The sequence below is a fragment of the Ascaphus truei genome, chromosome 6, assembly GCF_040206685.1.
Source record: "Ascaphus truei isolate aAscTru1 chromosome 6, aAscTru1.hap1, whole genome shotgun sequence".
Taxonomy (NCBI): Eukaryota; Metazoa; Chordata; class Amphibia; order Anura; family Ascaphidae; genus Ascaphus; species Ascaphus truei.
Window position 1 is genome coordinate 28,185,744 of NC_134488.1, and position 69,412 is coordinate 28,255,155.

Genomic DNA, 69,412 nt, shown 5'->3' on the forward strand with positions numbered 1-69,412 from the left:
CCAGGCGGCTCTCCCATACGTGTGTGCTGTGTCTCAGGCGGCTCTCCCATACGTGTGTGCTGTGTCCCAGGCGGCTCTCCCATACGTGTGTGCTGTGTACCACGCGGCTCTCCCATACGTTTGTGCTGTGTCCCAGGCGGCTCTCCCATACGTGTGTGCTGTGTCCCAGGCGTCTCTCCCATACGTGTGTGCTGTGTCCAGGTGGCTCTCCCTTACGTGTGTGCTGTGTCCCAGGTGGCTCTCCCATACGTGTGTGCTGTGTCCCAGGTGGCTCTCCCATACGTGTGTGCTGTGTCCCAGGCGGCTCTCCCATACGTGTGTGCTGTGTCCCAGGTGGCTCTCCCATACGTGTGTGCTGTGTCCCAGGCGGCTCTCTCATACGTGTGTGCTGTGTCCCAGGCGGCTCTCTCATACGTGTGTGCTGTGTCCCAGGCGGCTCTCCCATACGTGTGTGCTGTGTCCCAGGCGGCTCTCCCATACGTGTGTGCTGTGTCCCAGGCGGCTCTCCCATACGTGTGTGCTGTGTCCCAGGCGGCTCTCCCATACGTGTGTGCTGTGTCCCAGGCGGCTCTCCCATACGTGTGTGCTGTGTCCCAGTCGGCTCTCGCAATCCGATGGACCAAATCCCCCATGATGGGAGCTGCAGCGCATGTAATAGCGGTTCCCACCAGAATGGGAGAGCCGTGGGGTAAGCTTTGCAAGATGCAAGCTTTTTCTTTGCAAGAATGTGCAGGGCTTGCCGTGAAAGCTGAAGCTGCGCCCATATGTTGTGCCTGTACTCCTGGATCCACCAGGGGGAAGAGGCACTGATCGCTGTGACACCACCAGGGGGAAGAGGCACTGATCGCTGTGACACCACTAGGGGGAAGAGGCACTGATCGCTGTGACACCACAAGGGGGAAGAGGCACTGATCGCTGTGACACCACTAGGGGGAAGAGGCACTGATCGCTGTGACACCACTAGGGGGAAGAGGCACTGATCGCTGTGACACCACTAGGGGGAAGAGGCACTGATCGCTGTGACACCACTAGGGGGAAGAGGCACTGATCGCTGTGACACCACTAGGGGGAAGAGGCACTGATCGCTGTGACACCACTAGGGGGAAGAGGCACTGATCGCTGTGACACCACTAGGGGGAAGAGGCACTGATCGCTGTGACACCACTAGGGGGAAGAGGCACTGATCGCTGTGACACCACTAGGGGGAAGAGGCACTGATCGCTGTGACACCACTAGGGGGAAGAGGCACTGATCGCTGTGACACCACTAGGGGGAAGAGGCACTGATCGCTGTGACACCACTAGGGGGAAGAGGCACTGATCGCTGTGACACCACTAGGGGGAAGAGGCACTGATCGCTGTGACACCACTAGGGGGAAGAGGCACTGATCGCTGTGACACCACTAGGGGGAAGAGGCACTGATCGCTGGAGAATCGTCTGATAAGCTTTGCAAGATGCTAGCTTTTTCTTTGCAAGAATTTGACACCACTGAGAGTCTTCACAGAGGCAGAAACAAGTGTGTTCAATACGGCAGGGGAAAAGTTCTTACAGAGACTCATGGCAAAAGCAGGAGATAAAGTCCCTGGGGTGAATCAAGGAGCAATGGGAGAAACGACGAAAGCAATATGCATTCCTAGTGTCTCTGTACGTTCCCTACCAATTAGATTGTAAGCTCCTCAGGGCAGGGACTCCTCTTCCTAAATGTTACGTTTATGTCTGAAGCACTTATTCCCATGACCTGTTATTTATATTATCTGTTATTTATTTGATTACCACGTTTATTACTACTGTGAAGCGCTATATACATTAATGGCGCTATATAAATAAAGACATACAATTCAAGCCCCAAAATGAGCTAGGTCAGCAAGAGAACAAAACGACGTAGAGGAAGAGAGCACTGGGACTTTAAAAGTATCTTGAGGATTTGGAATGGTGTAAAGGACTAAGAGACCAAAAAACCCCCATATATATAATTTAATCAAAACAATAAGGATAAATAAAATTAAAGGATAAATAAAAAAAAAATGAAGCCTCCCCGTCGGGGAATTGAACCCCGGTCTCCCGCGTGACAGGCGGGGATACTGACCACTATACTAACGAGGACTTGCTGTGCTGTCCCATATGTGTGTGCTGTGTCCCAGGCGGCTCTCCCATACGTGTGTGCTGTGTCCCAGGCGGCTCTCCCATACGTGTGTGCTGTGTCCCAGGCTGCTCTCCCATACGTGTGTGCTGTGTCCCAGGCGGCTCTCCCATACGTGTGTGCTGTGTCCCAGGCGGCTCTCCCATACGTGTGTGCTGTGTCCCAGGCGGCTCTCTCATACATGTGTGCTGTGTCCCAGGCGGCTCTCTCATACGTGTGTGCTGTGTCCCAGGCGGCTCTCTCATACATGTGTGCTGTGTCCCAGGCGGCTCTCCCATACGTGTGTGCTGTGTCTCAGGCGGCTCTCCCATACGTGTGTGCTGTGTCCCAGGCGGCTCTCCCATACGTGTGTGCTGTGTACCACGCGGCTCTCCCATACGTTTGTGCTGTGTCCCAGGCGGCTCTCCCATACGTGTGTGCTGTGTCCCAGGCGTCTCTCCCATACGTGTGTGCTGTGTCCAGGTGGCTCTCCCTTACGTGTGTGCTGTGTCCCAGGTGGCTCTCCCATACGTGTGTGCTGTGTCCCAGGTGGCTCTCCCATACGTGTGTGCTGTGTCCCAGGCGGCTCTCCCATACGTGTGTGCTGTGTCCCAGGTGGCTCTCCCATACGTGTGTGCTGTGTCCCAGGCGGCTCTCTCATACGTGTGTGCTGTGTCCCAGGCGGCTCTCTCATACGTGTGTGCTGTGTCCCAGGCGGCTCTCCCATACGTGTGTGCTGTGTCCCAGGCGGCTCTCCCATACGTGTGTGCTGTGTCCCAGGCGTCTCTCCCATACGTGTGTGCTGTGTCCCAGGCGGCTCTCCCATACGTGTGTGCTGTGTCCCAGGCGGCTCTCCCATACGTGTGTGCTGTGTCCCAGGCGGCTCTCCCATACGTGTGTGCTGTGTCCCAGGCGGCTCTCCCATACGTGTGTGCTGTGTCCCAGTCGGCTCTCGCAATCCGATGGACCAAATCCCCCATGATGGGAGCTGCAGCGCATGTAATAGCGGTTCCCACCAGAATGGGAGACCCGTGGGGTAAGCTTTGCAAGATGCAAGCTTTTTCTTTGCAAGAATGTGCAGGGCTTGCCGTGAAAGCTGAAGCTGCGCCCATATGTTGTGCCTGTACTCCTGGATCCACCAGGGGGAAGAGGCACTGATCGCTGTGACACCACCAGGGGGAAGAGGCACTGATCGCTGTGACACCACTAGGGGGAAGAGGCACTGATCGCTGTGACACCACAAGGGGGAAGAGGCACTGATCGCTGTGACACCACTAGGGGGAAGAGGCACTGATCGCTGTGACACCACTAGGGGGAAGAGGCACTGATCGCTGTGACACCACTAGGGGGAAGAGGCACTGATCGCTGTGACACCACTAGGGGGAAGAGGCACTGATCGCTGTGACACCACTAGGGGGAAGAGGCACTGATCGCTGTGACACCACTAGGGGGAAGAGGCACTGATCGCTGTGACACCACTAGGGGGAAGAGGCACTGATCGCTGTGACACCACTAGGGGGAAGAGGCACTGATCGCTGTGACACCACTAGGGGGAAGAGGCACTGATCGCTGTGACACCACTAGGGGGAAGAGGCACTGATCGCTGTGACACCACTAGGGGGAAGAGGCACTGATCGCTGTGACACCACTAGGGGGAAGAGGCACTGATCGCTGTGACACCACTAGGGGGAAGAGGCACTGATCGCTGTGACACCACTAGGGGGAAGAGGCACTGATCGCTGTGACACCACTAGGGGGAAGAGGCACTGATCGCTGGAGAATCGTCTGATAAGCTTTGCAAGATGCTAGCTTTTTCTTTGCAAGAATTTGACACCACTGAGAGTCTTCACAGAGGCAGAAACAAGTGTGTTCAATACGGCAGGGGAAAAGTTCTTACAGAGACTCATGGCAAAAGCAGGAGATAAAGTCCCTGGGGTGAATCAAGGAGCAATGGGAGAAACGACGAAAGCAATATGCATTCCTAGTGTCTCTGTACGTTCCCTACCAATTAGATTGTAAGCTCCTCAGGGCAGGGACTCCTCTTCCTAAATGTTACGTTTATGTCTGAAGCACTTATTCCCATGACCTGTTATTTATATTATCTGTTATTTATTTGATTACCACGTTTATTACTACTGTGAAGCGCTATATACATTAATGGCGCTATATAAATAAAGACATACAATTCAAGCCCCAAAATGAGCTAGGTCAGCAAGAGAACAAAACGACGTAGAGGAAGAGAGCACTGGGACTTTAAAAGTATCTTGAGGATTTGGAATGGTGTAAAGGACTAAGAGACCAAAAAACCCCCCAGATATATAATTTAATCAAAACAATAAGGATAAATAAAATTAAAGGATAAATAAAAAAAAAATGAAGCCTCCCCGTCGGGGAATTGAACCCCGGTCTCCCGCGTGACAGGCGGGGATACTGACCACTATACTAACGAGGACTTGCTGTGCTGTCCCATATGTGTGTGCTGTGTCCCAGGCGGCTCTCCCATACGTGTGTGCTGTGTCCCAGGCGGCTCTCCCATACGTGTGTGCTGTGTCCAGGCGGCTGTCCCATACGTGTGTGCTGTGTCCAGGCGACTCTCCCATACGTGTGTGCTGTGTCCAGGCGGCTGTCACATACGTGTGTGCTGTGTCCCAGGCGGCTCTCCCATACGTGTGTGCTGTGTCCCAGGCGGCTCTCCTATACGTGTGTGCTGTGTCCAGGCGGCTGTCCCATACGTGTGTGCTGTGTCCAGGCGACTCTCCCATACGTGTGTGCTGTGTCCAGGCGGCTGTCCCATACGTGTGTGCTGTGTCCAGGCGGCTCTCCCATACGTGTGTGCTGTGTCCCAGGCGGCTCTCCCATACGTGTGTGCTGTGTCCCAGGTGGCTCTCCCATACGTGTGTGCTGTGTCCCAGGTGGCTCTCCCATACGTGTGTGCTGTGTCCCAGGCGGCTCTCCCATACGTGTGTGCTGTGTCCCAGGTGGCTCTCCCATACGTGTGTGCTGTGTCCCAGGCGGCTCTCCCATACGTGTGTGGTGTGTCCCAGGCGGCTCTCCCATACGTGTGTGCTGTGTCCCAGGCGTCTCTCCCATACGTGTGTGCTGTGTGCCAGGCGGCTCTCCCATACGTGTGTGCTGTGTCCCAGGCGGCTCTCCCATACGTGTGTGCTGTGTCCCAGGCGGCTGTCTCATACATGTGTGCTGTGTCCCAGGCGTCTCTCCCATACGTGTGTGCTGTGTCCCAGGCGGCTCTCCCATACGTGTGTGCTGTGTCCCAGGCGGCTCTCCCATACGTGTGTGCTGTGTCCTAGGCGGCTCTCCCATACGTGTGTGCTGTGTCCCAGGCGGCTCTCCCATACGTGTGTGCTGTGTCCCAGGCGGCTCTCCCATACGTGTGTGCTGTGTCCCAGGTGGCTCTCCCATACATGTGTGCTGTGTCCCAGGTGTCTCTCCCATACGTGTGTGCTGTGTGCCAGGCGGCTCTCCCATACGTGTGTGCTGTGTCCAGGTGGCTCTCCCATACGTGTGTGCTGTGTCCCAGGCGGCTCTCCCATATGTGTGTGCTGTGTCCCAGGCGGCTCTCCCATACGTGTGTGCTGTGTCCTAGGCGGCTCTCCCATACGTGTTTGCTGTGTCCCAGGCGGCTCTCCCATACGTGTGTGCTGTGTCCCAGGCGGCTCTCCCATACGTGTGTGCTGTGTCCCAGGCGGCTCTCCCATACGTGTGTGCTGTGTCCCAGGCGGCTCTCCCATACGTGTGTTCTGTGTGCCAGGCGGCTCTCCCATACGTGTGTGCTGTGTCCAGGTGGCTCTCCCATACGTGTGTGCTGTGTCCCAGGCGGCTCTCCCATACGTGTGTGCTGTGTCCCAGGCGGCTCTCTCATACGTGTGTGCTGTGTCCCAGGCGTCTCTCCCATACGTGCGTGCTGTGTCCCAGGCGTCTCTCCCATACGTGTGTGCTGTGTCCCAGGCGGCTCTCCCATACGTGTGTGCTGTGTCCCAGGCGGCTCTCCCATACGTGTGTGCTGTGTCCCAGGCGGCTCTCCCATACGTGTGTGCTGTGTCCCAGGCGGCTCTCCCATACGTGTGTGCTGTGTCCCAGGTGGCTCTCCCATACGTGTGTGCTGTGTCCCAGGTGGCTCTCCCATACGTGTGTGCTGTGTCCCAGGCGGCTCTCCCATACGTGTGTGCTGTGTCCCAGGTGGCTCTCCCATACGTGTGTGCTGTGTCCCAGGCGGCTCTCCCATACGTGTGTGCTGTGTCCCAGGCGGCTCTCCCATACGTGTGTGCTGTGTCCCAGGCGTCTCTCCCATACGTGTGTGCTGTGTCCAGGCGGCTGTCCCATACGTGTGTGCTGTGTCCCAGGCGGCTCTCCCATACGTGTGTGCTGTGTGCCAGGCGGCTCTCCCATACGTGTGTGCTGTGTCCAGGTGGCTCTCCCAAACGTGTGTGCTGTGTCCTAGGTGGCTCTCCCATACGTGTGTGCTGTGTCCCAGGTGGCTCTCCCATACGTGTGTGCTGAGTCCCAGGCGGCTCTCCCATACGTGTGTGCTGTGTCCCAGGCGGCTCTCCCATACGTGTGTGCTGTGTCCCAGGCGGCTGTCTCATACATGTGTGCTGTGTCCCAGGCGTCTCTCCCATACGCGTGTGCTGTGTCCCAGGCGGCTCTCCCATACGTGTGTGCTGTGTCCCAGGCGGCTCTCCCATACGTGTGTGCTGTGTCCCAGGCGGCTCTCCCATACGTGTGTGCTGTGTCCCAGGCGGCTCTCCCATACGTGTGTGCTGTGTCCCAGGCGTCTCTCCCATACGTGTGTGCTGTGTCCCAGGCGTCTCTCCCATACGTGTGTGCTGTGTGCCAGGCGGCTCTCCCATACGTGTGTGCTGTGTCCAGGTGGCTCTCCCATACGTGTGTGCTGTGTCCCAGGCGGCTCTCCCATACGTGTGTGCTGTGTCCCAGGCGGCTCTCCCATACGTGTGTGCTGTGTCCTAGACGGCTCTCCCATACGTGTGTGCTGTGTCCCAGGCTGCTCTCCCATACGTGTGTGCTGTGTCCCAGGCTGCTCTCCCATACGTGTGTGCTGTGTCCCTGGCGGCTCTCTCATACGTGTGTGCTGTGTCCCAGGCGGCTCTCTCATACGTGTGTGCTGTGTCCCAGGCGGCTCTCCCATACGTGTGTGCTGTGTCCAGGTGGCTCTCCCATACGTGTGTGCTGTGTCCCAGGCGGCTCTCCCATACGTGTGTGCTGTGTCCCAGGCGGCTCTCCCATATGTGTGTGCTGTGTCCCAGGCGTCTCTCCCATACGTGTGTGCTGTGTCCCAGGCGGCTCTCCCATACGTGTGTGCTGTGTCCCAGTCGGCTCTCGCAATCCGATGGACCAAATCCCCCATGATGGGAGCTGCAGCGCATGTAATAGCGGTTCCCACCAGAATGGGAGAGCCGTGGGGTAAGCTTTGCAAGATGCAAGCTTTTTCTTTGCAAGAATGTGCAGGGCTTGCCGTGAAAGCTGAAGCTGCGCCCATATGTTGTGCCTGTACTCCTGGATCCACCAGGGGGAAGAGGCACTGATCGCTGTGACACCACCAGGGGGAAGAGGCACTGATCGCTGTGACACCACTAGGGGGAAGAGGCACTGATCGCTGTGACACCACTAGGGGGAAGAGGCACTGATCGCTGTGACACCACTAGGGGGAAGAGGCACTGATCGCTGTGACACCACTAGGGGGAAGAGGCACTGATCGCTGTGACACCACTAGGGGGAAGAGGCACTGATCGCTGTGACACCACTAGGGGGAAGAGGCACTGATCGCTGTGACACCACTAGGGGGAAGAGGCACTGATCGCTGTGACACCACTAGGGGGAAGAGGCACTGATCGCTGTGACACCACTAGGGGGAAGAGGCACTGATCGCTGTGACACCACTAGGGGGAAGAGGCACTGATCGCTGTGACACCACTAGGGGGAAGAGGCACTGATCGCTGGAGAATCGTCTGATAAGCTTTGCAAGATGCTAGCTTTTTCTTTGCAAGAATTTGACACCACTGAGATTCTTCACAGAGGCAGAAACAAGTGTGTTCAATACGGCAGGGGAAAAGTTCTTACAGAGACTCATGGCAAAAGCAGGAGATAAAGTCCCTGGGGTGAATCAAGGAGCAATGGGAGAAACGACGAAAGCAATATGCATTCCTAGTGTCTCTGTACGTTCCTCCTCCTCCCTACCAATTAGATTGTAAGCTCCTCAGGGCAGGGACTCCTCTTCCTAAATGTTACGTTTATGTCTGAAGCACTTATTCCCATGACCTGTTATTTATATTATGTTATTTATTTGATTACCACGTTTATTACTACTGTGAAGCGCTATATACATTAATGGCGCTATATAAATAAAGACATACAATTCAAGCCCCAAAATGAGCTAGGTCAGCAAGAGAACAAAACGACGTAGAGGAAGAGAGCACTGGGACTTTAAAAGTATCTTGAGGATTTGGAATGGTGTAAAAGACTAAGAGACCAAAAAAACCCCCATATATATAATTTAATCAAAACAATAAGGATAAATAAAATTAAAGGATAAATAAAAAAAAAATGAAGCCTCCCAGTCGGGGAATTGAACCCCGGTCTCCCGCGTGACAGGCGGGGATACTGACCACTATACTAACAAGGACTTGCTGTGCTCTCCCATACGTGTGTGCTGTGTCCCAGGCGGCTCTCCCATATGTGTGTGCTGTGTCCCAGGCGGCTCTCCCATACGTGTGTGCTGTGTCCTAGGCGGCTCTCCCATACGTGTTTGCTGTGTCCCAGGCGGCTCTCCCATACGTGTGTGCTGTGTCCCAGGCGGCTCTCCCATACGTGTGTGCTGTGTCCCAGGCGGCTCTCCCATACGTGTGTGCTGTGTCCCAGGCGGCTCTCCCATACGTGTGTTCTGTGTGCCAGGCGGCTCTCCCATACGTGTGTGCTGTGTCCAGGTGGCTCTCCCATACGTGTGTGCTGTGTCCCAGGCGGCTCTCCCATATGTGTGTGCTGTGTCCCAGGCGGCTCTCCCATACGTGTGTGCTGTGTCCTAGGCGGCTCTCCCATACGTGTTTGCTGTGTCCCAGGCGGCTCTCCCATACGTGTGTGCTGTGTCCCAGGCGGCTCTCCCATACGTGTGTGCTGTGTCCCAGGCGGCTCTCCCATACGTGTGTGCTGTGTCCCAGGCGGCTCTCCCATACGTGTGTTCTGTGTGCCAGGCGGCTCTCCCATACGTGTGTGCTGTGTCCAGGTGGCTCTCCCATACGTGTGTGCTGTGTCCCAGGCGGCTCTCCCATACGTGTGTGCTGTGTCCCAGGCGGCTCTCTCATACGTGTGTGCTGTGTCCCAGGCGTCTCTCCCATACGTGCGTGCTGTGTCCCAGGCGTCTCTCCCATACGTGTGTGCTGTGTCCCAGGCGGCTCTCCCATACGTGTGTGCTGTGTCCCAGGCGGCTCTCCCATACGTGTGTGCTGTGTCCCAGGCGGCTCTCCCATACGTGTGTGCTGTGTCCCAGGCGGCTCTCCCATACGTGTGTGCTGTGTCCCAGGTGGCTCTCCCATACGTGTGTGCTGTGTCCCAGGTGGCTCTCCCATACGTGTGTGCTGTGTCCCAGGCGGCTCTCCCATACGTGTGTGCTGTGTCCCAGGTGGCTCTCCCATACGTGTGTGCTGTGTCCCAGGCGGCTCTCCCATACGTGTGTGCTGTGTCCCAGGCGGCTCTCCCATACGTGTGTGCTGTGTCCCAGGCGTCTCTCCCATACGTGTGTGCTGTGTCCAGGCGGCTGTCCCATACGTGTGTGCTGTGTCCCAGGCGTCTCTCCCATACGTGTGTGCTGTGTCCCAGGCGGCTCTCCCATACGTGTGTGCTGTGTCCCAGTCGGCTCTCGCAATCCGATGGACCAAATCCCCCATGATGGGAGCTGCAGCGCATGTAATAGCGGTTCCCACCAGAATGGGAGAGCCGTGGGGTAAGCTTTGCAAGATGCAAGCTTTTTCTTTGCAAGAATGTGCAGGGCTTGCCGTGAAAGCTGAAGCTGCGCCCATATGTTGTGCCTGTACTCCTGGATCCACCAGGGGGAAGAGGCACTGATCGCTGTGACACCACCAGGGGGAAGAGGCACTGATCGCTGTGACACCACTAGGGGGAAGAGGCACTGATCGCTGTGACACCACTAGGGGGAAGAGGCACTGATCGCTGTGACACCACTAGGGGGAAGAGGCACTGATCGCTGTGACACCACTAGGGGGAAGAGGCACTGATCGCTGTGACACCACTAGGGGGAAGAGGCACTGATCGCTGTGACACCACTAGGGGGAAGAGGCACTGATCGCTGTGACACCACTAGGGGGAAGAGGCACTGATCGCTGTGACACCACTAGGGGGAAGAGGCACTGATCGCTGTGACACCACTAGGGGGAAGAGGCACTGATCGCTGTGACACCACTAGGGGGAAGAGGCACTGATCGCTGTGACACCACTAGGGGGAAGAGGCACTGATCGCTGGAGAATCGTCTGATAAGCTTTGCAAGATGCTAGCTTTTTCTTTGCAAGAATTTGACACCACTGAGATTCTTCACAGAGGCAGAAACAAGTGTGTTCAATACGGCAGGGGAAAAGTTCTTACAGAGACTCATGGCAAAAGCAGGAGATAAAGTCCCTGGGGTGAATCAAGGAGCAATGGGAGAAACGACGAAAGCAATATGCATTCCTAGTGTCTCTGTACGTTCCTCCTCCTCCCTACCAATTAGATTGTAAGCTCCTCAGGGCAGGGACTCCTCTTCCTAAATGTTACGTTTATGTCTGAAGCACTTATTCCCATGACCTGTTATTTATATTATGTTATTTATTTGATTACCACGTTTATTACTACTGTGAAGCGCTATATACATTAATGGCGCTATATAAATAAAGACATACAATTCAAGCCCCAAAATGAGCTAGGTCAGCAAGAGAACAAAACGACGTAGAGGAAGAGAGCACTGGGACTTTAAAAGTATCTTGAGGATTTGGAATGGTGTAAAAGACTAAGAGACCAAAAAAACCCCCATATATATAATTTAATCAAAACAATAAGGATAAATAAAATTAAAGGATAAATAAAAAAAAAATGAAGCCTCCCAGTCGGGGAATTGAACCCCGGTCTCCCGCGTGACAGGCGGGGATACTGACCACTATACTAACAAGGACTTGCTGTGCTCTCCCATACGTGTGTGCTGTGTCCCAGGCGGCTCTCCCATATGTGTGTGCTGTGTCCCAGGCGGCTCTCCCATACGTGTGTGCTGTGTCCTAGGCGGCTCTCCCATACGTGTTTGCTGTGTCCCAGGCGGCTCTCCCATACGTGTGTGCTGTGTCCCAGGCGGCTCTCTCATACGTGTGTGCTGTGTCCCAGGCGGCTCTCCCATACGTGTGTGCTGTGTCCCAGGCGGCTCTCCCATACGTGTGTTCTGTGTGCCAGGCGGCTCTCCCATACGTGTGTGCTGTGTCCAGGTGGCTCTCCCATACGTGTGTGCTGTGTCCCAGGCGGCTCTCCCATATGTGTGTGCTGTGTCCCAGGCGGCTCTCCCATACGTGTGTGCTGTGTCCTAGGCGGCTCTCCCATACGTGTTTGCTGTGTCCCAGGCGGCTCTCCCATACGTGTGTGCTGTGTCCCAGGCGGCTCTCCCATACGTGTGTGCTGTGTCCCAGGCGGCTCTCCCATACGTGTGTGCTGTGTCCCAGGCGGCTCTCCCATACGTGTGTTCTGTGTGCCAGGCGGCTCTCCCATACGTGTGTGCTGTGTCCAGGTGGCTCTCCCATACGTGTGTGCTGTGTCCCAGGCGGCTCTCCCATACGTGTGTGCTGTGTCCCAGGCGGCTCTCTCATACGTGTGTGCTGTGTCCCAGGCGTCTCTCCCATACGTGCGTGCTGTGTCCCAGGCGTCTCTCCCATACGTGTGTGCTGTGTCCCAGGCGGCTCTCCCATACGTGTGTGCTGTGTCCCAGGCGGCTCTCCCATACGTGTGTGCTGTGTCCCAGGCGGCTCTCCCATACGTGTGTGCTGTGTCCCAGGCGGCTCTCCCATACGTGTGTGCTGTGTCCCAGGTGGCTCTCCCATACGTGTGTGCTGTGTCCCAGGTGGCTCTCCCATACGTGTGTGCTGTGTCCCAGGCGGCTCTCCCATACGTGTGTGCTGTGTCCCAGGTGGCTCTCCCATACGTGTGTGCTGTGTCCCAGGCGGCTCTCCCATACGTGTGTGCTGTGTCCCAGGCGGCTCTCCCATACGTGTGTGCTGTGTCCCAGGCGTCTCTCCCATACGTGTGTGCTGTGTCCAGGCGGCTGTCCCATACGTGTGTGCTGTGTCCCAGGCGGCTCTCCCATACGTGTGTGCTGTGTGCCAGGCGGCTCTCCCATACGTGTGTGCTGTGTCCAGGTGGCTCTCCCAAACGTGTGTGCTGTGTCCTAGACGGCTCTCCCATACGTGTGTGCTGTGTCCCAGGCTGCTCTCCCATACGTGTGTGCTGTGTCCCAGGCTGCTCTCCCATACGTGTGTGCTGTGTCCCTGGCGGCTCTCTCATACGTGTGTGCTGTGTCCCAGGCGGCTCTCTCATACGTGTGTGCTGTGTCCCAGGCGGCTCTCCCATACGTGTGTGCTGTGTCCAGGTGGCTCTCCCATACGTGTGTGCTGTGTCCCAGGCGGCTCTCCCATACGTGTGTGCTGTGTCCCAGGCGGCTCTCCCATATGTGTGTGCTGTGTCCCAGGCGTCTCTCCCATACGTGTGTGCTGTGTCCCAGGCGGCTCTCCCATACGTGTGTGCTGTGTCCAGGTGGCTCTCCCATACGTGTGTGCTGTGTCCCAGGTGGCTCTCCCATACGTGTGTGCTGAGTCCCAGGCGGCTCTCCCATACGTGTGTGCTGTGTCCCAGGCGGCTCTCCCATACGTGTGTGCTGTGTCCCAGGCTGCTCTCCCATACGTGTGTGCTGTGTCCAGGCGGCTGTCCCATACGTGTGTGCTGTGTCCCAGGCGTCTCTCCCATACGTGTGTGCTGTGTCCCAGGCGGCTCTCCCATACGTGTGTGCTGTGTCCCAGTCGGCTCTCGCAATCCGATGGACCAAATCCCCCATGATGGGAGCTGCAGCGCATGTAATAGCGGTTCCCACCAGAATGGGAGAGCCGTGGGGTAAGCTTTGCAAGATGCAAGCTTTTTCTTTGCAAGAATGTGCAGGGCTTGCCGTGAAAGCTGAAGCTGCGCCCATATGTTGTGCCTGTACTCCTGGATCCACCAGGGGGAAGAGGCACTGATCGCTGTGACACCACCAGGGGGAAGAGGCACTGATCGCTGTGACACCACTAGGGGGAAGAGGCACTGATCGCTGTGACACCACTAGGGGGAAGAGGCACTGATCGCTGTGACACCACTAGGGGGAAGAGGCACTGATCGCTGTGACACCACTAGGGGGAAGAGGCACTGATCGCTGTGACACCACTAGGGGGAAGAGGCACTGATCGCTGTGACACCACTAGGGGGAAGAGGCACTGATCGCTGTGACACCACTAGGGGGAAGAGGCACTGATCGCTGTGACACCACTAGGGGGAAGAGGCACTGATCGCTGTGACACCACTAGGGGGAAGAGGCACTGATCGCTGTGACACCACTAGGGGGAAGAGGCACTGATCGCTGTGACACCACTAGGGGGAAGAGGCACTGATCGCTGTGACACCACTAGGGGGAAGAGGCACTGATCGCTGTGACACCACTAGGGGGAAGAGGCACTGATCGCTGTGACACCACTAGGGGGAAGAGGCACTGATCGCTGTGACACCACTAGGGGGAAGAGGCACTGATCGCTGGAGAATCGTCTGATAAGCTTTGCAAGATGCTAGCTTTTTCTTTGCAAGAATTTGACACCACTGAGATTCTTCACAGAGGCAGAAACAAGTGTGTTCAATACGGCAGGGGAAAAGTTCTTACAGAGACTCATGGCAAAAGCAGGAGATAAAGTCCCTGGGGTGAATCAAGGAGCAATGGGAGAAACGACGAAAGCAATATGCATTCCTAGTGTCTCTGTACGTTCCTCCTCCTCCCTACCAATTAGATTGTAAGCTCCTCAGGGCAGGGACTCCTCTTCCTAAATGTTACGTTTATGTCTGAAGCACTTATTCCCATGACCTGTTATTTATATTATGTTATTTATTTGATTACCACGTTTATTACTACTGTGAAGCGCTATATACATTAATGGCGCTATATAAATAAAGACATACAATTCAAGCCCCAAAATGAGCTAGGTCAGCAAGAGAACAAAACGACGTAGAGGAAGAGAGCACTGGGACTTTAAAAGTATCTTGAGGATTTGGAATGGTGTAAAAGACTAAGAGACCAAAAAAACCCCCATATATATAATTTAATCAAAACAATAAGGATAAATAAAATTAAAGGATAAATAAAAAAAAAATGAAGCCTCCCAGTCGGGGAATTGAACCCCGGTCTCCCGCGTGACAGGCGGGGATACTGACCACTATACTAACAAGGACTTGCTGTGCTCTCCCATACGTGTGTGCTGTGTCCCAGGCGGCTCTCCCATATGTGTGTGCTGTGTCCCAGGCGGCTCTCCCATACGTGTGTGCTGTGTCCTAGGCGGCTCTCCCATACGTGTTTGCTGTGTCCCAGGCGGCTCTCCCATACGTGTGCTGTGTCCCAGGCGGCTCTCCCATACGTGTGTGCTGTGTCCCAGGCGGCTCTCCCATACGTGTGTGCTGTGTCCCAGGCGGCTCTCCCATACGTGTGTTCTGTGTGCCAGGCGGCTCTCCCATACGTGTGTGCTGTGTCCAGGTGGCTCTCCCATACGTGTGTGCTGTGTCCCAGGCGGCTCTCCCATATGTGTGTGCTGTGTCCCAGGCGGCTCTCCCATACGTGTGTGCTGTGTCCTAGGCGGCTCTCCCATACGTGTTTGCTGTGTCCCAGGCGGCTCTCCCATACGTGTGTGCTGTGTCCCAGGCGGCTCTCCCATACGTGTGTGCTGTGTCCCAGGCGGCTCTCCCATACGTGTGTGCTGTGTCCCAGGCGGCTCTCCCATACGTGTGTTCTGTGTGCCAGGCGGCTCTCCCATACGTGTGTGCTGTGTCCAGGTGGCTCTCCCATACGTGTGTGCTGTGTCCCAGGCGGCTCTCCCATACGTGTGTGCTGTGTCCCAGGCGGCTCTCTCATACGTGTGTGCTGTGTCCCAGGCGTCTCTCCCATACGTGCGTGCTGTGTCCCAGGCGTCTCTCCCATATGTGTGTGCTGTGTCCCAGGCGGCTCTCCCATACGTGTGTGCTGTGTCCCAGGCGGCTCTCCCATACGTGTGTGCTGTGTCCCAGGCGGCTCTCCCATACGTGTGTGCTGTGTCCCAGGCGGCTCTCCCATACGTGTGTGCTGTGTCCCAGGCGGCTCTCCCATACGTGTGTGCTGTGTCCCAGGTGGCTCTCCCATACGTGTGTGCTGTGTCCCAGGCGGCTCTCCCATACGTGTGTGCTGTGTCCCAGGTGGCTCTCCCATACGTGTGTGCTGTGTCCCAGGCGGCTCTCCCATACGTGTGTGCTGTGTCCCAGGCGGCTCTCCCATACGTGTGTGCTGTGTCCCAGGCGTCTCTCCCATACGTGTGTGCTGTGTCCAGGCGGCTGTCCCATACGTGTGTGCTGTGTCCCAGGCGGCTCTCCCATACGTGTGTGCTGTGTGCCAGGCGGCTCTCCCATACGTGTGTGCTGTGTCCAGGTGGCTCTCCCAAACGTGTGTGCTGTGTCCTAGGTGGCTCTCCCATACGTGTGTGCTGTGTCCCAGGTGGCTCTCCCATACGTGTGTGCTGAGTCCCAGGCGGCTCTCCCATACGTGTGTGCTGTGTCCCAGGCGGCTCTCCCATACGTGTGTGCTGTGTCCCAGGCGGCTGTCTCATACATGTGTGCTGTGTCCCAGGCGTCTCTCCCATACGCGTGTGCTGTGTCCCAGGCGGCTCTCCCATACGTGTGTGCTGTGTCCCAGGCGGCTCTCCCATACGTGTGTGCTGTGTCCCAGGCGGCTCTCCCATACGTGTGTGCTGTGTCCCAGGCGGCTCTCCCATACGTGTGTGCTGTGTCCCAGGCGTCTCTCCCATACGTGTGTGCTGTGTCCCAGGCGTCTCTCCCATACGTGTGTGCTGTGTGCCAGGCGGCTCTCCCATACGTGTGTGCTGTGTCCAGGTGGCTCTCCCATACGTGTGTGCTGTGTCCCAGGCGGCTCTCCCATACGTGTGTGCTGTGTCCCAGGCGGCTCTCCCATACGTGTGTGCTGTGTCCTAGACGGCTCTCCCATACGTGTGTGCTGTGTCCCAGGCTGCTCTCCCATACGTGTGTGCTGTGTCCCAGGCTGCTCTCCCATACGTGTGTGCTGTGTCCCAGGCGGCTCTCTCATACGTGTGTGCTGTGTCCCAGGCGGCTCTCTCATACGTGTGTGCTGTGTCCCAGGCGGCTCTCCCATACGTGTGTGCTGTGTCCAGGTGGCTCTCCCATACGTGTGTGCTGTGTCCCAGGCGGCTCTCCCATACGTGTGTGCTGTGTCCCAGGCGGCTCTCCCATATGTGTGTGCTGTGTCCCAGGCGTCTCTCCCATACGTGTGTGCTGTGTCCCAGGCGGCTCTCCCATACGTGTGTGCTGTGTCCCAGTCGGCTCTCGCAATCCGATGGACCAAATCCCCCATGATGGGAGCTGCAGCGCATGTAATAGCGGTTCCCACCAGAATGGGAGAGCCGTGGGGTAAGCTTTGCAAGATGCAAGCTTTTTCTTTGCAAGAATGTGCAGGGCTTGCCGTGAAAGCTGAAGCTGCGCCCATATGTTGTGCCTGTACTCCTGGATCCACCAGGGGGAAGAGGCACTGATCGCTGTGACACCACCAGGGGGAAGAGGCACTGATCGCTGTGACACCACTAGGGGGAAGAGGCACTGATCGCTGTGACACCACTAGGGGGAAGAGGCACTGATCGCTGTGACACCACTAGGGGGAAGAGGCACTGATCGCTGTGACACCACTAGGGGGAAGAGGCACTGATCGCTGTGACACCACTAGGGGGAAGAGGCACTGATCGCTGTGACACCACTAGGGGGAAGAGGCACTGATCGCTGTGACACCACTAGGGGGAAGAGGCACTGATCGCTGTGACACCACTAGGGGGAAGAGGCACTGATCGCTGTGACACCACTAGGGGGAAGAGGCACTGATCGCTGTGACACCACTAGGGGGAAGAGGCACTGATCGCTGTGACACCACTAGGGGGAAGAGGCACTGATCGCTGTGACACCACTAGGGGGAAGAGGCACTGATCGCTGGAGAATCGTCTGATAAGCTTTGCAAGATGCTAGCTTTTTCTTTGCAAGAATTTGACACCACTGAGATTCTTCACAGAGGCAGAAACAAGTGTGTTCAATACGGCAGGGGAAAAGTTCTTACAGAGACTCATGGCAAAAGCAGGAGATAAAGTCCCTGGGGTGAATCAAGGAGCAATGGGAGAAACGACGAAAGCAATATGCATTCCTAGTGTCTCTGTACGTTCCTCCTCCTCCCTACCAATTAGATTGTAAGCTCCTCAGGGCAGGGACTCCTCTTCCTAAATGTTACGTTTATGTCTGAAGCACTTATTCCCATGACCTGTTATTTATATTATGTTATTTATTTGATTACCACGTTTATTACTACTGTGAAGCGCTATATACATTAATGGCGCTATATAAATAAAGACATACAATTCAAGCCCCAAAATGAGCTAGGTCAGCAAGAGAACAAAACGACGTAGAGGAAGAGAGCACTGGGACTTTAAAAGTATCTTGAGGATTTGGAATGGTGTAAAAGACTAAGAGACCAAAAAAACCCCCATATATATAATTTAATCAAAACAATAAGGATAAATAAAATTAAAGGATAAATAAAAAAAAAATGAAGCCTCCCAGTCGGGGAATTGAACCCCGGTCTCCCGCGTGACAGGCGGGGATACTGACCACTATACTAACAAGGACTTGCTGTGCTCTCCCATACGTGTGTGCTATGTCCCAGGCGGCTCTCCCATATGTGTGTGCTGTGTCCCAGGCGGCTCTCCCATACGTGTGTGCTGTGTCCTAGGCGGCTCTCACATACGTGTTTGCTGTGTCCCAGGCGGCTCTCCCATACGTGTGTGCTGTGTCCCAGGCGGCTCTCCCATACGTGTGTGCTGTGTCCCAGGCGGCTCTCCCATACGTGTGTGCTGTGTCCCAGGCGGCTCTCCCATATGTGTGTGCTGTGTCCCAGGCGGCTCTCCCATACGTGTGTGCTGTGTCCTAGGCGGCTCTCCCATACGTGTTTGCTGTGTCCCAGGCGGCTCTCCCATACGTGTGTGCTGTGTCCCAGGCGGCTCTCCCATACGTGTGTGCTGTGTCCCAGGCGGCTCTCCCATACGTGTGTGCTGTGTCCCAGGCGGCTCTCCCATACGTGTGTTCTGTGTGCCAGGCGGCTCTCCCATACGTGTGTGCTGTGTCCAGGTGGCTCTCCCATACGTGTGTGCTGTGTCCCAGGCGGCTCTCCCATACGTGTGTGCTGTGTCCCAGGCGGCTCTCTCATACGTGTGTGCTGTGTCCCAGGCGTCTCTCCCATACGTGCGTGCTGTGTCCCAGGCGTCTCTCCCATACGTGTGTGCTGTGTCCCAGGCGGCTCTCCCATACGTGTGTGCTGTGTCCCAGGCGGCTCTCCAATACGTGTGTGCTGTGTCCCAGGCGGCTCTCCCATACGTGTGTGCTGTGTCCCAGGCGGCTCTCCCATACGTGTGTGCTGTGTCCCAGGTGGCTCTCCCATACGTGTGTGCTGTGTCCCAGGTGGCTCTCCCATACGTGTGTGCTGTGTCCCAGGCGGCTCTCCCATACGTGTGTGCTGTGTCCCAGGTGGCTCTCCCATACGTGTGTGCTGTGTCCCAGGCGGCTCTCCCATACGTGTGTGCTGTGTCCCAGGCGGCTCTCCCATACGTGTGTGCTGTGTCCCAGGCGTCTCTCCCATACGTGTGTGCTGTGTCCAGGCGGCTGTCCCATACGTGTGTGCTGTGTCCCAGGCGGCTCTCCCATACGTGTGTGCTGTGTGCCAGGCGGCTCTCCCATACGTGTGTGCTGTGTCCAGGTGGCTCTCCCAACCGTGTGTGCTGTGTCCTAGGTGGCTCTCCCATACGTGTGTACTGTGTCCCAGGTGGCTCTCCCATACGTGTGTGCTGTGTCCCAGGCGGCTCTCCCATACGTGTGTGCTGTGTCCCAGGCGGCTCTCCCATACGTGTGTGCTGTGTCCCAGGCGGCTGTCTCATACATGTGTGCTGTGTCCCAGGCGTCTCTCCCATACGCGTGTGCTGTGTCCCAGGCGGCTCTCCCATACGTGTGTGCTGTGTCCCAGGCGGCTCTCCCATACGTGTGTGCTGTGTCCCAGGCGGCTCTCCCATACGTGTGTGCTGTGTCCCAGGCGGCTCTCCCATACGTGTGTGCTGTGTCCCAGGCGTCTCTCCCATACGTGTGTGCTGTGTCCCAGGCGTCTCTCCCATACGTGTGTGCTGTGTGCCAGGCGGCTCTCCCATACGTGTGTGCTGTGTCCAGGTGGCTCTCCCATACGTGTGTGCTGTGTCCCAGGCGGCTCTCCCATACGTGTGTGCTGTGTCCCAGGCGGCTCTCCCATACGTGTGTGCTGTGTCCTAGACGGCTCTCCCATACGTGTGTGCTGTGTCCCAGGCTGCTCTCCCATACGTGTGTGCTGTGTCCCAGGCTGCTCTCCCATACGTGTGTGCTGTGTCCCTGGCGGCTCTCTCATACGTGTGTGCTGTGTCCCAGGCGGCTCTCTCATAGGTGTGTGCTGTGTCCCAGGCGGCTCTCCCATACGTGTGTGCTGTGTCCAGGTGGCTCTCCCATACGTGTGTGCTGTGTCCCAGGCGGCTCTCCCATACGTGTGTGCTGTGTCCCAGGCGGCTCTCCCATATGTGTGTGCTGTGTCCCAGGCGTCTCTCCCATACGTGTGTGCTGTGTCCCAGGCGGCTCTCCCATACGTGTGTGCTGTGTCCCAGTCGGCTCTCGCAATCCGATGGACCAAATCCCCCATGATGGGAGCTGCAGCGCATGTAATAGCGGTTCCCACCAGAATGGGAGAGCCGTGGGGTAAGCTTTGCAAGATGCAAGCTTTTTCTTTGCAAGAATGTGCAGGGCTTGCCGTGAAAGCTGAAGCTGCGCCCATATGTTGTGCCTGTACTCCTGGATCCACCAGGGGGAAGAGGCACTGATCGCTGTGACACCACCAGGGGGAAGAGGCACTGATCGCTGTGACACCACTAGGGGGAAGAGGCACTGATCGCTGTGACACCACTAGGGGGAAGAGGCACTGATCGCTGTGACACCACTAGGGGGAAGAGGCACTGATCGCTGTGACACCACTAGGGGGAAGAGGCACTGATCGCTGTGACACCACTAGGGGGAAGAGGCACTGATCGCTGTGACACCACTAGGGGGAAGAGGCACTGATCGCTGTGACACCACTAGGGGGAAGAGGCACTGATCGCTGTGACACCACTAGGGGGAAGAGGCACTGATCGCTGTGACACCACTAGGGGGAAGAGGCACTGATCGCTGTGACACCACTAGGGGGAAGAGGCACTGATCGCTGTGACACCACTAGGGGGAAGAGGCACTGATCGCTGTGACACCACTAGGGGGAAGAGGCACTGATCGCTGTGACACCACTAGGGGGAAGAGGCACTGATCGCTGTGACACCACTAGGGGGAAGAGGCACTGATCGCTGGAGAATCGTCTGATAAGCTTTGCAAGATGCTAGCTTTTTCTTTGCAAGAATTTGACACCAGTGAGATTCTTCACAGAGGCAGAAACAAGTGTGTTCAATACGGCAGGGGAAAAGTTCTTACAGAGACTCATGGCAAAAGCAGGAGATAAAGTCCCTGGGGTGAATCAAGGAGCAATGGGAGAAACGACGAAAGCAATATGCATTCCTAGTGTCTCTGTACGTTCCTCCTCCTCCCTACCAATTAGATTGTAAGCTCCTCAGGGCAGGGACTCCTCTTCCTAAATGTTACGTTTATGTCTGAAGCACTTATTCCCATGACCTGTTATTTATATTATCTGTTATTTATTTGATTACCACGTTTATTACTACTGTGAAGCGCTATATACATTAATGGCGCTATATAAATAAAGACATACAATTCAAGCCCCAAAATGAGCTAGGTCAGCAAGAGAACAAAACGACGTAGAGGAAGAGAGCACTGGGACTTTAAAAGTATCTTGAGGATTTGGAATGGTGTAAAGGACTAAGAGACCAAAAAAACCCCCATATATATAATTTAATCAAAACAATAAGGATAAATAAAATTAAAGGATAAATAAAAAAAAAATGAAGCCTCCCAGTCGGGGAATTGAACCCCGGTCTCCCGCGTGACAGGCGGGGATACTGACCACTATACTAACAAGGACTTGCTGTGCTCTCCCATACGTGTGTGCTGTGTCCCAGGCGGCTCTCCCATATGTGTGTGCTGTGTCCCAGGCGGCTCTCCCATACGTGTGTGCTGTGTCCTAGGCGGCTCTCCCATACGTGTTTGCTGTGTCCCAGGCGGCTCTCCCATACGTGTGTGCTGTGTCCCAGGCGGCTCTCCCATACGTGTGTGCTGTGTCCCAGGCGGCTCTCCCATACGTGTGTGCTGTGTCCCAGGTGGCTCTCCCATACGTGTGTGCTGTGTCCCAGGCGGCTCTCCCATACGTGTGTGCTGTGTCCCAGGCGGCTCTCCCATACGTGTGTGCTGTGTCCCAGGCGTCTCTCCCATACGTGTGTGCTGTGTCCAGGCGGCTGTCCCATACGTGTGTGCTGTGTCCCAGGCGGCTCTCCCATACGTGTGTGCTGTGTGCCAGGCGGCTCTCCCATACGTGTGTGCTGTGTCCAGGTGGCTCTCCCAAACGTGTGTGCTGTGTCCTAGGTGGCTCTCCCATACGTGTGTACTGTGTCCCAGGTGGCTCTCCCATACGTGTGTGCTGTGTCCCAGGCGTCTCTCCCATACGTGTGTGCTGTGTCCCAGGCGGCTCTCCCATACGTGTGTGCTGTGTCCCAGGCGGCTCTCCCATACGTGTGTGCTGTGTCCCAGGCGGCTGTCTCATACATGTGTGCTGTGTCCCAGGCGTCTCTCCCATACGCGTGTGCTGTGTCCCAGGCGGCTCTCCCATACGTGTGTGCTGTGTCCCAGGCGGCTCTCCCATACGTGTGTGCTGTGTCCCAGGCGGCTCTCCCATACGTGTGTGCTGTGTCCCAGGCGGCTCTCCCATACGTGTGTGCTGTGTCCCAGGCGTCTCTCCCATACGTGTGTGCTGTGTCCCAGGCGTCTCTCCCATACGTGTGTGCTGTGTGCCAGGCGGCTCTCCCATACGTGTGTGCTGTGTCCAGGTTGCTCTCCCATACGTGTGTGCTGTGTCCCAGGCGGCTCTCCCATACGTGTGTGCTGTGTCCCAGGCGGCTCTCCCATACGTGTGTGCTGTGTCCTAGACGGCTCTCCCATACGTGTGTGCTGTGTCCCAGGCTGCTCTCCCATACGTGTGTGCTGTGTCCCAGGCTGCTCTCCCATACGTGTGTGCTGTGTCCCTGGCGGCTCTCTCATACGTGTGTGCTGTGTCCCAGGCGGCTCTCTCATACGTGTGTGCTGTGTCCCAGGCGGCTCTCCCATACGTGTGTGCTGTGTCCAGGTGGCTCTCCCATACGTGTGTGCTGTGTCCCAGGCGGCTCTCCCATACGTGTGTGCTGTGTCCCAGGCGGCTCTCCCATATGTGTGTGCTGTGTCCCAGGCGTCTCTCCCATACGTGTGTGCTGTGTCCCAGGCGGCTCTCCCATACGTGTGTGCTGTGTCCCAGTCGGCTCTCGCAATCCGATGGACCAAATCCCCCATGATGGGAGCTGCAGCGCATGTAATAGCGGTTCCCACCAGAATGGGAGAGCCGTGGGGTAAGCTTTGCAAGATGCAAGCTTTTTCTTTGCAAGAATGTGCAGGGCTTGCCGTGAAAGCTGAAGCTGCGCCCATATGTTGTGCCTGTACTCCTGGATCCACCAGGGGGAAGAGGCACTGATCGCTGTGACACCACCAGGGGGAAGAGGCACTGATCGCTGTGACACCACTAGGGGGAAGAGGCACTGATCGCTGTGACACCACTAGGGGGAAGAGGCACTGATCGCTGTGACACCACTAGGGGGAAGAGGCACTGATCGCTGTGACACCACTAGGGGGAAGAGGCACTGATCGCTGTGACACCACTAGGGGGAAGAGGCACTGATCGCTGTGACACCACTAGGGGGAAGAGGCACTGATCGCTGTGACACCACTAGGGGGAAGAGGCACTGATCGCTGTGACACCACTAGGGGGAAGAGGCACTGATCGCTGTGACACCACTAGGGGGAAGAGGCACTGATCGCTGTGACACCACTAGGGGGAAGAGGCACTGATCGCTGTGACACCACTAGGGGGAAGAGGCACTGATCGCTGTGACACCACTAGGGGGAAGAGGCACTGATCGCTGGAGAATCGTCTGATAAGCTTTGCAAGATGCTAGCTTTTTCTTTGCAAGAATTTGACACCAGTGAGATTCTTCACAGAGGCAGAAACAAGTGTGTTCAATACGGCAGGGGAAAAGTTCTTACAGAGACTCATGGCAAAAGCAGGAGATAAAGTCCCTGGGGTGAATCAAGGAGCAATGGGAGAAACGACGAAAGCAATATGCATTCCTAGTGTCTCTGTACGTTCCTCCTCCTCCCTACCAATTAGATTGTAAGCTCCTCAGGGCAGGGACTCCTCTTCCTAAATGTTACGTTTATGTCTGAAGCACTTATTCCCATGACCTGTTATTTATATTATCTGTTATTTATTTGATTACCACGTTTATTACTACTGTGAAGCGCTATATACATTAATGGCGCTATATAAATAAAGACATACAATTCAAGCCCCAAAATGAGCTAGGTCAGCAAGAGAACAAAACGACGTAGAGGAAGAGAGCACTGGGACTTTAAAAGTATCTTGAGGATTTGGAATGGTGTAAAGGACTAAGAGACCAAAAAAACCCCCATATATATAATTTAATCAAAACAATAAGGATAAATAAAATTAAAGGATAAATAAAAAAAAAATGAAGCCTCCCAGTCGGGGAATTGAACCCCGGTCTCCCGCGTGACAGGCGGGGATACTGACCACTATACTAACAAGGACTTGCTGTGCTCTCCCATACGTGTGTGCTGTGTCCCAGGCGGCTCTCCCATATGTGTGTGCTGTGTCCCAGGCGGCTCTCCCATACGTGTGTTCTGTGTCCTAGGCGGCTCTCCCATACGTGTTTGCTGTGTCCCAGGCGGCTCTCCCATACGTGTGTGCTGTGTCCCAGGCGGCTCTCCCATACGTGTGTGCTGTGTCCCAGGCGGCTCTCCCATACGTGTGTGCTGTGTCCCAGGCGGCTCTCCCATACGTGTGTTCTGTGTGCCAGGCGGCTCTCCCATACGTGTGTGCTGTGTCCAGGTGGCTCTCCCATACGTGTGTGCTGTGTCCCAGGCGGCTCTCCCATACGTGTGTGCTGTGTCCCAGGCGGCTCTCTCATACGTGTGTGCTGTGTCCCAGGCGTCTCTCCCATACGTGCGTGCTGTGTCCCAGGCGTCTCTCCCATACGTGTGTGCTGTGTCCCAGGCGGCTCTCCCATACGTGTGTGCTGTGTCCCAGGCGGCTCTCCCATACGTGTGTGCTGTGTCCCAGGCGGCTCTCCCATACGTGTGTGCTGTGTCCCAGTCGGCTCTCGCAATCCGATGGACCAAATCCCCCATGATGGGAGCTGCAGCGCATGTAATAGCGGTTCCCACCAGAATGGGAGAGCCGTGGGGTAAGCTTTGCAAGATGCAAGCTTTTTCTTTGCAAGAATGTGCAGGGCTTGCCGTGAAAGCTGAAGCTGCGCCCATATGTTGTGCCTGTACTCCTGGATCCACCAGGGGGAAGAGGCACTGATCGCTGTGACACCACCAGGGGGAAGAGGCACTGATCGCTGTGACACCACTAGGGGGAAGAGGCACTGATCGCTGTGACACCACAAGGGGGAAGAGGCACTGATCGCTGTGACACCACTAGGGGGAAGAGGCACTGATCGCTGTGACACCACTAGGGGGAAGAGGCACTGATCGCTGTGACACCACTAGGGGGAAGAGGCACTGATCGCTGTGACACCACTAGGGGGAAGAGGCACTGATCGCTGTGACACCACTAGGGGGAAGAGGCACTGATCGCTGTGACACCACTAGGGGGAAGAGGCACTGATCGCTGTGACACCACTAGGGGGAAGAGGCACTGATCGCTGTGACACCACTAGGGGGAAGAGGCACTGATCGCTGTGACACCACTAGGGGGAAGAGGCACTGATCGCTGTGACACCACTAGGGGGAAGAGGCACTGATCGCTGTGACACCACTAGGGGGAAGAGGCACTGATCGCTGTGACACCACTAGGGGGAAGAGGCACTGATCGCTGTGACACCACTAGGGGGAAGAGGCACTGATCGCTGTGACACCACTAGGGGGAAGAGGCACTGATCGCTGGAGAATCGTCTGATAAGCTTTGCAAGATGCTAGCTTTTTCTTTGCAAGAATTTGACACCACTGAGAGTCTTCACAGAGGCAGAAACAAGTGTGTTCAATACGGCAGGGGAAAAGTTCTTACAGAGACTCATGGCAAAAGCAGGAGATAAAGTCCCTGGGGTGAATCAAGGAGCAATGGGAGAAACGACGAAAGCAATATGCATTCCTAGTGTCTCTGTACGTTCCCTACCAATTAGATTGTAAGCTCCTCAGGGCAGGGACTCCTCTTCCTAAATGTTACGTTTATGTCTGAAGCACTTATTCCCATGACCTGTTATTTATATTATCTGTTATTTATTTGATTACCACGTTTATTACTACTGTGAAGCGCTATATACATTAATGGCGCTATATAAATAAAGACATACAATTCAAGCCCCAAAATGAGCTAGGTCAGCAAGAGAACAAAACGACGTAGAGGAAGAGAGCACTGGGACTTTAAAAGTATCTTGAGGATTTGGAATGGTGTAAAGGACTAAGAGACCAAAAAACCCCCCAGATATATAATTTAATCAAAACAATAAGGATAAATAAAATTAAAGGATAAATAAAAAAAAAATGAAGCCTCCCCGTCGGGGAATTGAACCCCGGTCTCCCGCGTGACAGGCGGGGATACTGACCACTATACTAACGAGGACTTGCTGTGCTGTCCCATATGTGTGTGCTGTGTCCCAGGCGGCTCTCCCATACGTGTGTGCTGTGTCCCAGGCGGCTCTCCCATACGTGTGTGCTGTGTCCAGGCGGCTGTCCCATACGTGTGTGCTGTGTCCAGGCGACTCTCCCATACGTGTGTGCTGTGTCCAGGCGGCTGTCACATACGTGTGTGCTGTGTCCCAGGCGGCTCTCCCATACGTGTGTGCTGTGTCCCAGGCGGCTCTCCTATACGTGTGTGCTGTGTCCAGGCGGCTGTCCCATATGTGTGTGCTGTGTCCAGGCGACTCTCCCATACGTGTGTGCTGTGTCCAGGCGGCTGTCCCATACGTGTGTGCTGTGTCCAGGCGGCTCTCCCATACGTGTGTGCTGTGTCCCAGGCGGCTCTCCCATACGTGTGTGCTGTGTCCCAGGTGGCTCTCCCATACGTGTGTGCTGTGTCCCAGGTGGCTCTCCCATACGTGTGTGCTGTGTCCCAGGCGGCTCTCCCATACGTGTGTGCTGTGTCTCAGGTGGCTCTCCCATACGTGTGTGCTGTGTCTCAGGCGGCTCTCCCATACGTGTGTGCTGTGTCCCAGGCGGCTCTCCCATACGTGTGTGCTGTGTCCCAGGCGTCTCTCCCATACGTGTGTGCTGTGTGCCAGGCGGCTCTCCCATACATGTGTGCTGTGTCCCAGGCGGCTCTCCCATACGTGTGTGCTGTGTCCCAGGCGGCTGTCTCATACATGTGTGCTGTGTCCCAGGCGTCTCTCCCATACGTGTGTGCTGTGTCCCAGGCGGCTCTCCCATACGTGTGTGCTGTGTCCCAGGCGGCTCTCCCATACGTGTGTGCTGTGTCCTAGGCGGCTCTCCCATACGTGTGTGCTGTGTCCCAGGCGGCTCTCCCATACGTGTGTGCTGTGTCCCAGGCGGCTCTCCCATACGTGTGTGCTGTGTCCCAGGTGGCTCTCCCATACATGTGTGCTGTGTCCCAGGTGTCTCTCCCATACGTGTGTGCTGTGTGCCAGGCGGCTCTCCCATACGTGTGTGCTGTGTCCAGGTGGCTCTCCCATACGTGTGTGCTGTGTCCCAGGCGGCTCTCCCATATGTGTGTGCTGTGTCCCAGGCGGCTCTCCCATACGTGTGTGCTGTGTCCTAGGCGGCTCTCCCATACGTGTTTGCTGTGTCCCAGGCGGCTCTCCCATACGTGTGTGCTGTGTCCCAGGCGGCTCTCCCATACGTGTGTGCTGTGTCCCAGGCGGCTCTCCCATACGTGTGTGCTGTGTCCCAGGCGGCTCTCCCATACGTGTGTTCTGTGTGCCAGGCGGCTCTCCCATACGTGTGTGCTGTGTCCAGGTGGCTCTCCCATACGTGTGTGCTGTGTCCCAGGCGGCTCTCCCATACGTGTGTGCTGTGTCCCAGGCGGCTCTCTCATACGTGTGTGCTGTGTCCCAGGCGTCTCTCCCATACGTGCGTGCTGTGTCCCAGGCGTCTCTCCCATACGTGTGTGCTGTGTCCCAGGCGGCTCTCCCATACGTGTGTGCTGTGTCCCAGGCGGCTCTCCCATACGTGTGTGCTGTGTGCCAGGCGGCTCTCCCATACGTGTGTGCTGTGTCCAGGTGGCTCTCCCATACGTGTGTGCTGTGTCCCAGGCGGCTCTCCCATACGTGTGTGCTGTGTCCCAGGCGGCTCTCTCATACGTGTGTGCTGTGTCCCAGGCGTCTCTCCCATACGTGCGTGCTGTGTCCCAGGCGTCTCTCCCATACGTGTGTGCTGTGTCCCAGGCGGCTCTCCCATACGTGTGTGCTGTGTCCCAGGCGGCTCTCCCATACGTGTGTGCTGTGTCCCAGGCGGCTCTCCCATACGTGTGTGCTGTGTCCCAGGCGGCTCTCCCATACGTGTGTGCTGTGTCCCAGGTGGCTCTCCCATACGTGTGTGCTGTGTCCCAGGTGGCTCTCCCATACGTGTGTGCTGTGTCCCAGGCGGCTCTCCCATACGTGTGTGCTGTGTCCCAGGTGGCTCTCCCATACGTGTGTGCTGTGTCCCAGGCGGCTCTCCCATACGTGTGTGCTGTGTCCCAGGCGGCTCTCCCATACGTGTGTGCTGTGTCCCAGGCGTCTCTCCCATACGTGTGTGCTGTGTCCAGGCGGCTGTCCCATACGTGTGTGCTGTGTCCCAGGCGGCTCTCCCATACGTGTGTGCTGTGTGCCAGGCGGCTCTCCCATACGTGTGTGCTGTGTCCAGGTGGCTCTCCCAAACGTGTGTGCTGTGTCCTAGGTGGCTCTCCCATACGTGTGTGCTGTGTCCCAGGTGGCTCTCCCATACGTGTGTGCTGTGTCCAAGGCGGCTCTCCCATACGTGTGTGCTGTGTCCCAGGCGGCTCTCCCATACGTGTGTGCTGTGTCCCAGGCGGCTGTCTCATACATGTGTGCTGTGTCCCAGGCGTCTCTCCCATACGCGTGTGCTGTGTCCCAGGCGGCTCTCCCATACGTGTGTGCTGTGTCCCAGGCGGCTCTCCCATACGTGTGTGCTGTGTCCCAGGCGGCTCTCCCATACGTGTGTGCTGTGTCCCAGGCGGCTCTCCCATACGTGTGTGCTGTGTCCCAGGCGTCTCTCCCATACGTGTGTGCTGTGTCCCAGGCGTCTCTCCCATACGTGTGTGCTGTGTGCCAGGCGGCTCTCCCATACGTGTGTGCTGTGTCCAGGTGGCTCTCCCATACGTGTGTGCTGTGTCCCAGGCGGCTCTCCCATACGTGTGTGCTGTGTCCCAGGCGGCTCTCCCATACGTGTGTGCTGTGTCCTAGACGGCTCTCCCATACGTGTGTGCTGTGTCCCAGGCTGCTCTCCCATACGTGTGTGCTGTGTCCCAGGCTGCTCTCCCATACGTGTGTGCTGTGTCCCTGGCGGCTCTCTCATACGTGTGTGCTGTGTCCCAGGCGGCTCTCTCATACGTGTGTGCTGTGTCCCAGGCGGCTCTCCCATACGTGTGTGCTGTGTCCAGGTGGCTCTCCCATACGTGTGTGCTGTGTCCCAGGCGGCTCTCCCATACGTGTGTGCTGTGTCCCAGGCGGCTCTCCCATATGTGTGTGCTGTGTCCCAGGCGTCTCTCCCATACGTGTGTGCTGTGTCCCAGGCGGCTCTCCCATACGTGTGTGCTGTGTCCCAGTCGGCTCTCGCAATCCGATGGACCAAATCCCCCATGATGGGAGCTGCAGCGCATGTAATAGCGGTTCCCACCAGAATGGGAGAGCCGTGGGGTAAGCTTTGCAAGATGCAAGCTTTTTCTTTGCAAGAATGTGCAGGGCTTGCCGTGAAAGCTGAAGCTGCGCCCATATGTTGTGCCTGTACTCCTGGATCCACCAGGGGGAAGAGGCACTGATCGCTGTGACACCACCAGGGGGAAGAGGCACTGATCGCTGTGACACCACTAGGGGGAAGAGGCACTGATCGCTGTGACACCACTAGGGGGAAGAGGCACTGATCGCTGTGACACCACTAGGGGGAAGAGGCACTGATCGCTGTGACACCACTAGGGGGAAGAGGCACTGATCGCTGTGACACCACTAGGGGGAAGAGGCACTGATCGCTGTGACACCACTAGGGGGAAGAGGCACTGATCGCTGTGACACCACTAGGGGGAAGAGGCACTGATCGCTGTGACACCACTAGGGGGAAGAGGCACTGATCGCTGTGACACCACTAGGGGGAAGAGGCACTGATCGCTGTGACACCACTAGGGGGAAGAGGCACTGATCGCTGTGACACCACTAGGGGGAAGAGGCACTGATCGCTGTGACACCACTAGGGGGAAGAGGCACTGATCGCTGGAGAATCGTCTGATAAGCTTTGCAAGATGCTAGCTTTTTCTTTGCAAGAATTTGACACCACTGAGATTCTTCACAGAGGCAGAAACAAGTGTGTTCAATACGGCAGGGGAAAAGTTCTTACAGAGACTCATGGCAAAAGCAGGAGATAAAGTCCCTGGGGTGAATCAAGGAGCAATGGGAGAAACGACGAAAGCAATATGCATTCCTAGTGTCTCTGTACGTTCCTCCTCCTCCCTACCAATTAGATTGTAAGCTCCTCAGGGCAGGGACTCCTCTTCCTAAATGTTACGTTTATGTCTGAAGCACTTATTCCCATGACCTGTTATTTATATTATCTGTTATTTATTTGATTACCACGTTTATTACTACTGTGAAGCGCTATATACATTAATGGCGCTATATAAATAAAGACATACAATTCAAGCCCCAAAATGAGCTAGGTCAGCAAGAGAACAAAACGACGTAGAGGAAGAGAGCACTGGGACTTTAAAAGTATCTTGAGGATTTGGAATGGTGTAAAGGACTAAGAGACCAAAAAAACCCCCATATATATAATTTAATCAAAACAATAAGGATAAATAAAATTAAAGGATAAATAAAAAAAAAATGAAGCCTCCCAGTCGGGGAATTGAACCCCGGTCTCCCGCGTGACAGGCGGGGATACTGACCACTATACTAACAAGGACTTGCTGTGCTCTCCCATACGTGTGTGCTGTGTCCCAGGCGGCTCTCCCATATGTGTGTGCTGTGTCCCAGGCGGCTCTCCCATACGTGTGTGCTGTGTCCTAGGCGGCTCTCCCATACGTGTTTGCTGTGTCCCAGGCGGCTCTCCCATACGTGTGTGCTGTGTCCCAGGCGGCTCTCCCATACGTGTGTGCTGTGTCCCAGGCGGCTCTCCCATACGTGTGTGCTGTGTCCCAGGCGGCTCTCCCATACGTGTGTTCTGTGTGCCAGGCGGCTCTCCCATACGTGTGTGCTGTGTCCAGGTGGCTCTCCCATACGTGTGTGCTGTGTCCCAGGCGGCTCTCCCATACGTGTGTGCTGTGTCCCAGGCGGCTCTCTCATACGTGTGTGCTGTGTCCCAGGCGTCTCTCCCATACGTGCGTGCTGTGTCCCAGGCGTCTCTCCCATACGTGTGTGCTGTGTCCCAGGCGGCTCTCCCATACGTGTGTGCTGTGTCCCAGGCGGCTCTCCCATACGTGTGTGCTGTGTCCCAGGCGGCTCTCCCATACGTGTGTGCTGTGTCCCAGTCGGCTCTCGCAATCCGATGGACCAAATCCCCCATGATGGGAGCTGCAGCGCATGTAATAGCGGTTCCCACCAGAATGGGAGAGCCGTGGGGTAAGCTTTGCAAGATGCAAGCTTTTTCTTTGCAAGAATGTGCAGGGCTTGCCGTGAAAGCTGAAGCTGCGCCCATATGTTGTGCCTGTACTCCTGGATCCACCAGGGGGAAGAGGCACTGATCGCTGTGACACCACCAGGGGGAAGAGGCACTGATCGCTGTGACACCACTAGGGGGAAGAGGCACTGATCGCTGTGACACCACAAGGGGGAAGAGGCACTGATCGCTGTGACACCACTAGGGGGAAGAGGCACTGATCGCTGTGACACCACTAGGGGGAAGAGGCACTGATCGCTGTGACACCACTAGGGGGAAGAGGCACTGATCGCTGTGACACCACTAGGGGGAAGAGGCACTGATCGCTGTGACACCACTAGGGGGAAGAGGCACTGATCGCTGTGACACCACTAGGGGGAAGAGGCACTGATCGCTGTGACACCACTAGGGGGAAGAGGCACTGATCGCTGTGACACCACTAGGGGGAAGAGGCACTGATCGCTGTGACACCACTAGGGGGAAGAGGCACTGATCGCTGTGACACCACTAGGGGGAAGAGGCACTGATCGCTGTGACACCACTAGGGGGAAGAGGCACTGATCGCTGTGACACCACTAGGGGGAAGAGGCACTGATCGCTGTGACACCACTAGGGGGAAGAGGCACTGATCGCTGTGACACCACTAGGGGGAAGAGGCACTGATCGCTGTGACACCACTAGGGGGAAGAGGCACTGATCGCTGTGACACCACTAGGGGGAAGAGGCACTGATCGCTGGAGAATCGTCTGATAAGCTTTGCAAGATGCTAGCTTTTTCTTTGCAAGAATTTGACACCACTGAGAGTCTTCACAGAGGCAGAAACAAGTGTGTTCAATACGGCAGGGGAAAAGTTCTTACAGAGACTCATGGCAAAAGCAGGAGATAAAGTCCCTGGGGTGAATCAAGGAGCAATGGGAGAAACGACGAAAGCAATATGCATTCCTAGTGTCTCTGTACGTTCCCTACCAATTAGATTGTAAGCTCCTCAGGGCAGGGACTCCTCTTCCTAAATGTTACGTTTATGTCTGAAGCACTTATTCCCATGACCTGTTATTTATATTATCTGTTATTTATTTGATTACCACGTTTATTACTACTGTGAAGCGCTATATACATTAATGGCGCTATATAAATAAAGACATACAATTCAAGCCCCAAAATGAGCTAGGTCAGCAAGAGAACAAAACGACGTAGAGGAAGAGAGCACTGGGACTTTAAAAGTATCTTGAGGATTTGGAATGGTGTAAAGGACTAAGAGACCAAAAAACCCCCAGATATATAATTTAATCAAAACAATAAGGATAAATAAAATTAAAGGATAAATAAAAAAAAAATGAAGCCTCCCCGTCGGGGAATTGAACCCCGGTCTCCCGCGTGACAGGCGGGGATACTGACCACTATACTAACGAGGACTTGCTGTGCTGTCCCATATGTGTGTGCTGTGTCCCAGGCGGCTCTCCCATACGTGTGTGCTGTGTCCCAGGCGGCTCTCCCATACGTGTGTGCTGTGTCCAGGCGGCTGTCCCATACGTGTGTGCTGTGTCCAGGCGACTCTCCCATACGTGTGTGCTGTGTCCAGGCGGCTGTCACATACGTGTGTGCTGTGTCCCAGGCGGCTCTCCCATACGTGTGTGCTGTGTCCCAGGCGGCTCTCCTATACGTGTGTGCTGTGTCCAGGCGGCTGTCCCATACGTGTGTGCTGTGTCCAGGCGACTCTCCCATACGTGTGTGCTGTGTCCAGGCGGCTGTCCCATACGTGTGTGCTGTGTCCAGGCGGCTCTCCCATACGTGTGTGCTGTGTCCCAGGCGGCTCTCCCATACGTGTGTGCTGTGTCCCAGGTGGCTCTCCCATACGTGTGTGCTGTGTCCCAGGTGGCTCTCCCATACGTGTGTGCTGTGTCCCAGGCGGCTCTCCCATACGTGTGTGCTGTGTCCCAGGTGGCTCTCCCATACGTGTGTGCTGTGTCCCAGGCGGCTCTCCCATACGTGTGTGCTGTGTCCCAGGCGGCTCTCCCATACGTGTGTGCTGTGTCCCAGGCGTCTCTCCCATACGTGTGTGCTGTGTGCCAGGCGGCTCTCCCATACATGTGTGCTGTGTCCCAGGCGGCTCTCCCATACGTGTGTGCTGTGTCCCAGGCGGCTGTCTCATACATGTGTGCTGTGTCCCAGGCGTCTCTCCCATACGTGTGTGCTGTGTCCCAGGCGGCTCTCCCATACGTGTGTGCTGTGTCCCAGGCGGCTCTCCCATACGTGTGTGCTGTGTCCTAGGCGGCTCTCCCATACGTGTGTGCTGTGTCCCAGGCGGCTCTCCCATACGTGTGTGCTGTGTCCCAGGCGGCTCTCCCATACGTGTGTGCTGTGTCCCAGGTGGCTCTCCCATACATGTGTGCTGTGTCCCAGGTGTCTCTCCCATACGTGTGTGCTGTGTGCCAGGCGGCTCTCCCATACGTGTGTGCTGTGTCCAGGTGGCTCTCCCATACGTGTGTGCTGTGTCCCAGGCGGCTCTCCCATATGTGTGTGCTGTGTCCCAGGCGGCTCTCCCATACGTGTGTGCTGTGTCCTAGGTGGCTCTCCCATACGTGTTTGCTGTGTCCCAGGCGGCTCTCCCATACGTGTGTGCTGTGTCCCAGGCGGCTCTCCCATACGTGTGTGCTGTGTCCCAGGCGGCTCTCCCATACGTGTGTGCTGTGTCCCAGGCGGCTCTCCCATACGTGTGTTCTGTGTGCCAGGCGGCTCTCCCATACGTGTGTGCTGTGTCCAGGTGGCTCTCCCATACGTGTGTGCTGTGTCCCAGGCGGCTCTCCCATACGTGTGTGCTGTGTCCCAGGCGGCTCTCTCATACGTGTGTGCTGTGTCCCAGGCGTCTCTCCCATACGTGCGTGCTGTGTCCCAGGCGTCTCTCCCATACGTGTGTGCTGTGTCCCAGGCGGCTCTCCCATACGTGTGTGCTGTGTCCCAGGCGGTTCTCCCATACGTGTGTGCTGTGTCCCAGGCGGCTCTCCCATACGTGTGTGCTGTGTCCCAGGCGGCTCTCCCATACGTGTGTGCTGTGTCCCAGGTGGCTCTCCCATACGTGTGTGCTGTGTCCCAGGTGGCTCTCCCATACGTGTGTGCTGTGTCCCAGGTGGCTCTCCCATACGTGTGTGCTGTGTCCCAGGTGGCTCTCCCATACGTGTGTGCTGTGTCCCAGGCGGCTCTCCCATACGTGTGTGCTGTGTCCCAGGCGGCTCTCCCATACGTGTGTGCTGTGTCCCAGGCGTCTCTCCCATACGTGTGTGCTGTGTCCAGGCGGCTGTCCCATACGTGTGTGCTGTGTCCCAGGCGGCTCTCCCATACGTGTGTGCTGTGTGCCAGGCGGCTCTCCCATACGTGTGTGCTGTGTCCAGGTGGCTCTCCCAAACGTGTGTGCTGTGTCCTAGGTGGCTCTCCCATACGTGTGTGCTGTGTCCCAGGTGGCTCTCCCATACGTGTGTGCTGTGTCCCAGGCGGCTCTCCCATACGTGTGTGCTGTGTCCCAGGCGGCTCTCCCATACGTGTGTGCTGTGTCCCAGGCGGCTGTCTCATACATGTGTGCTGTGTCCCAGGCGTCTCTCCCATACGCGTGTGCTGTGTCCCAGGCGGCTCTCCCATACGTGTGTGCTGTGTCCCAGGCGGCTCTCCCATACGTGTGTGCTGTGTCCCAGGCGGCTCTCCCATACGTGTGTGCTGTGTCCCAGGCGGCTCTCCCATACGTGTGTGCTGTGTCCCAGGCGTCTCTCCCATACGTGTGTGCTGTGTCCCAGGCGTCTCTCCCATACGTGTGTGCTGTGTGCCAGGCGGCTCTCCCATACGTGTGTGCTGTGTCCAGGTGGCTCTCCCATACGTGTGTGCTGTGTCCCAGGCGGCTCTCCCATACGTGTGTGCTGTGTCCCAGGCGGCTCTCCCATACGTGTGTGCTGTGTCCTAGACGGCTCTCCCATACGTGTGTGCTGTGTCCCAGGCTGCTCTCCCATACGTGTGTGCTGTGTCCCAGGCTGCTCTCCCATACGTGTGTGCTGTGTCCCTGGCGGCTCTCTCATACGTGTGTGCTGTGTCCCAGGCGGCTCTCTCATACGTGTGTGCTGTGTCCCAGGCGGCTCTCCCATACGTGTGTGCTGTGTCCAGGTGGCTCTCCCATACGTGTGTGCTGTGTCCCAGGCGGCTCTCCCATACGTGTGTGCTGTGTCCCAGGCGGCTCTCCCATATGTGTGTGCTGTGTCCCAGGCGTCTCTCCCATACGTGTGTGCTGTGTCCCAGGCGGCTCTCCCATACGTGTGTGCTGTGTCCCAGTCGGCTCTCGCAATCCGATGGACCAAATCCCCCATGATGGGAGCTGCAGCGCATGTAATAGCGGTTCCCACCAGAATGGGAGAGCCGTGGGGTAAGCTTTGCAAGATGCAAGCTTTTTCTTTGCAAGAATGTGCAGGGCTTGCCGTGAAAGCTGAAGCTGCGCCCATATGTTGTGCCTGTACTCCTGGATCCACCAGGGGGAAGAGGCACTGATCGCTGTGACACCACCAGGGGGAAGAGGCACTGATCGCTGTGACACCACTAGGGGGAAGAGGCACTGATCGCTGTGACACCACTAGGGGGAAGAGGCACTGATCGCTGTGACACCACTAGGGGGAAGAGGCACTGATCGCTGTGACACCACTAGGGGGAAGAGGCACTGATCGCTGTGACACCACTAGGGGGAAGAGGCACTGATCGCTGTGACACCACTAGGGGGAAGAGGCACTGATCGCTGTGACACCACTAGGGGGAAGAGGCACTGATCGCTGTGACACCACTAGGGGGAAGAGGCACTGATCGCTGTGACACCACTAGGGAGAAGAGGCACTGATCGCTGTGACACCACTAGGGGGAAGAGGCACTGATCGCTGTGACACCACTAGGGGGAAGAGGCACTGATCGCTGGAGAATCGTCTGATAAGCTTTGCAAGATGCTAGCTTTTTCTTTGCAAGAATTTGACACCACTGAGATTCTTCACAGAGGCAGAAACAAGTGTGTTCAATACGGCAGGGGAAAAGTTCTTACAGAGACTCATGGCAAAAGCAGGAGATAAAGACCCTGGGGTGAATCAAGGAGCAATGGGAGAAACGACGAAAGCAATATGCATTCCTAGTGTCTCTGTACGTTCCTCCTCCTCCCTACCAATTAGATTGTAAGCTCCTCAGGGCAGGGACTCCTCTTCCTAAATGTTACGTTTATGTCTGAAGCACTTATTCCCATGACCTGTTATTTATATTATCTGTTATTTATTTGATTACCACGTTTATTACTACTGTGAAGCGCTATATACATTAATGGCGCTATATAAATAAAGACATACAATTCAAGCCCCAAAATGAGCTAGGTCAGCAAGAGAACAAAACGACGTAGAGGAAGAGAGCACTGGGACTTTAAAAGTATCTTGAGGATTTGGAATGGTGTAAAGGACTAAGAGACAAAAAAAACCCCCATATATATAATTTAATCAAAACAATAAGGATAAATAAAATTAAAGGATAAATAAAAAAAAAATGAAGCCTCCCAGTCGGGGAATTGAACCCCGGTCTCCCGCGTGACAGGCGGGGATACTGACCACTATACTAACAAGGACTTGCTGTGCTCTCCCATACGTGTGTGCTGTGTCCCAGGCGGCTCTCCCATATGTGTGTGCTGTGTCCCAGGCGGCTCTCCCATACGTGTGTGCTGTGTCCTAGGCGGCTCTCCCATACGTGTTTGCTGTGTCCCAGGCGGCTCTCCCATACGTGTGTGCTGTGTCCCAGGCGGCTCTCCCATACGTGTGTGCTGTGTCCCAGGCGGCTCTCCCATACGTGTGTGCTGTGTCCCAGGCGGCTCTCCCATACGTGTGTTCTGTGTGCCAGGCGGCTCTCCCATACGTGTGTGCTGTGTCCAGGTGGCTCTCCCATACGTGTGTGCTGTGTCCCAGGCGGCTCTCCCATACGTGTGTGCTGTGTCCCAGGTGTCTCTCCCATACGTGTGTGCTGTGTGCCAGGCGGCTCTCCCATACGTGTGTGCTGTGTCCAGGTGGCTCTCCCATACGTGTGTGCTGTGTCCCAGGCGGCTCTCCCATATGTGTGTGCTGTGTCCCAGGCGGCTCTCCCATACGTGTGTGCTGTGTCCTAGGCGGCTCTCCCATACGTGTTTGCTGTGTCCCAGGCGGCTCTCCCATACGTGTGTGCTGTGTCCCAGGCGGCTCTCCCATACGTGTGTGCTGTGTCCCAGGCGGCTCTCCCATACGTGTGTGCTGTGTCCCAGGCGGCTCTCCCATACGTGTGTTCTGTGTGCCAGGCGGCTCTCCCATACGTGTGTGCTGTGTCCAGGTGGCTCTCCCATACGTGTGTGCTGTGTCCCAGGCGGCTCTCCCATACGTGTGTGCTGTGTCCCAGGCGGCTCTCTCATACGTGTGTGCTGTGTCCCAGGCGTCTCTCCCATACGTGCGTGCTGTGTCCCAGGCGTCTCTCCCATACGTGTGTGCTGTGTCCCAGGCGGCTCTCCCATACGTGTGTGCTGTGTCCCAGGCGGCTCTCCCATACGTGTGTGCTGTGTCCCAGGCGGCTCTCCCATACGTGTGTGCTGTGTCCCAGGCGGCTCTCCCATACGTGTGTGCTGTGTCCCAGGTGGCTCTCCCATACGTGTGTGCTGTGTCCCAGGTGGCTCTCCCATACGTGTGTGCTGTGTCCCAGGCGGCTCTCCCATACGTGTGTGCTGTGTCCCAGGTGGCTCTCCCATACGTGTGTGCTGTGTCCCAGGCGGCTCTCCCATACGTGTGTGCTGTGTCCCAGGCGGCTCTCCCATACGTGTGTGCTGTGTCCCAGGCGTCTCTCCCATACGTGTGTGCTGTGTCCAGGCGGCTGTCCCATACGTGTGTGCTGTGTCCCAGGCGGCTCTCCCATACGTGTGTGCTGTGTCCCAGGCGGCTCTCCCATACGTGTGTGCTGTGTCCCAGGCGGCTCTCCCATACGTGTGTGCTGTGTCCCAGGTGGCTCTCCCATACGTGTGTGCTGTGTCCCAGGTGGCTCTCCCATACGTGTGTGCTGTGTCCCAGGCGGCTCTCCCATACGTGTGTGCTGTGTCCCAGGTGGCTCTCCCATACGTGTGTGCTGTGTCCCAGGCGGCTCTCCCATACGTGTGTGCTGTGTGCCAGGCGGCTCTCCCATACGTGTGTGCTGTGTCCAGGTGGCTCTCCCAAACGTGTGTGCTGTGTCCTAGGTGGCTCTCCCATACGTGTGTGCTGTGTCCCAGGTGGCTCTCCCATACGTGTGTGCTGTGTCCCAGGCGGCTCTCCCATACGTGTGTGCTGTGTCCCAGGCGGCTCTCCCATACGTGTGTGCTGTGTCCCAGGCGGCTGTCTCATACATGTGTGCTGTGTCCCAGGCGTCTCTCCCATACGCGTGTGCTGTGTCCCAGGCGGCTCTCCCATACGTGTGTGCTGTGTCCCAGGCGGCTCTCCCATACGTGTGTGCTGTGTCCCAGGCGGCTCTCCCATACGTGTGTGCTGTGTCCCAGGCGGCTCTCCCATACGTGTGTGCTGTGTCCCAGGCGTCTCTCCCATACGTGTGTGCTGTGTCCCAGGCGTCTCTCCCATACGTGTGTGCTGTGTGCCAGGCGGCTCTCCCATACGTGTGTGCTGTGTCCAGGTGGCTCTCCCATACGTGTGTGCTGTGTCCCAGGCGGCTCTCCCATACGTGTGTGCTGTGTCCCAGGCGGCTCTCCCATACGTGTGTGCTGTGTCCTAGACGGCTCTCCCATACGTGTGTGCTGTGTCCCAGGCTGCTCTCCCATACGTGTGTGCTGTGTCCCAGGCTGCTCTCCCATACGTGTGTGCTGTGTCCCTGGCGGCTCTCTCATACGTGTGTGCTGTGTCCCAGGCGGCTCTCTCATACGTGTGTGCTGTGTCCCAGGCGGCTCTCCCATACGTGTGTGCTGTGTCCAGGTGGCTCTCCCATACGTGTGTGCTGTGTCCCAGGCGGCTCTCCCATACGTGTGTGCTGTGTCCCAGGCGGCTCTCCCATATGTGTGTGCTGTGTCCCAGGCGTCTCTCCCATACGTGTGTGCTGTGTCCCAGGCGGCTCTCCCATACGTGTGTGCTGTGTCCCAGTCGGCTCTCGCAATCCGATGGACCAAATCCCCCATGATGGGAGCTGCAGCGCATGTAATAGCGGTTCCCACCAGAATGGGAGAGCCGTGGGGTAAGCTTTGCAAGATGCAAGCTTTTTCTTTGCAAGAATGTGCAGGGCTTGCCGTGAAAGCTGAAGCTGCGCCCATATGTTGTGCCTGTACTCCTGGATCCACCAGGGGGAAGAGGCACTGATCGCTGTGACACCACCAGGGGGAAGAGGCACTGATCGCTGTGACACCACTAGGGGGAAGAGGCACTGATCGCTGTGACACCACTAGGGGGAAGAGGCACTGATCGCTGTGACACCACTAGGGGGAAGAGGCACTGATCGCTGTGACACCACTAGGGGGAAGAGGCACTGATCGCTGTGACACCACTAGGGGGAAGAGGCACTGATCGCTGTGACACCACTAGGGGGAAGAGGCACTGATCGCTGTGACACCACTAGGGGGAAGAGGCACTGATCGCTGTGACACCACTAGGGGGAAGAGGCACTGATCGCTGTGACACCACTAGGGGGAAGAGGCACTGATCGCTGTGACACCACTAGGGGGAAGAGGCACTGATCGCTGGAGAATCGTCTGATAAGCTTTGCAAGATGCTAGCTTTTTCTTTGCAAGAATTTGACACCACTGAGATTCTTCACAGAGGCAGAAACAAGTGTGTTCAATACGGCAGGGGAAAAGTTCTTACAGAGACTCATGGCAAAAGCAGGAGATAAAGTCCCTGGGGTGAATCAAGGAGCAATGGGAGAAACGACGAAAGCAATATGCATTCCTAGTGTCTCTGTACGTTCCTCCTCCTCCCTACCAATTAGATTGTAAGCTCCTCAGGGCAGGGACTCCTCTTCCTAAATGTTACGTTTATGTCTGAAGCACTTATTCCCATGACCTGTTATTTATATTATCTGTTATTTATTTGATTACCACGTTTATTACTACTGTGAAGCGCTATATACATTAATGGCGCTATATAAATAAAGACATACAATTCAAGCCCCAAAATGAGCTAGGTCAGCAAGAGAACAAAACGACGTAGAGGAAGAGAGCACTGGGACTTTAAAAGTATCTTGAGGATTTGGAATGGTGTAAAGGACTAAGAGACCAAAAAAACCCCCATATATATAATTTAATCAAAACAATAAGGATAAATAAAATTAAAGGATAAATAAAAAAAAAATGAAGCCTCCCAGTCGGGGAATTGAACCCCGGTCTCCCGCGTGACAGGCGGGGATACTGACCACTATACTAACAAGGACTTGCTGTGCTCTCCCATACGTGTGTGCTGGGTCCCAGGCGGCTCTCCCATATGTGTGTGCTGTGTCCCAGGCGGCTCTCCCATACGTGTGTGCTGTGTCCTAGGCGGCTCTCCCATACGTGTTTGCTGTGTCCCAGGCGGCTCTCCCATACGTGTGTGCTGTGTCCCAGGCGGCTCTCCCATACGTGTGTGCTGTGTCCCAGGCGGCTCTCCCATACGTGTGTGCTGTGTCCCAGGCGGCTCTCCCATACGTGTGTTCTGTGTGCCAGGCGGCTCTCCCATACGTGTGTGCTGTGTCCAGGTGGCTCTCCCATACGTGTGTGCTGTGTCCCAGGCGGCTCTCCCATACGTGTGTGCTGTGTCCCAGGTGTCTCTCCCATACGTGTGTGCTGTGTGCCAGGCGGCTCTCCCATACGTGTGTGCTGTGTCCAGGTGGCTCTCCCATACGTGTGTGCTGTGTCCCAGGCGGCTCTCCCATATGTGTGTGCTGTGTCCCAGGCGGCTCTCCCATACGTGTGTGCTGTGTCCTAGGCGGCTCTCCCATACGTGTTTGCTGTGTCCCAGGCGGCTCTCCCATACGTGTGTGCTGTGTCCCAGGCGGCTCTCCCATACGTGTGTGCTGTGTCCCAGGCGGCTCTCCCATACGTGTGTGCTGTGTCCCAGGCGGCTCTCCCATACGTGTGTTCTGTGTGCCAGGCGGCTCTCCCATACGTGTGTGCTGTGTCCAGGTGGCTCTCCCATACGTGTGTGCTGTGTCCCAGGCGGCTCTCCCATACGTGTGTGCTGTGTCCCAGGCGGCTCTCTCATACGTGTGTGCTGTGTCCCAGGCGTCTCTCCCATACGTGCGTGCTGTGTCCCAGGCGTCTCTCCCATACGTGTGTGCTGTGTCCCAGGCGGCTCTCCCATACGTGTGTGCTGTGTCCCAGGCGGCTCTCCCATACGTGTGTGCTGTGTCCCAGGCGGCTCTCCCATACGTGTGTGCTGTGTCCCAGGCGGCTCTCCCATACGTGTGTGCTGTGTCCCAGGTGGCTCTCCCATACGTGTGTGCTGTGTCCCAGGTGGCTCTCCCATACGTGTGTGCTGTGTCCCAGGCGGCTCTCCCATACGTGTGTGCTGTGTCCCAGGTGGCTCTCCCATACGTGTGTGCTGTGTCCCAGGCGGCTCTCCCATACGTGTGTGCTGTGTCCCAGGCGGCTCTCCCATACGTGTGTGCTGTGTCCCAGGCGGCTCTCCCATACGTGTGTGCTGTGTCCAGGCGGCTGTCCCATACGTGTGTGCTGTGTCCCAGGCGGCTCTCCCATACGTGTGTGCTGTGTCCCAGGCGGCTCTCCCATACGTGTGTGCTGTGTCCCAGGCGGCTCTCCCATACGTGTGTGCTGTGTCCCAGGCGGCTCTCCCATACGTGTGTGCTGTGTCCCAGGTGGCTCTCCCATACGTGTGTGCTGTGTCCCAGGTGGCTCTCCCATACGTGTGTGCTGTGTCCCAGGCGGCTCTCCCATACGTGTGTGCTGTGTCCCAGGTGGCTTCCCCATACGTGTGTGCTGTGTCCCAGGCGGCTCTCCCATACGTGTGTGCTGTGTGCCAGGCGGCTCTCCCATACGTGTGTGCTGTGTCCAGGTGGCTCTCCCAAACGTGTGTGCTGTGTCCTAGGTGGCTCTCCCATACGTGTGTGCTGTGTCCCAGGTGGCTCTTCCATACGTGTGTGCTGTGTCCCAGGCGGCTCTCCCATACGTGTGTGCTGTGTCCCTGGCGGCTCTCCCATACGTGTGTGCTGTGTCCCAGGCGGCTGTCTCATACATGTGTGCTGTGTCCCAGGCGTCTCTCCCATACGCGTGTGCTGTGTCCCAGGCGGCTCTCCCATACGTGTGTGCTGTGTCCCAGGCGGCTCTCCCATACGTGTGTGCTGTGTCCCAGGCGGCTCTCCCATACGTGTGTGCTGTGTCCCAGGCGGCTCTCCCATACGTGTGTGCTGTGTCCCAGGCGTCTCTCCCATACGTGTGTGCTGTGTCCCAGGCGTCTCTCCCATACGTGTGTGCTGTGTGCCAGGCGGCTCTCCCATACGTGTGTGCTGTGTCCAGGTGGCTCTCCCATACGTGTGTGCTGTGTCCCAGGCGGCTCTCCCATACGTGTGTGCTGTGTCCCAGGCGGCTCTCCCATACGTGTGTGCTGTGTCCTAGACGGCTCTCCCATACGTGTGTGCTGTGTCCCAGGCTGCTCTCCCATACGTGTGTGCTGTGTCCCAGGCTGCTCTCCCATACGTGTGTGCTGTGTCCCTGGCGGCTCTCTCATACGTGTGTGCTGTGTCCCAGGCGGCTCTCTCATACGTGTGTGCTGTGTCCCAGGCGGCTCTCCCATACGTGTGTGCTGTGTCCAGGTGGCTCTCCCATACGTGTGTGCTGTGTCCCAGGCGGCTCTCCCATACGTGTGTGCTGTGTCCCAGGCGGCTCTCCCATATGTGTGTGCTGTGTCCCAGGCGTCTCTCCCATACGTGTGTGCTGTGTCCCAGGCGGCTCTCCCATACGTGTGTGCTGTGTCCCAGTCGGCTCTCGCAATCCGATGGACCAAATCCCCCATGATGGGAGCTGCAGCGCATGTAATAGCGGTTCCCACCAGAATGGGAGAGCCGTGGGGTAAGCTTTGCAAGATGCAAGCTTTTTCTTTGCAAGAATGTGCAGGGCTTGCCGTGAAAGCTGAAGCTGCGCCCATATGTTGTGCCTGTACTCCTGGATCCACCAGGGGGAAGAGGCACTGATCGCTGTGACACCACCAGGGGGAAGAGGCACTGATCGCTGTGACACCACTAGGGGGAAGAGGCACTGATCGCTGTGACACCACTAGGGGGAAGAGGCACTGATCGCTGTGACACCACTAGGGGGAAGAGGCACTGATCGCTGTGACACCACTAGGGGGAAGAGGCACTGATCGCTGTGACACCACTAGGGGGAAGAGGCACTGATCGCTGTGACACCACTAGGGGGAAGAGGCACTGATCGCTGTGACACCACTAGGGGGAAGAGGCACTGATCGCTGTGACACCACTAGGGGGAAGAGGCACTGATCGCTGTGACACCACTAGGGGGAAGAGGCACTGATCGCTGTGACACCACTAGGGGGAAGAGGCACTGATCGCTGGAGAATCGTCTGATAAGCTTTGCAAGATGCTAGCTTTTTCTTTGCAAGAATTTGACACCACTGAGATTCTTCACAGAGGCAGAAACAAGTGTGTTCAATACGGCAGGGGAAAAGTTCTTACAGAGACTCATGGCAAAAGCAGGAGATAAAGTCCCTGGGGTGAATCAAGGAGCAATGGGAGAAACGACGAAAGCAATATGCATTCCTAGTGTCTCTGTACGTTCCTCCTCCTCCCTACCAATTAGATTGTAAGCTCCTCAGGGCAGGGACTCCTCTTCCTAAATGTTACGTTTATGTCTGAAGCACTTATTCCCATGACCTGTTATTTATATTATCTGTTATTTATTTGATTACCACGTTTATTACTACTGTGAAGCGCTATATACATTAATGGCGCTATATAAATAAAGACATACAATTCAAGCCCCAAAATGAGCTAGGTCAGCAAGAGAACAAAACGACGTAGAGGAAGAGAGCACTGGGACTTTAAAAGTATCTTGAGGATTTGGAATGGTGTAAAGGACTAAGAGACCAAAAAAACCCCCATATATATAATTTAATCAAAACAATAAGGATAAATAAAATTAAAGGATAAATAAAAAAAAAATGAAGCCTCCCAGTCGGGGAATTGAACCCCGGTCTCCCGCGTGACAGGCGGGGATACTGACCACTATACTAACAAGGACTTGCTGTGCTCTCCCATACGTGTGTGCTGTGTCCCAGGCGGCTCTCCCATACGTGTGTGCTGTGTCCCAGGCGGCTCTCCCATACGTGTGTGCTGTGTCCTAGACGGCTCTCCCATACGTGTGTGCTGTGTCCCAGGCTGCTCTCCCATACGTGTGTGCTGTGTCCCAGGCTGCTCTCCCATACGTGTGTGCTGTGTCCCTGGCGGCTCTCTCATACGTGTGTGCTGTGTCCCAGGCGGCTCTCTCATACGTGTGTGCTGTGTCCCAGGCGGCTCTCCCATACGTGTGTGCTGTGTCCAGGTGGCTCTCCCATACGTGTGTGCTGTGTCCCAGGCGGCTCTCCCATACGTGTGTGCTGTGTCCCAGGCGGCTCTCCCATATGTGTGTGCTGTGTCCCAGGCGTCTCTCCCATACGTGTGTGCTGTGTCCCAGGCGGCTCTCCCATACGTGTGTGCTGTGTCCCAGTCGGCTCTCGCAATCCGATGGACCAAATCCCCCATGATGGGAGCTGCAGCGCATGTAATAGCGGTTCCCACCAGAATGGGAGAGCCGTGGGGTAAGCTTTGCAAGATGCAAGCTTTTTCTTTGCAAGAATGTGCAGGGCTTGCCGTGAAAGCTGAAGCTGCGCCCATATGTTGTGCCTGTACTCCTGGATCCACCAGGGGGAAGAGGCACTGATCGCTGTGACACCACCAGGGGGAAGAGGCACTGATCGCTGTGACACCACTAGGGGGAAGAGGCACTGATCGCTGTGACACCACTAGGGGGAAGAGGCACTGATCGCTGTGACACCACTAGGGGGAAGAGGCACTGATCGCTGTGACACCACTAGGGGGAAGAGGCACTGATCGCTGTGACACCACTAGGGGGAAGAGGCACTGATCGCTGTGACACCACTAGGGGGAAGAGGCACTGATCGCTGTGACACCACTAGGGGGAAGAGGCACTGATCGCTGTGACACCACTAGGGGGAAGAGGCACTGATCGCTGTGACACCACTAGGGGGAAGAGGCACTGATCGCTGTGACACCACTAGGGGGAAGAGGCACTGATCGCTGGAGAATCGTCTGATAAGCTTTGCAAGATGCTAGCTTTTTCTTTGCAAGAATTTGACACCACTGAGATTCTTCACAGAGGCAGAAACAAGTGTGTTCAATACGGCAGGGGAAAAGTTCTTACAGAGACTCATGGCAAAATCAGGAGATAAAGTCCCTGGGGTGAATCAAGGAGCAATGGGAGAAACGACGAAAGCAATATGCATTCCTAGTGTCTCTGTACGTTCCTCCTCCTCCCTACCAATTAGATTGTAAGCTCCTCAGGGCAGGGACTCCTCTTCCTAAATGTTACGTTTATGTCTGAAGCACTTATTCCCATGACCTGTTATTTATATTATCTGTTATTTATTTGATTACCACGTTTATTACTACTGTGAAGCGCTATATACATTAATGGCGCTATATAAATAAAGACATACAATTCAAGCCCCAAAATGAGCTAGGTCAGCAAGAGAACAAAACGACGTAGAGGAAGAGAGCACTGGGACTTTAAAAGTATCTTGAGGATTTGGAATGGTGTAAAGGACTAAGAGACCAAAAAAACCCCCATATATATAATTTAATCAAAACAATAAGGATAAATAAAATTAAAGGATAAATAAAAAAAAAATGAAGCCTCCCAGTCGGGGAATTGAACCCCGGTCTCCCGCGTGACAGGCGGGGATACTGACCACTATACTAACAAGGACTTGCTGTGCTCTCCCATACGTGTGTGCTGTGTCCCAGGCGGCTCTCCCATACGTGTGTGCTGTGTCCCAGGTGGCTCTCCCATACGTGTGTGCTGTGTCCCAGGTGGCTCTCCCATACGTGTGTGCTGTGTCCCAGGCGTCTCTCCCATAAGTGTGTGCTGTGTGCCAGGCGGCTCTCCCATACGTGTGTGCTGTGTCCCAGGCGGCTCTCCCATACGTGTGTGCTGTGTCCCAGGTGGCTCTCCCATACGTGTGTGCTGTGTCCCAGGCGTCTCTCCCATAAGTGTGTGCTGTGTGCCAGGTGGCTCTCCCATACGTGTGTGCTGTGTCCCAGGCGGCTCTCCCATACGTGTGTGCTGTGTCCCAGGCGGCTCTCCCATACGTGTGTGCTGTGTCCTAGACGGCTCTCCCATACGTGTGTGCTGTGTCCCAGGCTGCTCTCCCATACGTGTGTGCTGTGTCCCAGGCTGCTCTCCCATACGTGTGTGCTGTGTCCCTGGCGGCTCTCTCATACGTGTGTGCTGTGTCCCAGGCGGCTCTCTCATACGTGTGTGCTGTGTCCCAGGCGGCTCTCCCATACGTGTGTGCTGTGTCCAGGTGGCTCTCCCATACGTGTGTGCTGTGTCCCAGGCGGCTCTCCCATACGTGTGTGCTGTGTCCCAGGCGGCTCTCCCATATGTGTGTGCTGTGTCCCAGGCGTCTCTCCCATACGTGTGTGCTGTGTCCCAGGCGGCTCTCCCATACGTGTGTGCTGTGTCCCAGTCGGCTCTCGCAATCCGATGGACCAAATCCCCCATGATGGGAGCTGCAGCGCATGTAATAGCGGTTCCCACCAGAATGGGAGAGCCGTGGGGTAAGCTTTGCAAGATGCAAGCTTTTTCTTTGCAAGAATGTGCAGGGCTTGCCGTGAAAGCTGAAGCTGCGCCCATATGTTGTGCCTGTACTCCTGGATCCACCAGGGGGAAGAGGCACTGATCGCTGTGACACCACCAGGGGGAAGAGGCACTGATCGCTGTGACACCACTAGGGGGAAGAGGCACTGATCGCTGTGACACCACTAGGGGGAAGAGGCACTGATCGCTGTGACACCACTAGGGGGAAGAGGCACTGATCGCTGTGACACCACTAGGGGGAAGAGGCACTGATCGCTGTGACACCACTAGGGGGAAGAGGCACTGATCGCTGTGACACCACTAGGGGGAAGAGGCACTGATCGCTGTGACACCACTAGGGGGAAGAGGCACTGATCGCTGTGACACCACTAGGGGGAAGAGGCACTGATCGCTGTGACACCACTAGGGGGAAGAGGCACTGATCGCTGTGACACCACTAGGGGGAAGAGGCACTGATCGCTGTGACACCACTAGGGGGAAGAGGCACTGATCGCTGTGACACCACTAGGGGGAAGAGGCACTGATCTCTGGAGAATCGTCTGATAAGCTTTGCAAGATGCTAGCTTTTTCTTTGCAAGAATTTGACACCACTGAGATTCTTCACAGAGGCAGAAACAAGTGTGTTCAATACGGCAGGGAAAAGTTCTTACAGAGACTCATGGCAAAAGCAGGAGATAAAGTCCCTGGGGTGAATCAAGGAGCAATGGGAGAAACGACGAAAGCAATATGCATTCCTAGTGTCTCTGTACGTTCCTCCTCCTCCCTACCAATTAGATTGTAAGCTCCTCAGGGCAGGGACTCCTCTTCCTAAATGTTACGTTTATGTCTGAAGCACTTATTCCCATGACCTGTTATTTATATTATCTGTTATTTATTTGATTACCACGTTTATTACTACTGTGAAGCGCTATATACATTAATGGCGCTATATAAATAAAGACATACAATTCAAGCCCCAAAATGAGCTAGGTCAGCAAGAGAACAAAACGACGTAGAGGAAGAGAGCACTGGGACTTTAAAAGTATCTTGAGGATTTGGAATGGTGTAAAGGACTAAGAGACCAAAAAAACCCCCATATATATAATTTAATCAAAACAATAAGGATAAATAAAATTAAAGGATAAATAAAAAAAAAATGAAGCCTCCCAGTCGGGGAATTGAACCCCGGTCTCCCGCGTGACAGGCGGGGATACTGACCACTATACTAACAAGGACTTGCTGTGCTCTCCCATACGTGTGTGCTGTGTCCCAGGCGGCTCTCCCATACGTGTGTGCTGTGTCCCAGGTGGCTCTCCCATACGTGTGTGCTGTGTCCCAGGTGGCTCTCCCATACGTGTGTGCTGTGTCCCAGGCGTCTCTCCCATAAGTGTGTGCTGTGTGCCAGGCGGCTCTCCCATACGTGTGTGCTGTGTCCCAGGCGGCTCTCCCATACGTGTGTGCTGTGTCCCAGGTGGCTCTCCCATACGTGTGTGCTGTGTCCCAGGCGTCTCTCCCATAAGTGTGTGCTGTGTGCCAGGTGGCTCTCCCATACGTGTGTGCTGTGTCCCAGGCGGCTCTCCCATACGTGTGTGCTGTGTCCCAGGCGGCTCTCCCATACGTGTGTGCTGTGTCCTAGACGGCTCTCCCATACGTGTGTGCTGTGTCCCAGGCTGCTCTCCCATACGTGTGTGCTGTGTCCCAGGCTGCTCTCCCATACGTGTGTGCTGTGTCCCTGGCGGCTCTCTCATACGTGTGTGCTGTGTCCCAGGCGGCTCTCTCATACGTGTGTGCTGTGTCCCAGGCGGCTCTCCCATACGTGTGTGCTGTGTCCAGGTGGCTCTCCCATACGTGTGTGCTGTGTCCCAGGCGGCTCTCCCATACGTGTGTGCTGTGTCCCAGGCGGCTCTCCCATATGTGTGTGCTGTGTCCCAGGCGTCTCTCCCATACGTGTGTGCTGTGTCCCAGGCGGCTCTCCCATACGTGTGTGCTGTGTCCCAGTCGGCTCTCGCAATCCGATGGACCAAATCCCCCATGATGGGAGCTGCAGCGCATGTAATAGCGGTTCCCACCAGAATGGGAGAGCCGTGGGGTAAGCTTTGCAAGATGCAAGCTTTTTCTTTGCAAGAATGTGCAGGGCTTGCCGTGAAAGCTGAAGCTGCGCCCATATGTTGTGCCTGTACTCCTGGATCCACCAGGGGGAAGAGGCACTGATCGCTGTGACACCACCAGGGGGAAGAGGCACTGATCGCTGTGACACCACTAGGGGGAAGAGGCACTGATCGCTGTGACACCACTAGGGGGAAGAGGCACTGATCGCTGTGACACCACTAGGGGGAAGAGGCACTGATCGCTGTGACACCACTAGGGGGAAGAGGCACTGATCGCTGTGACACCACTAGGGGGAAGAGGCACTGATCGCTGTGACACCACTAGGGGGAAGAGGCACTGATCGCTGTGACACCACTAGGGGGAAGAGGCACTGATCGCTGTGACACCACTAGGGGGAAGAGGCACTGATCGCTGTGACACCACTAGGGGGAAGAGGCACTGATCGCTGTGACACCACTAGGGGGAAGAGGCACTGATCGCTGTGACACCACTAGGGGGAAGAGGCACTGATCGCTGTGACACCACTAGGGGGAAGAGGCACTGATCTCTGGAGAATCGTCTGATAAGCTTTGCAAGATGCTAGCTTTTTCTTTGCAAGAATTTGACACCACTGAGATTCTTCACAGAGGCAGAAACAAGTGTGTTCAATACGGCAGGGAAAAGTTCTTACAGAGACTCATGGCAAAAGCAGGAGATAAAGTCCCTGGGGTGAATCAAGGAGCAATGGGAGAAACGACGAAAGCAATATGCATTCCTAGTGTCTCTGTACGTTCCTCCTCCTCCCTACCAATTAGATTGTAAGCTCCTCAGGGCAGGGACTCCTCTTCCTAAATGTTACGTTTATGTCTGAAGCACTTATTCCCATGACCTGTTATTTATATTATCTGTTATTTATTTGATTACCACGTTTATTACTACTGTGAAGCGCTATATACATTAATGGCGCTATATAAATAGAGACATACAATTCAAGCCCCAAAATGAGCTAGGTCAGCAAGAGAACAAAACGACGTAGAGGAAGAGAGCACTGGGACTTTAAAAGTATCTTGAGGATTTGGAATGGTGTAAAGGACTAAGAGACCAAAAAAACCCCCATATATATAATTTAATCAAAACAATAAGGATAAATAAAATTAAAGGATAAAATAAAAAAAAAATGAAGCCTCCCCGTCGGGGAATTGAACCCCGGTCTCCCGCGTGACAGGCGGGGATACTGACCACTATACTAACGAGGAACTGCTGTGCAACTTGTGTTGGCAGTTTCAGCCCCTATTCACAGCTATACCAACCACGTGACCAGCTTCAGCCAATCAGTACAGGAATAGTAATCCCCATGAATGTGAAGTAATCTGCAGTAGAAACCTAAAAGCTCTTAAGAGCCAGCACAACATATCATAAACAATACAATATTCTTTCAAGTGTATTTTTGTTTCTTGCCTCTTAGAGTGTAAAATCCAATGACCTGCATAATTTAGTGGGTAATGCTTTATTTGAAATTTCTGTATTAGCAGTGTAACTACAATGTAATCTGTCCTGTACTTCCAATGTAAGTACACATAAGTAGCATGTAATTTCATGTACTTAATGTTGAAATATGCGTTTCCAAAAAATGAAAGTGGAATCAAGAAACTAATAAAGATAAATAGAAATGTCCGATGTGATTTGAACACGCAACCTTCTGATCTGGAGTCAGACGCGCTACCGTTTCACTATTAAATCACAGAGCCTTTGCATCTGCGAAAGTATATAAGTGATTACAGAAAGTATTTCTTCCATGCACCGCTGGAATTTGTTTTTCTGACATACAGTGCATTTATATGGCTGTTTTCTGCCTGTACACCATTGTGTTCATTTTACTATCATTATCAATACATGAGAGATGAGTCTACGGTTATAATGCTACCTCCGTCATACTTATTTCATTCATTTTACAAAGCTTCTTTCAAAGAGCATTACAAGTGAAACTACACAGGCCATTGGGTAGTGGGGAAACTGATTGATTGTGAGGGGGTCGGTTGGCTTCTCACTTGTCAGAGGAACAAATGCAGAACTGAACAATATCTATCTTTAATCCGCTTCCACCACCAAAGAAATATCAAATATGTAATTATTTGCACTCTCGGTTCCCTGTTTATTAAGAAAAGGCATGCGTTTAACACCAGGGTTCCACTTTCGACTGATGGTCAACCTGGAGATTTTTTTTTTAAATGACACTGTTGCCATGACAACGGGATGCTATGTAACGTCACGCGGCGTCAAGTTGCCATGACAGCGTGGCACCGCATGACGTTGTGACATCATGTGGCGTCTCATTGTCATGGCAACAAGCATCACATGATGCTGTCACGTGACGTTCCCGTTGGCATGGCAACGCAGCGTCATTTGACGCCGTGCAGCCATATTGACCATAGTTGCAGGGGGAGATGTCGGGAGACTGCTGTTGCGGGCACTATTGCTGCGTTAATGGTATATGGAATTATAGATTACCTTACATCATTTCTGTTATTTATAACTAACGCTGAAGACAATTGTTGCAGACACAGTCGTCGCTGATCAATATTAATTTATTACAATTGTTTATCTCAGTTTACTTTACTTGAGTTAATTTAACAAAGACATGGTTACCTCATTGCTATCAAAAGGGAGGAACTGAAGCAGCTTTACTGAAAAGAGAGAGAGGGGTGAGAAGAGAGAGAGAGAGGGATGAGAAGAGAGAGAGAGAGAGAGGGGTGAGAAGAGAGAGAGAGAGGGGTGAGAAGAGAGAGATGGAGGGGTGGAGGAGAGAGGGAGGGTGGACAGAGAGAGAGGGGGTGGACAGAGAGAGAGGGGGGGGAGGAGAGAGAGGGGGGAGGAGAGATAGAGGAGGGGAGAAAAGAGAGAGAGGGGGGAGAAGAGAGAGAGAGAGGGGGGAGAAGAGAGAGGAAGAGAGGGGGGAGAAGGGAGAGGGGAGAAGGGAGAGGGGTGGGGGGGAGAAGGGAGAGGGGAGAAGGGAGAGGGAGGGGGGAGAAGAGATAGAGGAGGTAAGATACATGGGTGTGGTGTGTGTTCCCTGGCAAGGTTTCTGGGAATGTTACTGTGTTGCTTAGATGTGTCAATCAATCTTGTCTAATAAAAACTACAACTCCCATGATCCCCTGCGTGTGAGCATGCGCAGTAGAGCATAGGGCTGTGACCCGGATGTAGTAGGCAGTGAAGGGAGGAAATGAGTTCTGCACACAGACAGTCCTGTGAGAAATGCAGAGGATCTGTGAGTGATGTAGCAATGAGAAGTCACGTACTATGCTGCCCTGTCTGTAACAACCCGCCCACCCGGAAATTTCAGGGACAAACCCGTAGCCCGGAGAAGGGGATGCCAAACCCGAAGTCTCCGGGTGAAACCCGGAGAGGTGGCAACCCCGCTTAACACACAAAAATAACTTCCGGTATGGCGCCCTCAGAGCGGCAGCAGAAGGCTGAGCACCGTATAAGCCCCACCAGAAAGCAGCCAAGACGGCAATAAACCTAAAAAAAAAAAGCACCGGAGCGGTGGGAACGCTAAGGGAGAAGCTTCTTAGCAATTTAAAGGTGAATTACCTCCCCCAAAAATCGAGGGGTGTTTTGGTTTGGCGCTGGGCAAAGATAAAGCAAGAGTACTGAGCTCTGCAGAAATCCAGCCAGTATCGTCCGAATCGGTACTAACCTGAACAAAAAGCATGCTGAGTGGCAGGCAATGAGAGAGGTGTCACACTTGTGCTCGCCACAAACCTGGGTCGGACCGCGTGGCTGAGGTGGGGTTGTAAAAGCACCGACCTTAGACCGCGCAGGCTGATCCGGATTGCGCAGTGCGTAGTCGTACGTAGCAGGATCAGGATAGGAGAAGACAGCATCGTCGCTGGACAAGCCTGGGTCAGGACTGGAGACATCAGGGTAAACGTTGTTCAAGCAGGAGTTCGGCAACAGGTAGTCAGGAGTGCCCCGCTTCAGCCTAGGAGCGCAGGAGAGGCCTGTGCGCGCGCGGCGACCATGGCCCATAGTACTGGTCTCAGGAGGTGATAGGCAGACCAGAGTAGCACACCGCCTAGCTGCACTGGTAAACCAGTGCTTCAGCGCAAGAGTCCTGAGCGGGCTGGGGAATCCTCCGTTTCAACGCAGGAACCAGGACACGGCCTCTGCAATAGAGAATGAGCAGCAAGCCCCAGGAACCAGGAAGCTGAAGAAACACTGGGGAAACCTCCGCTTCAGCACAGGAGACAGGAACAGACCGCTTCGTGAATATAGCAGCCGGTCACAGGAAACAAGGAGCTGAAGTCAACAAGGAGAGTACTCAGCTTCAGCACAGGAGACTGGAACAGACCGCTGCATGACAATAGCAGCCGGCCTTAGGAAACCTGGAGCTGAAGACAACAAGGAGAGTACTCAGCTTCAGCACAGGAGACAGGAACAGACCGCTGCATGACAATAGCAGCCGGTCTCAGGAAACCAGGATAACAAGCCAGGGGCTTGTGGCAGAACAGTTAGTGACATCCAGAAAGGACTATGCTCGGCCTGGAGCATTGTGGGAAAGCAGTACTTAAAGGTCAGTGAACCAATAGCAGAAGGGGCGTGTGGCAGTATTGCTTTGGTGAGTGTATCCAGGCTGCAGTAAATATCAGGGGAAGTGTTCCAGGACTGCACCCGTCTGCAAGGTAAGGCAAACAGTAAACCGAGGAGCGGATTCCTTACAAGAGGAAAGCGTCCCAAATGATCTGGATGGAAAAATACTTATCAAAAAAATCCAATATTCGTGTCACGCGAGACCAGTACTTTTAACACCTTTTTTCCAGAATCACTAGCACCAGACTGGACAAAGCAGTTGAATAAAATGGGGTTTATTCGGACAAGCCAGCAGACATAGCAAAATACACAAATATAGGGTACATACACACCAACTGCGGGCCTGGGGGGAGTCACTAGCCTCGAGTAGGTGTAGGGGCCTTCTTCGGGTAGGCTTACCCTGTCCGCTCCATGTCCAGATACTCCACGGTACTATTTTCGGGATAGCTACCATGCTCTCGCCACTGGAAGGGTCTCTGTTCCTTCTCAGAACTTGGCCACGTCCCTAGAACTTGTCCTCAGCCTGGCCGGGCTTCTCCAGCACTTCCCTTCCGAGTGCTCTGCTATTCTGAGCAGAGCACTTTTGAAAAGCCCGCCACGCGCTTCACCGGAGCAAGCCTAGGAGTGTCTGGTACTCTGATCGGGCCGTCTCCTTACATAGCCTTTGCTGGCTATCCTTAACATGGAGCAAGGAGCAGCGACCAATCAGAGCTCGCATCCGATGTTATCAGCCGCCCACTGGGTAGGCGCCACAGAGTATAGAGCGAACAAAGGGTTTCACCCACTGAGAGCCCATCTCCCGATCTGATCTTCTGCCCTTCCCCGCTTACCTGATGGCCCGACACTTAGCCGCTCCTAGCCTCTGCCTTTGATCTGCATTCCTATGCAGACAACTCGGCTAATTTCATTACCGAGTCTGCCCCAATAGGAATGAACACACAATCACATTTCTTTTCTAAAACTGGGGTTCTAAAACTTGCTGGCTGGCCAATACATTACAGAGGGAATCACCTTCATAGAAATACATACAGCGAGTGAGGAATGTCATGGCAACGTGACGCCTTTACGTCGGAGAGATGACAGAGAGGAGAAGCCGGAGAAAAGGCACTTACAGAGGCCCAAAGCTCTCCCCAGCAATCAGTTTAATGGTTGCGAGGCTCGTGTGACTGCACTGACAGCACCACCATCACGCCGGCCCAGTATGTATGTATATACAAAATTTTATTAGAATACACATATAATAAAAACAAGTGCAAAGGGGGATTCAAATGTTTGCTTGGACACCCTACACGAATCCTCAAAAAAAAAGTGCATGAGTGTGCGGTTTCTTGGACTGTGATTGACCAGGGCTTTTAAATGATGGATTGGGAAAATGTACTGTGATATACAGCAAAAAGCTATATCATAACCAAAGGAAAAAACTATTATTAGAGGGAGAAATACACAAAGCAGGATCCTGGTGTTGAATAAACAAGGAAACTACAGCAGCGGCAGCTTTTATTCTTACAAATCACCGGCTTTTACCTGGCATGTTCCTGGAATGCCACGCTGTTCACCCGGAGCATGCCGCATTCCTTTTGCCTTCCCAGCCAGGCGCATGCCCGGCTGACGTGCGGTTGATGTGTTAATTGATAATGGTTCAGGATTTACTAGGCTGCAATGCTTCGCGTGTCCGCCAGATGGCATAAATTCATGAATTGTAATGCAGTATATATATATATACAGTGTTCGACAAACCTATACATTTGCTCGCCCCGGGCGAGTGGATTTAACCCCCGGGCGAGTACATATTGGCCCAAGCAGCACACGTTTGGTACTAGGTGGCGAGTAGATTTTTTTGTGTGGCGAGTAGATTTTTTGGTGATTTGTCAACCACTGTATATATATATATATATATAAATATATATATATATATATATATATATATATATATATTTACTGTATAACAACAACCCCTATAACCCTTAACATACAGTACTGTACACATACAGTACTGTATATGCACATCAATGATACTATAGGCCGTCCCCTGGCGAGATGTGTTTGCAGCAGAGAGAGATCCGCTGCTCTCTCTGCGCAAACATCGGCACATTAAAAATTATTTAAAATACATTTTTATTCATAGAGTAGATGTGCAGGGGGTCTCCGGAGCTGAACCGCGTTGGTTTCAGGTCCGGGGACCCCCTGCTCCCCGAGATATAGCCCCCTTTATGAAGTGCCGGTATCCCTCTGCATTTAAAGGTCCCGATCACGTGACCGCGGCATGTAAACAAAGCAGAGGGATACCGGCACCCCCTAAAGGGGCCTGTATCTCGGGGAGCAGGAGGTCCCCGGACCTAAAACCAAAACGTTTCTGCTCCGGAGACCCTCTGCACATGTACAGTATAAAGAAAACACATATATAAATAAACACTCGTTCCTTACCTTAGCGGCTATGTGCTATGGTAACGAAGCAGCATTTCTGTATTTTAATAATATTGTACAGTGAGCAGGGGGTTCCCTGAGCCAGAAATTAATGCTCAGGGGACCCCCTGCTCCTGCACAATATTATTAAAAATACAGAAATGCTGCTTCATTACCATAGCTGATAGCCGCTAAGGCAATGAAGGGGTTAACCCACCGTGCCCGCTTTATTGTGGGTAGCGGGGGTGGGTGAAGGGGGTATTTGGCCCTTGGTGTGAGTTTAGGACTTGCGGGGGGGTTGCGGGTGCACTTAACCCCTTCACGGCCGTAGCAGTTAATACCGCTACGGTCATGAAGGGGTTAAGGCCTCCCGCTACCCCCCCGTAAGCCCTAAACAACCACCGTTGGGGCTAATACCCCTTTCACCCACCCCCGCTACCCACAATAAAAAAACTCACACACAGCAGCCGCCCAAAAAATAAATAAATAAATCTAAATAAATAAATAAATAAATGAATATAAATAAATACATTTAAAATACATTTTTATTCATAGTGTAGATGTGCAGGGGGTCTCCGGAGCTGAACCGCATTGGTTTCAGGTCCGGGGACCCCCTGCTCCCCGAGATACAGCCCCCTTTATGAGGTGCCGGTATCCCTCTGCATTTAAAGGTCCCGATCACGTGACCGCGGCCTGTAAACCAAGCAGAGGGATACCGGCACCCCCTAAAGGGGCCTGTATCTCGGGGAGCAGGGGGTCCCCAGACCTAAAACCAAGGCGGTTCAGCTCCGGAGACCCCCTGCACATCTACACTATGAATAAAAATGCATTTTAAATGTATTTATTTCTATTCATGTATTTATTTAGATTTATTTATTAATTGTGCTGCTGCTGTGTGTGAATTTTTTTTATTGTGGGTAGCGGGGGTGGGTGAAGGGGGTATTAGCCCCAACGGTGGTTGTTTAGGGCTTGCGGGGGGGTAGCGGGTGCACTTAACCCCTTCACGACCGGTATATAGCGGTATTAACTGCTACGGTCGTGAAGGGGTTAAGTGCACCCGCAACCCCCCCGCAAGTCCTAAACTCACACCAAGGGCCAAACACCCCCTTCACCCACCCCCGCTACCCACAAAAAAAAATCACACACAGCAGCAGCACAATTAATAAATAAATATAAATAAATAAATAAATACATGAATATAAATAAATATATACAGTATATATATATATATATATATATATAGTATATATATAACAACAATCCATTATTAAAAACATTAACTAGCATATTCAAATAAATAAAGTACTACTGACCTCATCAATACGAAGTGTCCATCGCCAGCAACATCCTTGTCTTGCCCACAAAATACATAGCCAATAAAAAGCCAATACATTGCAATTACATTCAGATATCAATTAACCCCTTAAACACCTTATCGGATAATAACTGCAAAGGTAATTAAGGGGTTAAGCCACACTGGCCCGATACCCACCCTTCACCCATGAATTTGTACTGTGGCTTCATCATGCAACTACAGTATATATACAGTATCTATATATATATATATATATATATATATATATATATATATATATATATATATATATATATATATATATATATACAGTATATACACACACGATGAACCAATATACAAATAAATGTAGAAGGGTTATCAAAACCATACTGTCCTACAAATAACACTTCTCCATACAGACACTCTACATTAGAATGAATTTCCTTTAATAATCCTAACTGATCTTACAATCTAAATCATCAAATGCCAATGAAACACCTCACATTCCAATCAATACATTGCATTTACATTGTATAAATGATGCATAAAATCTATGCACCATATACATTCTGCAAATGAATGTGAACAATATCATTGCAAGCTAAATATAAACACTTCCAAACAAGTCAACGATTTAAACCAATCAAGTAAACAAAAATCAATTAGCAATCATTATTTACATCCCTAAACAATTGACAGTCCATCCCGAACAATGAAACAATTAACTAATTCACGCCTCGAGCAGAACAATTCAGCATGTGAAAAAATATACAAAGCACCAACCGGAATACAAACTTTAAAACCAAGGCTAGCCCTAACCTCCCTCAAACACACAATACAATATCAATAATTACATCTATCTAATTTTAAAATACTTTAAACACACAATAAAGCATAGCTGCATAGTCAAATTAATTTAAAACACATCAAATCAAGCTTTTAAAACAACATAATTTCTTACCCTGTATGTATATATCTCTCTAGACATATATACATACATACATACAGTGGCAAGAAATGATATACCACAAAAAAAAAATACACATGTTAAAAAAGCTTTTAAAAAAATTAACAAGTTAAATAAAATACATTTCTTTAGTTCACTTACCATTACTTGCCCCCACCGACTCCCGTTGCGCAGCTTACTCACGAACCAATCCACCAGGCACAGGAACCCATAAAATAAAAAACCATAAAATAATAAACATTAAACTAAAAATCCAAATCAATCCACGGGTCTTCTATTTGTAATCCATCTTCATCTTCATCTGTATTCTTCTTTCTTCTATCTTCTTCCGGGCGGGGCAGGGTCTTCTTCCCGTCTTCGGCCACGCCCTGGTCTTCTTTCTTGTCCGGAGGTCCTTCCTCCGCGGCGTCTGGCTTCAAAATGAGACGACATAGGCTTTTAAAGGCCTATGACGTCACATTTTCGTCATATGGTTCCCACGGCCCTGATTGGGCCGTGAAAACCATGTGTTTTGGCCGATGAAAATAAAAATGATGACGTCACTTAAAGGCAATGAAAGCACAGCCAATCAGAATAGCTTTGCTTCAATTGCCTTTAAGATGACGTCATGAAAAGACACATGGCCGCCCTCACATGGTATGGTAGCCAATCAGAGCGTATGAACTCCATCCCTACTCTGATTGGCTCTAGTATACCATGTGACAGAGGCTTTGGGGGAAAAAGGATGTGACGTACTACAGCCAATCAGAGTAGGGATGGAGTTCCCACGCTCTGATTGGCTCTAATACCATGTGACAAGCTTTCAATGACATCACATCCTTTTCCCCCCCAAGCCTCTGTTACATGGTATACTAGAGCCAATCAGAGTAGGGATGGAGTTCCCACACTCTGATTGGCTACCATACCATGTGAGGGCGGCCATGTGTCTTTTCATGACGTCATCTTAAAGGCAATTGAAGCAAAGCCATTCTGATTGGCTGTGCTTTCATTGCCTTTAAGTGACGTCATCATTTTTATTTTTATCGGCCAAAACACATGGTTTTCACGGCCCAATCAGGGCCGTGGGAACCATATGACGAAAATGTGACGTCATAGGCCTTTAAAAGCCTATGTCGTCTCATTTTGAAGCCAGACGCCGCGGAGGAAGGACCTCCGGACAAGAAAGAAGACCAGGGCGTGGCCGAAGACGGGAAGAAGACCCTGCCCCGCCCGGAAGAAGATAGAAGAAAGAAGAATACAGATGAAGATAAAGATGGATTACAAATAGAAGACCCGTGGATTGATTTGGATTTTTAGTTTAATGTTTATTATTTTATGGTTTTTTATTTTATGGGTTCCTGTGCCTGGTGTATTTTTGTTTCTTGCCTCTTAGAGTGTAAAATCCAATGACCTGCATAATTTAGTGGGTAATGCTTTATTTGAAATTTCTGTATTAGCAGTGTAACTACAATGTAATCTGTCCTGTACTTCCAATGTAAGTACACATAAGTAGAATGTAATTTCATGTACTTAATGTTGAAATATGCATTTCCAAAAAATGAAAGTGGAATCAAGAAACTAATGAAGGTAAATAGAAATTTCTGATCCCGACATGATCTGAACGAGCAACCTTCTGATCTGGAGTCAGACGCGCTACCGTTGCGCCACGAGATCACACAGAAACATCAGTGTGAAAGGTTAGAAGTGATTGCAAAGAGTAGCTATTTTATGCACTGTTGGAATGAGTTTTTCGGGCAACAGTGCATGTATACGGCCGTTTTCTTTCTGAACAACGTTAATAACTTAAACAGTAGCTGTCTGCACATGTGTCAGCTCAGTATCCCCAACCACTTAGTTAGTCGCTGCACTACTGCCGCCAAGAGAATATTCTGTACTGATTGGCTAACATCTCAATTGCATTTAGTTTTATTGTAGGGTTTCTGGGAGACGTGGCACTGCGTTTGTGACAGTTTCAGTCCTTATTCAAGAATAAAACCCCAATGTGACCGGCTGCAGCAAATAAGTGCAGAAATAGTGATCCGTATGAATCTCAAGTGATCTGCAGAAGAAACCAAAAAGCTCTTAAGAGCCAGCACAACATATCATAAACAATACAATATTCTTTCAAGTGTATTTTTGTTTCTTGCCCCTTAGAGTGTGAAGGAAAATCCGTTATTTCCTCCCCGGGCTTCAGAACCGAGAGGAACTTTTCCTCTGCCAGGTACAATGAAGCCTTGTGACTGGATACTACACCATCTGCACCCGTTTGCAGCAGACTCCCCCGGAGAAATTTTTCATGCCCTGCCACTGTTATCTCCGATTTTTGATGAACTTTTCAGGCCTGGGAGACGAACAAAATGAAACGTAACGCACGCCAGGTTTCAAATCCTTTGTCTCAATTTATTACTCATAGGGTAATGATTTTTATACAGAAAAAAAAAAGATTTTGGTTAGAGGCGTAACATAGGCGTGTCATAGGCGTATACTAGGTGTGTCTTGGGCGTAGCTTTGATTAGAGGCGTGATTTAGGGGCAGGACATATTAGTGGCGTGACTTTTGAGACGTGTTTATTTTCAATACAAGCAATTGTCTAAATACATAGCTTATTCATTGTCTGTTATCAAAAGAGACCTTGAGTCTTAGCAACTTTATTTCACTACCTTGCTTCTTGCAGAGAACCATTCTATTATATTCTACTAAAACACCAGGAAATTGACCTCACAAAAGTATCTAGTAATATCCTGACCAGAAAGAAAGGAAATGCAATTTAGCAGAAACTGAGTGCATTTATGAATTATATTTCAGCAAAGGCTGACTACAGAATCTTAACTAGTTATGACCAGACAAAATGGAAGCTCAACATGAGTGTAGACTCTGGCCTGACATACTGATCCTAGCAATCCCTCCTTTTTGTTCTCTAAAAGAACAAATACCCTTACTAGGTACGCTTCTCTATGACTATGGCCTTATGAGGACCAATAGTATCATAGACTCTGTTCATGGCCACATATGAATTATTAGTTGCATACATGGCGTGAGATGAAACTGAAGGTTTCCTTGAGACAAATGAAAGCATTGCACACTTAGCACAGTGAAAAATAACAAAAATTGCTATATACTAATCACTACAATAAAACCATAGAGAATTTTCATACCCAGTTCTCCGATCCAACTAGTGAGTCCTGACATCCAATTTAAGCTAAGGCCTGAGGATTCTTTACGCATCCTTGCCTGAATTTCCTGTAACTTATCCATATCTTTATGAATAGCGCCAGACTCATCTTCAATATAGGCACAGCACTTCTGTCCTACAAGTTTACAAACACCTCCTTGTGAGGCTAGCAGATAATCAAGAGCCATTCTATTCTGTAATAATACTGTTTGGATCTGCTCTTGTTCATTAGTCAGACGGATAATAGCATCACTTGTCTGATTAAGAGCATCATCAATATTTACCATCAGCTCACTCAATTTAGAATAGAGATCCAGAACACCTAAACTAGGTATAAAAACCCCAGCTGCAATGCGGGCTGGACTAATGGTCCTGGTCAGATCTTTTCGATTTCTCAGCCTTCCTTGGGGTATTGTGTCAGATACATAGAAAGTGGGAAGGATGAAACCCAGATAACAAAGGGCAGTGTGATTGCAGGGTACAATCTTAGTGGCCCACATGCCACACAACCTATATATATATATATATATATATATCATTAAATATTTCTATAGATTAGAAAATGGCTTACATCTCAATATGCCACATAATCTAAGGGTCAGCTATTTGTGAGAATTGGTGGGGGCTAATTTCTGCTAAGAGCGACTGCACAAACATTCTTCTTGCACACATCTTTCATACTGCATTTACTCAGAATGGCAAAACGGACCAAGATGGCTGCTATGGTCAAAATGGATGACTTGTGATCCTTTCCTTGTGGTTGACTCACGTCCCTTTGTGACCTCCCACATTCCTCATATCCAGTCTTCTCAGTCCCCCCATATCCTTAAGAGACAGTCTATTTAAAGAACAGAACAGTTAACCATTTCATAGTCCTGATGGACCAAGATGTCCAAGTTGTGCATAACTGCATTCCTTTCTTTTCTGGCCATTATATCAGCCCAGTTGATTTCTTCTTTGGTCTCTTCTTCTGTGGGACTGGCGACATCATCACTGCAGAGAGGCATAGCGTCGGTGGGGGTTGCAACGCACTTCTGGATCAGAGTTTTGCTGTACTTAATACATAGAGAGCAATGAGTAGGACAAACACACACATACAAAAACATTCGCTAGCTTCGCTCAAAGCAAATCAATCCAACCACCAAGTCCCCATGGTCCCTAAATCCTGGATAAAATACATAACATTGCGCTTTAACTAGGGCGCATACATGCCCCTCCTTTTGAGGCTAAAATATAGTCTAGAGCTATTTTATTCTGCGGGGCCATTAATTTAAACTAAACCTATTCTTGGTTAAGTGAGTAAATGTCTGTGGCTGTATGATTTAGGATATCCCTGTAAACCTATCATACAGTAACCCAACTCCTACATTTGGGAATAAATTCCTTGAAACTTATTCTTCCCATAGACTACTTTTTAGCACTTGTGTATTGGGTGCATCTCTCCTGTTTCTAACTCTACCTGTGAGCAATTAACATAACCGTGTGTTTGACTGATAAAGCATTCTCCCACCGGGATATCATTCTGCAGGGAGATTCTATTAACCTAGAAATCCAAACAAAATAAACAAAGTTAAACAAATAATACCTTATACTATTTTGTCATCCTTATGGGACGCCACTTACACAAACATAATGGAGCATACTGTACATTGTAACTGAAAAATAATAAAAACCTGTAAAAATAAAAAGTTCAAAGTTCGTGTGTTGAGGCCTGGACATTTTTGCCTATGACCTTTCTCCCTTGATGATTAGTGGTCAGAGAGGATTGTGTCCATCAAAACACTTATTTGCAGGTGCTGTGTCTTTGTCTTTATTAGCTGTTTGTGCTTAGGCTGGCACTATTTTGACGTGCGTGATGTGTATCCATGATGATAAGAATTTTTTTTTTTTTACTGCAATGCTGGTGATGAGTAGTATTTAAAAGGCCTTTTCATCTGGGATGATGAGCGTGCTTGCGTAGAAAATGCTTGACCATTAACCCGTCTTGCGTAGGTGCACTTTCAGCTTTAACCTGTGCCTAGAAAGACTCAAAAATATGTATTAGTTGCATGCAATACTTATTAATTGTTTTATTACCAATAACATGGTCCTTAATTCGTTACTTTGAACTACTGATGGTCATAACTCATCCCATAAGTCTCTCACAGGGAGAGAATTTATACCTAGAAATAAATTCTTGTATTAATATGGTTACTACTATTATTAGCATCCGCAATATTAAACAGAGATATTCCCAATTAACGCTCCTCAAATTTTAAACTAAGCAACCAATATGGACTTGACTTTGCTACAATCCAAGTTCCTAAAACTTGGTACCTCAGCCTGTGCCAAACCAATTGCTTCCATAATCAATTCTATCCTGTCTGCAGGCCATATCCCTAAGACCTGAAAAACTGCTAGAGTTGTCCCAATCTTCAAAAATGGGGACAAAAATACTGTCTCAAACTACAAATAAATCTCTCTTCTCCCAATACTCACTTACTCTCATTCATACCTAACTGCCATCTGCCATTTTCTCTGATGCAAATGGTGTCAACCTTTTTGTCATTTAATACTAACTAACCTTAAAACTTGCCCCACAAGTCAAGCATCCCAACAGCATGCACTCATGGCTATTGTCCCACACCCACAGTCACTCCTGGCTTTCACCTCAAACACTCCACTGTAACTATTCTGCTAAAAATGTGAAATGCCTTGTATATAATATATACCCTGCTCACCCATGCAACTATATATCCCCTGTCCTTTAACTCTATTTCCAGGACATACCCAAAAACAAATAAATGGTTACAAAATTATAAATTTGGCACATATCATATATCCCTCAACATAGGGACGGCTTGCTACCTGCTTTGCTGTGACATCTGCAAAGGTATTATTATTTACCAGGGGCCTGTCAGCTCTTGGAGTTAACATTGCTATAATAAATTCTGAACCTGCTGTGCATTGTATATCATTTACAACATATCAACTTCATATCATATCCCTCTATAGGGATTTCAGAGAGACCTTCAATAACCTATGTATGTATCTCCCCTCTTTTGTTCATATATGATCTATATATGTGAACAAAAATACAAAAATACAAAAAAATTATGAAAACAGGTTGCTTTGATATATAGCAAAATTAAACTGGTAAATAGATTTGTATGTGTTGTGACTATAAAAATATTTACTGCTTGTGTTAAAAGAAAAAGCCTGCAGTAGGTCTTTTAACAACTGTAGCATTTACAATATAAGAAAAATCCTGAAATCCTGAGCAAAAGATTTCCTTTGAAAATAGACAAATAATTTTGAACTCTTTGCAAAGTGCTGAGCACACGGCCGGCATTAACTTTAAAAGACACTCTGACTTTAAAAAGAAAAAAAATAATTCTCAAAGCGCTTTTTTTTTCTTTTTTCTGGGAAAACAGCCAGAAATCTCAAAAGTACAGATAGCAGACAATGGGTTTCACTGTCTAATTCATATTAACTGCTGGATTAATCCTCACGCAGGGGATTGTAACATTAGTTTAATGTTAAATATGAAGCTTTTCACGCTGTCCTAAAACTGCATTTTGTATGGTCTTTCAAAAAATTAAATAACGGGAATATTTTAAATTACTTATAAACACCAAGTCTATGCTTACAAGAGCATGCAACATTCTTCCACTCATTCACCTGAATGCCTTCTGAAAGAAATCTCATATTCCTGCAAACTTCCATCAATACAATTTCTATCCCGTTTTAACTATGCCCTCTTTTAAGCTAAACAAAATATCTTCAAACATGCAACAGTTACACCATGACTAAATAAACAGCAAGCTTGACCCTACCTGTCTTGTATGGCTTCTACACTGCTTATTTAATGGAGACAATTCTCGCTAAAATAACTGACCTCCATGCTGCTAAAGGCAGATATCACCACACTCCGCTCACACCACGGACACCCTCCTTTTGAAGCGCTATTTACATTAATGGCGTTATATACATATATAATGCAATATATTAATTTAAACAGTGCTTATGAGCTCTTACCAGCATTTTAAACAAAAACATCTTAATCCTGTAGAAATAAAATTGAAATGTGTTATCTTACTGCTTTACGGAAAAGAAGACAGTTCTACATTACCTTGTTCTCATGATTAAACTGCTTAAGCACAGCTAGTTAATTTTAATGTGAATGCTTCGCATTCTTTAAACTGTAAGAGAGAGGCTGTGCCCCTCCTTTTATTAAGATAGAAATACCGCAAACGAAAAGAAATGTGTCCGGTTTAAAAAGTATCCGCCTGGCCAGGACGAATAAACCTTTCAAACTATAACCAGGGACCGAGCTGAATATACTCCCCTTCTGTTGTGAGGTATTTCTCTCCTATATTCGGTGTACACCTTTTTAAAACCTTTTAAAATTTAGATTTCATCATGAGCAACTAATATTCATATTTTTGTACAGATGTTAATCAGCATGACCACACAGTGTCTTTCACACAAGAAATCATTCAGGAATTCATCATTCATACAAACAAACTCTTTTACATAAAATAGCGGTGTTGTTTTTTTTTTTACAGAGACTTTCACTCTGAGCCCCCACGGGCAAAGCAGCACTTCCCTGCTTCTGACTGATAGTGGCACACTCTCTGCCAATGACCAAAACCACCACAATTAAAACAGACACCATTATTCTGCAACAAATTCCTCCGGAATCCGACCAGATTTACACTCGCATTTAAAAATTTGTACATTCCTAGGCTTCCGTCCAGAGTCATTCTTACTCATGCAAGCACCCATTAGTAGCTTAAAGAAAAACAGCTAAATTATGACAAATAATTGCAATATTTATACTTACACAATACACAATGGTCGTTCAGCTAGATCAGAGATAACAGTCCAATCGTGCACAGAATTTACTGGACTCTTACCAAAAATTCTGTTTAAAAGGGCCTATCCCAATTCTTCAGTCACAATTTAGGTCTATAAAATTGCAAGAGGGGGTGAAGCATCATATATAAAAATTTACATATATACTCACAACCTCTGTGAACTTCCCACTTCTGGACGCCAAAACTGAAGGAAAATCCGTTATTTCCTCCCCGGGCTTCAGAACCGAGAGGAACTTTTCTTCTGCCAGGTACACTGAAGCCTTGTGACTGGATACTACACCATCTGCACCGTTTGCAGCAGACTCCCCCGGAGAAGTTTTTCACGCCCTGCCACTGTTATCTCCGATTTTTGATGAACTTTTCAGGCCTGGGAGACGAACAAAATGAAACGTAACGCACTCCAGGTTTCAAATCCTTTGTCTCAATTTATTACTCATAGGGTAATGATTTTTATACAGAAAAAAAAAAGATTTTGGTTAGAGGCGTAACATAGGCGTGTCATAGGCGTATACTAGGTGTGTCTTGGGCATAGCTTTGATTAGAGGCGTGATTTAGGGGCAGGACATATTAGTGGCGTGACTTTTGAGACGTGTTTATTTTCAATACAAGCAATTGTCTAAATACATAGCTTATTCATTGTCTGTTATCAAAAGAGACCTTGAGTCTTAGCAACTTTATTTCACTACCTTGCTTCTTGCAGAGAACCATTCTATTATATTCTACTAAAACACCAGGAAATTGACCTCACAAAAGTATCTAGTAATATCCTGACCAGAAAGAAAGGAAATGCAATTTAGCAGAAACTGAGTGCATTTATGAATTATATTTCAGCAAAGGCTGACTACAGAATCTTAACTAGTTATGACCAGACAAAATGGAAGCTCAACATGAGTGCAGACTCTGGCCTGACATACTGATCCTAACAGAGTGTAAAATCCAATGACCTGCATAATTTAGTGGGTAATGCTTTATTTGAAATTTCTGTATTAGCAGTGTAACTACAATGTAATCTGTCCTGTACTTCCAATGTAAGTACACATAAGTAGCATGTAATTTCATGTACTTAATGTTGAAATATGCATTTCCAAAAAATGAAAGTGGAATCAAGAAACTAATGAAGGTAAATAGAAATGTCTGATCCCGACGTGATTTGAACACGCAACCTTCTGATCTGGAGTCAGACGTGCTACCGTTGCGCCACGAGATCACATAGAAATATCAGTGTGAAAGGTTAGAAGTGATTGCAAAGAGTAGCTATTTTGTGCACTGTTGGAATGAGTTTTTCGGGCAACAGTGCATGTATACGGCCGTTTTCTTTCTGAACAACGTTAATAACTTAAACAGTAGCTGTCTGCACATGTGTCAGCTCAGTATCCCCAACCACTTAGTTAGTCGCTGTACTACTGCCGTCAAGAGAATATTCTGTACTGATTGGCTAACATCTCAATTGCATTTAGTTTTATTGTAGGGTTTCTGGGAGACGTGGCACTGCGTTTGTGGCAGTTTCAGTCCTTATTCAAGAATAAAACCCCAATGTGACCGGCTGCAGCAAATAAGTGCAGAAGTAGAGATCCGTATGAATTTCAAGTGATCTGCAGAAGAAACCAAAAAGCTCTTAAGAGCCAGAACAACATATCATAAACAATACAATATTCTTTCAAGTGTATTTTTGTTTCTTGCCTCTAAGAGTGTAAAATCCAATGACCTGCATAATTTAGTGGGTAATGCTTTATTTGAAATTTCTGTATTAGCAGTGTAACTACAATGTAATCTGTCCTGTACTTCCAATGTAAGTACAAATAAGTAGAATGTAATTTCATGTACTTAATGTTGAAATATGCATTTCCAAAAAATGAAAGTGGAATCAAGAAACTAATGAAGGTAAATAGAAATGTCTAATCCCGACGTGATTTGAACACGCAACCTTCTGATCTGGAGTCAGACGCGCTACCGTTGCGCCACGAGATCACACAGAAACATCAGTGTGAAAGGTTAGAAGTGATTGCAAAGAGTAGCTATTTTATGCACTGTTGGAATGAGTTTTTCGGGCAACAGTGCATGTATACGGCCGTTTTCTTTCTGAACAACGTTAATAACTTAAACAGTAGCTGTCTGCACATGTGTCAGCTCAGTATCCCCAACCACTTAGTTAGTCGCTGCACTACTGCCGTCAAGAGAATATTCTGTACTGATTGGCTAACATCTCAATTGCATTTAGTTTTATTGTAGGGTTTCTGGGAGACGTGGCACTGCGTTTGTGGCAGTTTCAGTCCCTATTCAAGAATAAAACCCCAATGTGACCGGCTGCAGCAAATAAGTGCAGAAGTAGTGATCCGTATGAATTCCAAGTGATCTGCAGAAGAAACCAAAAAGCTCTTAAGAGCCAGCACAACATATCATAAACAATACAATATTCTTTCAAGTGTATTTTTGTTTCTTGCCTCTAAGAGTGTAAAATCCAATGACCTGCATAATTTAGTGGGTAATACTTTATTTGAAATTTCTGTATTAGCAGTGTAACTACAATGTAATCTGTCCTGTACTTCCAATGTAAGTACACATAAGTAGCATGTAATTTCATGTACTTAATGTTGAAATATGCATTTCCAAAAAATGAAAGTGGAATCAAGAAA

The 69,412-nt window shown here is 52.0% G+C and overlaps 17 non-coding genes across 17 annotated transcripts; all 17 read right to left on the reverse strand.

The window, feature by feature from the left end:
- Positions 1–2,031: 2,031 nt before the first annotated feature.
- TRNAD-GUC (transfer RNA aspartic acid (anticodon GUC)) lies at positions 2,032–2,103 on the reverse strand. The gene has a single exon. It is a non-coding gene; the product is annotated as a tRNA-Asp (tRNA).
- Positions 2,104–4,499: 2,396 nt separating this feature from the next.
- Positions 4,500–4,571, reverse strand: TRNAD-GUC (transfer RNA aspartic acid (anticodon GUC)). Its single transcript has one exon. It is a non-coding gene; the product is annotated as a tRNA-Asp (tRNA).
- A 4,134-nt stretch (positions 4,572–8,705) lies between these two features.
- TRNAD-GUC (transfer RNA aspartic acid (anticodon GUC)) lies at positions 8,706–8,777 on the reverse strand. The gene has a single exon. It is a non-coding gene; the product is annotated as a tRNA-Asp (tRNA).
- A 2,461-nt stretch (positions 8,778–11,238) lies between these two features.
- Positions 11,239–11,310, reverse strand: TRNAD-GUC (transfer RNA aspartic acid (anticodon GUC)). The gene has a single exon. It is a non-coding gene; the product is annotated as a tRNA-Asp (tRNA).
- Positions 11,311–14,563: 3,253 nt separating this feature from the next.
- TRNAD-GUC (transfer RNA aspartic acid (anticodon GUC)) lies at positions 14,564–14,635 on the reverse strand. The gene has a single exon. It is a non-coding gene; the product is annotated as a tRNA-Asp (tRNA).
- Positions 14,636–18,049: 3,414 nt separating this feature from the next.
- On the reverse strand, positions 18,050–18,121 carry TRNAD-GUC (transfer RNA aspartic acid (anticodon GUC)). Its single transcript has one exon. It is a non-coding gene; the product is annotated as a tRNA-Asp (tRNA).
- A 3,388-nt stretch (positions 18,122–21,509) lies between these two features.
- Positions 21,510–21,581, reverse strand: TRNAD-GUC (transfer RNA aspartic acid (anticodon GUC)). The gene has a single exon. It is a non-coding gene; the product is annotated as a tRNA-Asp (tRNA).
- Positions 21,582–24,275: 2,694 nt separating this feature from the next.
- On the reverse strand, positions 24,276–24,347 carry TRNAD-GUC (transfer RNA aspartic acid (anticodon GUC)). The gene has a single exon. It is a non-coding gene; the product is annotated as a tRNA-Asp (tRNA).
- A 1,966-nt stretch (positions 24,348–26,313) lies between these two features.
- TRNAD-GUC (transfer RNA aspartic acid (anticodon GUC)) lies at positions 26,314–26,385 on the reverse strand. The gene has a single exon. It is a non-coding gene; the product is annotated as a tRNA-Asp (tRNA).
- A 4,433-nt stretch (positions 26,386–30,818) lies between these two features.
- On the reverse strand, positions 30,819–30,890 carry TRNAD-GUC (transfer RNA aspartic acid (anticodon GUC)). Its single transcript has one exon. It is a non-coding gene; the product is annotated as a tRNA-Asp (tRNA).
- A 2,033-nt stretch (positions 30,891–32,923) lies between these two features.
- On the reverse strand, positions 32,924–32,995 carry TRNAD-GUC (transfer RNA aspartic acid (anticodon GUC)). Its single transcript has one exon. It is a non-coding gene; the product is annotated as a tRNA-Asp (tRNA).
- A 4,136-nt stretch (positions 32,996–37,131) lies between these two features.
- Positions 37,132–37,203, reverse strand: TRNAD-GUC (transfer RNA aspartic acid (anticodon GUC)). Its single transcript has one exon. It is a non-coding gene; the product is annotated as a tRNA-Asp (tRNA).
- Positions 37,204–40,915: 3,712 nt separating this feature from the next.
- TRNAD-GUC (transfer RNA aspartic acid (anticodon GUC)) lies at positions 40,916–40,987 on the reverse strand. The gene has a single exon. It is a non-coding gene; the product is annotated as a tRNA-Asp (tRNA).
- A 3,745-nt stretch (positions 40,988–44,732) lies between these two features.
- Positions 44,733–44,804, reverse strand: TRNAD-GUC (transfer RNA aspartic acid (anticodon GUC)). The gene has a single exon. It is a non-coding gene; the product is annotated as a tRNA-Asp (tRNA).
- A 1,672-nt stretch (positions 44,805–46,476) lies between these two features.
- Positions 46,477–46,548, reverse strand: TRNAD-GUC (transfer RNA aspartic acid (anticodon GUC)). The gene has a single exon. It is a non-coding gene; the product is annotated as a tRNA-Asp (tRNA).
- Positions 46,549–48,584: 2,036 nt separating this feature from the next.
- On the reverse strand, positions 48,585–48,656 carry TRNAD-GUC (transfer RNA aspartic acid (anticodon GUC)). The gene has a single exon. It is a non-coding gene; the product is annotated as a tRNA-Asp (tRNA).
- Positions 48,657–50,693: 2,037 nt separating this feature from the next.
- Positions 50,694–50,765, reverse strand: TRNAD-GUC (transfer RNA aspartic acid (anticodon GUC)). The gene has a single exon. It is a non-coding gene; the product is annotated as a tRNA-Asp (tRNA).
- Between the last annotated feature and the right edge of the window lie 18,647 nt (positions 50,766–69,412).